The following is a 72,089-nucleotide window of genomic DNA, read 5'->3' as shown; positions in this document are numbered from 1 at the left end:
AGCAAGGAGATCCAAGCAGTCCATCCTAAAGGAAATCAGTCCTGAATATTCATTGGAAGGACTGATGCTGAAGCTGAAACTCCAATACTTTGACTACCTGATGTGAAGAACTGACTCATTTGAAAAGACCCTGATGCTGGGAAAGATTGAGGGCAGGAGGAGAAGGGGACAACAGAGGATGAGATGGTTGGATGGCATCACTGACTCGATGGATATGAGTTTAAGCAAGCTCTGGGAGTTGGTGATGGACAGGGAAGAGCCTAGCGTGCTGCAGCCCATGGCATCCCTAAGAGTCGAACATGATTGAGCGACTGAACTGAATGATTAGTGATGCTGAGGATCTTTTCATGTACCTCTTGGTCATGTATCTCTGTGTCTCAGTAGAAGTGTCTCTTTAAGTCTCCTACCCATTTTTTGATTGGGTTGTTTTTCTTTTTTTTCTTTTTTTTTGGTATTAAGCTGCATGGATTATTTGTATATTTTGGAGATTAATCCTTTGTCAGTTGCTTCATGTGCAAATATTTTCTCCCATTCTGAGGGTTGTCCTTTCATCTCATTTATGGTTTCCTTTGCTGTGCAAAAGCTTTTAAGTTTAATTATATCCCATTTGTTTATTTTTGTTTTTATTTTCATTACTCTAGGGAGGTGGGTCAAAAAAGGTCTTGCTGTGATTTATGTCAAAGAGTGTTCTGTGTTTTCAAAACTCTGTGACACAGCTGGTCTGTGGCAGATTGAATTTTCTTTATGTAATAGCACAGCATCTGCAAATAGAGACAATTTTATCCTTTCTGATTTTGATGGCCTTTATTTATTTACTTGGCCTGATTTCTCTGACTAGGATTTCCAGTACTATACTGAATAGAAGTAACAAGAGTGAGCATCCTTGTATTGTTCCAGATCTTAGAGGAAAAGTTTCAGCTTTTCACCATTGAGTATGATATTAGCTGTGGGCTTGTCATATATGGCCTTTTTTATGTTGTGGTACATCCTCTCTCCAGCAAGATGCTTGGAAGATTTTATCATGAAAAGATGTGAAATTTTGTGGGATGCTTCCTCTGTGTTGACTGAGATGATTATATGATCTTTTATTCTCCATTTTGTTAATGTGGTGTATCACAATATTTGATTTGTGCATGTTGAACCAACTTTGCTTTACTGGAGTAAATTCCAGTTGATTATGGTATATGATCCTTCTAATGTATTGTTGAATTCAGTTTGCTAACATTTTGTTGATGGTTTTCACATCTATGTTTATTGAAGAAATTGTCCTGTAATTTTCTTTTCATTTCAGTGTCTTTAGCTTTGGTATGATTTTAATGCTACCTTTGTAAAATGACTTTAGAAGTGTTCTTTCATCTTTTTTTTTTTTTTAATAGTTTGAGGAGGATTGGTATTAATTCTTATTTAAATGTTTGGTTGAATTTACAAGTGGCTATTTGCTGGAAGGTTTTTGATTTGTGATTCAATCTCCTTAGTAGCAATTAGCCTATTAAGATTTTCTATTTTTTCATGAATCAGTCTTGGTAATTTGCATGTTTCTAAGAATATATCCATTTCTTACAGGTTCTCTAATTTGTTAGCGTAATAATTGTTCATAGTCCTCTCTTACAATTCTTTGTATTCTTTGGTATTAATTACAATGCTCCCACTTTCATTTCTAATTTTGTTTATTTGCGCGCATTCTCTTTTTCTGGGTTAGTCTGCCTAAAGCTTCAGCAATTTTGTTTATCCTTTCAAAGAACCAGCTCAGTTTCACTGATTTTTTCCTATGTTTTTTTTTTTAGCCTCTATTTCATTAATTTCATCTTTGTATTTCCTTCCTTCTTTTGACTTTGGGCTTGGTTCTTCTTTTTTCTAGTTCCTTATATTGTAAAGTTAGGCTGTTTATTTGAGATCTTTTTTGCTTCTTAATCTAGACATTTATCACTATGAAATTTCTCTTAGAACTGCTTTTTCTGCATAGCATAATTTGGTATGTTGTGCTTTCATTTTCACTTATTTCAAAATATTTTTATTGCACTTTGATTTTGTCTTTGATCCATTGGTTGTTCAGAAGTGTAGTGTTTAATTTCCATATACTTGTGAATTTTTCCAGTTTTCTTCTTGTAATTGACTTCTTGTTTCTTATTATTGTGGTTGGAAAAGATGCTTGATATGATTTCAGTCTCCTTAAATTTATTAAAACTGAGAAGAATGTGTTCTGCTTTCAATAAAAATGTACTGTAAATGTCTGTTAGGTCCATCTCCTCTAACATAGCTTGGGTTCATTTTCTTACTGATTTCTTGTCGATGAGAACCTTTCACTGTTGAAAGTGGGATATTGAAGTCCCTTAGTACTTTTGTATTGAAATTTATTTCTCTCTTCAGATAAATTAATATTTTCTTTAAAGATATAGTGTTCCTATAAAGGGTGCATGCATATTTGTTGGCATAATATCCTCCAGATGAATGGACTCCTTTATCATTATGTAATAGCTTTCTTTGTCTCTTGTTTAAGTTTTTTGGTTAAAAATCTATATTTTCTGATATAAGTATATGTACCCTTGCTTTCTCTTGGCTTCCATTTACATGGGATATATTTTTCCATCCCTTGAGCTTCAGTCTATGTGTGGCCTGAAATCTAAAATGAGCCTCTTGTAGATAGCATATAGTTGGTTCTTGTTTTTTTGTATCCATTCTGTAACTCTATGTCTTTTGACTGGAGACTTTAGTTCATTTCTATTTGACTATTGACAGATACGGATTTATTACCATTTTGTAGATTTTTTTCTGGTTGTTTGATAAATTCTTTGTTCCTTTCTTCCTCTCTTGTTCTCTTCCTTTGTGATTTGATAATTTTCTATAATGGTATTCTTAGATTCCTTTTTCTTTACCTTTTGTGTATCTACTATAGGTTTTTACTTCGTGGTTAACATGAGTCTTACATAAAATATGTTATATTTATCACAGTCTATTTTAAGCTGATAACATTTTCAAGTCCATACAAAAGCTCTAAATTTTAACTCTCTCTGTATTTTGTGTTCTGATGTCAAAATTCACATATTTTAACTTTATATATGGGTTTTCCTGGTGGTCAGCTGGTAAAGAATCCATCTGCAGTGCAGGAGACCTGGGTTCGATCCCTGTGTTGGGAAGGGCATGGCAGCTCACTCCAGTGTTCTTGCCTAGAGAATCCCGGTGGACAGAGGAGCCTGGGGGGCTACAGTCCATGGGGCTGCACAGAGTCAGACACGGCTGAGCGACCAAGCACAGCACAGCAGCCTTTGTATATAAGTTAGCAAATTATTGAAATTATAGCTATTTTAATGTATTTGTCTTTTAATCTTTGTACTAAACTTATAAGTGATTTCCCCGCCCCCTTTACCATATTAAAGTATTCTGGAGTAAATTGTATATTTACTTTTTACCAGTGAGTTTTATACTATCATCTGTTTTCATGTTATTAATTAGCATCCTTTTGTTTCAGCTTGTAAAATCCTCTGTAACTTTTCTTGTAAGGTTGGTCTAGGCATGTTTGAACTCCTTTAGCTTGTGTTTGTTTAGAAAACTCTTTCTTTTTCCTTCAATTTTGAAAGGGAGTTTTGCAGTAGAATATTCTTGTTGGCAGGTTGGTTTTTTTCACCATTCTAATGAAATCATGCCACTCCCTTCTGCCTTGCAAGTTTCTGCTGAAAATTCTGATCATAGGGTTCCCTTACATGTAAAAAGTTAGTTTTGTCTTGCTGCTTTTTTTTTCTTCTTGTTTTTAACTTTTGACTATTTAATTATGATATATCTTGGTGTGGTCTCTTTGGATTCCTTTTATTTGGCGTTCTGTTGGCTTCCTGAATCTGAGTCTGTTCATTTCTGCAGGTTAGGGAATTTTTCAGTCATTATTTCTTTGAATAAGCTTTCTGCTCCTTTTTCTCTCCTTCTGGGATCCCTTATGGTTTGAATATTGATCTGCCTATTGGTGTCGCATAAGTTCCTTAAGCTATCTTCATTTTTTTCATTCGTTTTTCCTTTAATTCCTCGATTGGATGAATTCTACTGCCTGTTGTTGAGTTTCCCTGTCTTTTCTTTTAGTTGATCTAGTCTGCTGCTAAACCCCTCTATTGAATTTTTCAGCTGATTTATAGTCTCAGCTCTGTGATTTTTCACTATTTTAAAATATTTTCTGTCTCTTTGTTGAAATTCTTCCTTTGTTCATGCATTGCTGTCCTAAACTTGATGAGCATCTTTATGAGCATATTTTGAACTATCAGGTTAGTTACTAAGATCTGTGTCATTAAGATCTGTTTCTGCAGGTTTATCTTGTTCTTTTATTTGAAAAACATTTTCCTGTTTCTTCATTTTTCTTGACTGTCTGTGTTGGTTTCTATGCATGAGATAAAGCAACCCCTTTCCCAGTCTTGACCGATTGGTCTCATATAAGAGATGAAACTCATCAATCAGTCTGGCCTGACATCTTGGTTTTCTCTCAAGACTTTGTAGTTAACCAAGTAGCTCTCTTTGTTCTTAGGGATTCCCAGCAGTGGAGGGCATGCCAAAACCTGTCAGTGTCCCTAGAAGGAAGATCACGCTCAGGGCCTAGAATGTGGACCCTCAGGTGGAAGGGAATGTATGGAGTTAAGTCCCTCTCAAGGAGAAACCAGAGATGGGCATTTTCCCCCCTACTTCCCCTGTATTGGATCCAGGCATATAGCTGCAGGGATTTACCTGAGATTGTCACAGTCTTGTTGGACATGTGAAGGGAGGCCTCTGATATGCCATTACCTGACATGCCAGGGATTTGCCCCTTGGGCAGCAATTGCAAACCCTGGGGCATAGACATATGTATAAGCTCCTGCCAGGGAGATACCAGTGACTTGGAGTAGGCTACCAGGAGACAATGAGAGAGGTGTTTGTTAGTTTTCATGGTTTCTGAGAACTTTCAGCTACCCCCTATAGGTGCTAAATTAAAAGCCTACATTTTAGGCAGCAGCTTTCAAAGTATACAGGTGGACTCCTTTGGGGGAAAGACTAGGAAATGCACAAGTTTGTCTGCTCTCTCAGTACCAAAACCTGGGAAAATAGCTCTATTGCAAGCACTTGCACATCCGTTAACTATTTCTTTATTTGCTATAGTCTTGTGAATCCAAGCCTTATTGGCCTTAAGAATTAGAAGTTTTAGGGAGTGTATACCTCAGTTGAGAGTTTTGAAAGTTGGGGTATTAAATGTTGGACAAACTCTTTGCTCCTCAAGGAGAATCTGGAAGTTAGGAGTTCCTTTCCAATTGTATGGTGCTGGGTCAGGTTATGGCAAGCATGTATCTTGGCTTTTCCTAGCCATTCTGATGCAGGCTATTTTCTAATTTGCCTGATACATAGGGGTTGTTCCCTAGCTTCAGATTTCTTTCAGAGGTAATCACTTTTTGTGTAGCCATAGATCCAGTGTGTACATAGGAAGATGGGAATTCAAGAGGCTCCTCTATTGCCGTCTTGGCTTACCTCCCTGTTCATAATTATCTTAGTGGTTTATATCAAACCTTTAGATACTTACGGCTTTTTAACTGAACCAATTAAGGAGGATTGAAGAATTTGACTCCTCTATTGTGTATGATGGCACCATTATAAAACTAGAAAGAAATCTGCTATCATAAACTTTGCTGACATGCATTCCAAATTGAACTGTGAATGTTAACTGTTCACCCAGTATCAGTTAAGTCTGGCACCATGGCTTCTAGTAATGAAGAATTATTAGAACCATAATTATTTTTCTTGATTTTTTTACATACTTTGTCACTTTATCAAAATACTTAAAAAAGAAGAAAATAAATTTGATTAAAATGAGAACACATAAAATAGTATAGCATGAGCAAAAAACTAAATGCAAAATGACAGCAGAGAAATAGATTGGAGTGAAAAGTTAATACAAGTTAGGGAGAGATGAAAATAGAACACAAATGTGCAGTCTGTAGAGCATAAATCATTGATCTAGCTGTGCCCTGACTTGGCTTTCTGCTTCTTGGTGTTCAGAATAAAAAGAGACTCCATTATAATTTGATGAGGTGAAAACATGCTGTTTTCCTAGTTTTAATACTAAAAAAGGCAAATGGATCTTTTTTGAAGGGACTTAAATACAATCTTTACTGTAATTGCCATAATATAGCTCATAAGATTGCTTCTCCTACTACCTCTCAAAAAAAAACTAAAATCAAAACCTCCCAAGATAAGCTCAGTGAAACTCTTTCTGCATGTGGTTCAAAGTAATAAGGCTAAACTACAGAGTTTGTTGATGGTCAAGCTGGATCAAAAGAAAAGTTTGTGGTATTTTTATAGGTAATATAGAGAAGAGCTCCTATAGTGAGTACTTGAGATGTAGAAATAACATTCAACTTTCCACATAGTAGAAAGCTGGAGTCAACGAATCTGTGTGGTTAGACAGAGAAATGACAGATAATTTCAATGTGGATGGCTGCGTCATAGGTCTTCTGAGTCATATTTGTAAAATAAGGACTCTGAGCCATAGGTACAATCCAAGAGAAGAACCTGGGGTCTTTTACCATGGATCATATTTTTCTCAAAGTACTTTCCTTGGCATACTAACATCATGTAATAATGAGGTCTGAAAATGGTTCCAGTGTCAAATAAGTTTGATAAATATTGCACATCAGTTCCATTTCTTGGAAAAGTAATAGTAGTAATACCTGGTAGTATTACACACGAAAAAAATACTACACAGCACAGTAATACATTAGAGAGCCATAATGAAGGAATCTGATTAAATTTTCTTTGGTGAGTGTTCCCCAAACTTATTTGATCATCAGATCCACATGTTAATATTTGGTGTGACTAATATTCTAGATAAAACAGACCCTGAAAAACATCTCGTAGTTTCTGATGACATTAACTCAGTGTGTTATTAAGATTAAACCTACTTTTAAAAAAGTCATTGTGAAGAACATTCTAGGAAACAAAAGAGTAGATATTGATGCAGAGCTTCTGCATACCGGCAGCCAGAACAGGATTCTAGTACATCTACTTCAAACAAGTATAAAATGAACATAAGGCTTCCTCAAAACCCCAGAAGGCTAATGAAAATTTAGAACAGATATGATAATAATGGGAGAGTAATTGTCTTCTTCCCAAATGCCTTCTTTGCCTTCTTAAAATCCATAACAACTGTATTAGTTTCCTGTTGATGTTGTTACAGATTACCACAAACTTAGTGGTTTAAAACAATACAAATTAATTATCTTAAAGTCCTGGAGGCCAGAAGCCCTAAAATCAAGCTGTGGACAGGGCTGCCTGCCTTCTGAAGGCACAAGGGGAGAATTGGTTTCCTTGCCTTTTCCAGTTTCTAGAGGTTGCCTGTATTCCTTGGCCTGGGGTCGTCTATTTTCAGGCCAACAGCAGAGTATATTCAAATTTCTCTGTCCTTCTCTCATCACCTCTCCTCTTTTGACTCTGACCCTCCTCCCTTCTTCTTATAAGGACTCTTGTGATCACATGAGTCTACCAAGGTAACAAAGGACAACCATCCCATCTCAAGGTTCTTCCCTGATAACATCTGTGAAGACCCGCTTGCCATCCAATCTGGGATTATAATGTGCACATCTTTGGGGGCACCATTATTTTATCTACCACCACCATCCTGGTTGTTTTGATTGCTTTTTAAAATAGTTTCATTGTGTGTAAAATTGGGACAATGATATTCACCCCCTGGGGATATAAAGTCAATGAGCTAACCTGGCTTCAGCCATCATAGCAAAACACTTAAATAGTGGCTGTTAGAAGATTTAACTTTTTATGTGTTCTTAATTCAGAGATGCAAAGTTGAGATTCTGCTCTTACTGCTGCCTGTTACCTGAAGAGGCCACTTTGCCCTTGGTTTTCTCATTTTTTAAATGCACAACTTGAGTTTTCACATCAACCTATGAGTAATGACTCAAGTTTCAGTATAACCCCACCTATAAAAGAAAGGGGCTTCCCAGGTGGCTCAGTGGTAAAGAATCCACCTACCAATGCAGGAGCTGTGGATTCACTTATTGGATCAGAAAGATCTCTTGGAGGAGGAAATGCAATCCACTCCAGTATTCTTGCTTGGGAAATCCTATAGACAGAGGAGCCTGGCGGGTACAGTCCATGGGTGGGGGGGTGGGTCACAAAAGAGTCAGACACGACTTAGAGACTCAACAACAACAACTTGAGTTTTCTCATCAGCCTGTGAGTAATGACTCAAGTTTCAATCTGACCCCACCTATGAAAGAAAGCACTTTGAACCTCCTCACAATCTCACTCACTTCTTTATAGGAGTGTTAAGGCACTGTCCTGCATATATCCACACACCAGTTCTCCCAAGTCCTTTCTACTCTGGGCCCTTTTGGTTCACTCAAGTCCAGTAAAGAGAGCAGATAATCTGCAGAATAGGAACTCGTAGAAGATACAGGAAAACAATGATTGGGACTATTAGATGAGTCAAAAGTCAAGTATTTCAAGCACAGTGCAAATAATTTTAAGTTCACAGTGTCAGAGAGAGTGATCATGATAAAATGTCATCACCTCTGTGAAAGGCAGACAAAATTGAAAATGTAATTTACAGTCATCATCCCCTCATTTGAAGGCTACTTCTGTGCTGAGCCAATCTGTCTCCTGTTAACACTCCCAAGTTTAATTGGCTAATATTTTCTCTAAAAGCACTTGTGGATAGCGTATTTATCTCTATGAGTGCACTCACTGACTGTATCTTTATAAGGATAATTTATGTCCTGCCTTAAAAGAATTTGTGGCAGCTGACATGAAAACCTCAAAAGTGTTGTCTAGAGGGAAGTGATGGATGAAGCAGGGAGAGTAGTCAGCGAGCATGCATGCTAAGTCACTTCAGTCCTGTCTGACTCTTTGGGACCCTGTGGACTGTAGCCCACCAGGCTCCTCGGTCCATGGGATTCTCCAGGCAAGAATGCTGGAGTGGGTTGCCATGCCCTCCTCCAGGGAATCTTCCTGACCCAGGGAATCACACCTGCATCTCTTCCCTTCTCCTGCGCTGGCAGGTGGGTTCTTGACCACTAGTGCCGTCTGGGACACCCAACAGCAGTCAGGCAGAAGTACAAATAATTTTGCCAGAAATACAGGCCGAGGGAAGCTGTTGCACTGAGTACAGACCTGAATTCTGTGCTTTCTGGCAGCCTGAAGAGGTGAATGAAATAAATTAGACAGGACTTTGCCTGAAGAGAAATCTTTTTTCTCAGTCAGAATTCTGACTCAGTTCTACATCTCAAAGGCACCACTGAACAAAATAATGGACAGTGGAAAGGGCCCTAAACTGAAATTGTTACCAAATTAGGTTGCCTTGTAATGATAATGATAGTTGTGATGGTCAAGTTTGGACAGAAAAATCTTTTCTGTTACTTGGGCTTCTATGAGAAAGGATGAACACTTCTAGTCTCTTGTCTTATCCCTTAATTTTCCCCTTGGAGAAAGGCTGGGTGGGAGATGGCCACAGTTCAATTTCCTCAAATATATGAAGCAAATCTCTCAATGGTCCTGGGCATGAGGAATTTGATCCCTTTTTCCTTTTCTTGCTCTCTCTGGAACTATAAGAGACAGTGACATGGAAAAGCAGGCTGGCTCTGCCTACTGAAAATAATCCCAGAATAGTCTACACAGGGGTCTAGATTAAAGACTGAGGAATGGAGTGGTCAATTCCCATTTGACTCTTCTAAGTTATAGTTTCTGATAATGATGACATTTTCCTCCGTTACTTTTTTCTTATTTCTCAATAGCATCAAAATTCAGATGGAATATAGAAGTGTTATTTTTGGTCTTGGTCCTTTAGGTTACCCACAAAAAATCTATTTCTTCTTTTTCCATACAAATAGAATTTTTGCCGGGCCGATAGTTGCAGCCAGGTATAATATGAGGACTAAGTCCATGGGTACCAAAGTTGGGTGGAAAAAAATGTATGCACGTTGTGACTTTAGCTCTTAAAGATCCTTGGCCTGAACAAGGTCCTTCCATTCCTTTTTCCTGGCAGGAAGAGGCAGTGACTGGAGCATACTGAGGCTGGAAGAGTTGCCCCAGAAGCCTGGGCAGCCTTCTGGAGCAGAGCCCACATGCACTTACATGAGAAAAAGCCCAGTTTTGAAATAACTCATTCTTCGATCTCTTCATTATACCAAGCTGCTCACCTAACTCATTCGTACAGACTCCAAAACCAATAAGAACTAACAATTCTTTAACACTTTTTTGGAGGTTTTTTTTTTAAATTGTTTTATATCAACATGTAGTTGTTTAACAACATTGTGTTTGTTTCAGGTGTACAACAAAGTGATTCAGCTATACATATCCATGTATCTATTCTTTTTCAAATCCTTTCCCCATTTAGGTTATTACAGAATATTGAGCAGTTTTCTGTGCTAAACAGTAACTTCTTGTCGCTTATCTTTTTTAAATATAGCAGTGTGTACATGTCAATCTTAAACTCCCAGTCTATCCCTCCCACTCACCCTTCCCCACTGGTAACCATAAGTTCATTCTCTAGGTCTGTTTCTGTTTTGTAAATAAGTTTATTGGTATCATTTTGTTTACATTCCACATATAAGCGATATCATATGATATTTGTTTTTGCCTGACTTACTTCACTTAGTATGATCATCTTCAGGTTCATCCATTATTTCATTCTTTTTAATGGCTGGGTAATATTCCATTGTATGTATGTACTACATCTTCTTTATCCATTCATCTGTTGATGGACATTTAGGTTGCTGCCATGGCTTGGTTATTGTAAACAGCCTTGTAATGAACATTGTGGTGCATTATCCTTTTAAACCATGTTTTTCTCTGGACCATATGGTAGGTCTGTTTTAGTCTTTTGAGGAACTTCCATGGTGGCCATACCAGTTTACATTCCCATTTCTCTGCACCCTCTCTAGCATTTATTTGTTGTAGACTTTTTGATGACCATTGTGATTGGTGAGAGGTGATATCTCATTGTAGTTTTCATTTGGACTTCTCTAATAATTAGCAATGTTGAGCCTTTTTCCATGTTGGCCATTTGTATGTCTCTTTGGAGAAATGTATATTTAGTCTTCTGCCCATTCTTTGATTGTATTATTTGTTTTGATGATATTAAGCCTCATGAGCTGTTTGTAAATTTTGGAGACACATCCCTTGTCAGTTGCATCATTTGCAAATATTTTATCCCCTCTTGTGGTTGTCTTTTTGTTTGGTCTAGGGTTTCCTTTGCTATGCAAAAGATTTGGAGTTTAATTGGTTCTCATTTGTTTTGTTTTTATGGCCATAACTTTAGGAGATGGCTCAAAAAATATTGCTATGATTTATGTGTCAAAGAGCATCTGTTTGTATCACCTTCTGTTTCTTTCATCAGTATCTTATAGTTTTTGGAGTACAGGACTTTTGTCTCCTTGAGTAGGTTTTTCCTAGGTATATGATTATTTTTGATGTAGTAGGAAATGGGACAATTTCTTTAATTTCTCTTTCTGAACTTTCATTGTTATTGTGTAGAAATGCAATGGATTTCTATGTATTAATTTGTATCCTGCAATTTTACTGAATTTATTGATGTACTCTAGTAGTTTTCTGGTGGCAGCTCGAAGATTTTCTCTGTGTAGTATCATGTCATCTGCAAACAGTGACAGTTTTACTTCTTTTCCAATCTGATTCCTTTTATTTTTTTTTCTTCTCTGATTACCATGGCTAGGACTTCGAAAATCATGTTGAATCAAAGTGGTGAAAATGGATATTCTTGTCTTGTTCCTAATCTTAGAAGAAATAAATACTTTTAGCTTTTCATAATTATGATGTTAGCTGTAGGTTTGTCATATATGGTCTTTACTACATTGAGGTATGTTCCCTCTGTGCCCATGTTCTGGAGAGTTTTTATCATAAATGAGTGTTGAATTCTGTCAAAAGCTTTTTCTGCATCTATTGAGATGATCGTATGGTTTTTTCTTCTTCAATTTACTGATGCAGTGTATCACACTGGTTGATTTGCAGATAATGAAATGTCCCTGCATCCCTGGGATAAATCCCACTTGATCATTGTATATGATCTTGTTGGATTCTATTTGCTAGTATTTTGCTGAGGACTTTTGCATCTATGATCATCAGTCATATTGGCCTGTAATTTTCTTCTTTTTTTGTGTGTGGTATCTTTGTCTGGGTTTGGTATCAGGGTGATGGTGGCCCCTTGAGTGAGTCTGGAAGAATTCCTTCTTCTGCAATTTTTTGGAATAGTTTCAGAAGGATAATAGTTAACTTTTCTCTAAATGTTTGATAGAATTCGCCTATGAAGGCATCTGGTCCTGGAATTTTGTTTGTTGGAAGGTTTAAAGTCAGTTTCCATTTCAGTACTTGTGATCAGTCCTCTTTGACACTTCATATCAGGTGCCAGTATCTGTGTGGAGCACTGCACGTGTTATGTCACCTGGGTCTCAGAAATATCCTCTAAGGTAAAGTTACATTCTTTTTTGAGGAAGGAACAAAGACACAGAAAGGTCAAATAAGCAACTTATACCCCACACACAGCAAAGGAGCAGAGTCAGAGTTCCAGCAGTGTCCCTGCCTCGACTCTTAAACATCATGATGTCTTGCCCTTTACAAGGACTTGGAGCAGAGAACTGAAGGCAGGGTTTCTCTATTTCCATGGAGAGTCAGAACAATGTAACTTGAGGATAGAAAATGTTTCAGGTTTGCCATGTACCTCCTGGCAAGCCCTGGAGAGGGGAAGGGCTACCCACTCCAGTATTCTGGCCTGGAGAATTCCATGGACTATATAGACCGTGGGTTGCAAAGAGTCAGACATGGCTGAGTGACTTTCAATCACTTCACTCCCTTGAAAATAATTGAAATTATTTGAATTGTCTGTGAAGTTAGAACAGGGAGGCAGCCAACAGAGGGAGGATGAGAATTTTAGTTAAGAGGGCAAGCAGAACCCACCAGGATAAGTGCTGGAGACCATTCTCCGTGGGGCTCTTGTGTTTCTGCATGTTTGCAAGCAGAAGCACTGGCTGCTTTTGTTCTGAACCATCTTTTCAAGGAAGTTTGTATAGTGAACAGCCTGAGAAGATATTGAAGGTATTTCCCTTTAGAGCAAAGGGTCAGGCATGTCTACCACCATCTTAAAAGATTTGGGTTCCCTAAGTTTAGGGCTCCTTTCTTGTAACTGTGTGTAGGGATGTTTGTCTTGCCTTTTGGGGAACCAACACAAATGCATATGCTGGCTGCTATTACTATTGCAAGTAGTCAACCACACTTTGCCTCTGACCCAGAAATCATATGTCTTTTTGCAGCTAGTTAATGTGTTGGCTTGAATGTAGGGGAGAGTCTTAAACTATTCAGAGTTCTCGACAGTAAAGTAAGTTTTCTATTCCCTTTTAATTGCAATGAATCACTCAGTATTCAAAGGCAGTTGGTCTGGATTTTCTACCTGTCAGTTGATTGAATAAGGAGAAAGGAAAGTCTTTAAAGATAATGGAAATTAACACCCTTGAAATAGATATTTATTTAGTCAGAATTCATGTTAACCCAATTCCAAAACACATGACAAAGTTCCAAAATTAGATTTCAGTACTTTCAAATGTCAACAAATACGTAGTCTAAAATGTTTTGAAGATACAGCATGATGGGGAAATAAAGTTGATAAATTTTGAGACATTCCACAAGGATTAGGATGTCCAACTTTACCTGAAAGGAGGGTGAAACTATAATTCTAAATAGAAAGAAAATAAAAATTTCATACATAGTGGTTAAAAAAAATGTTATTTGAATATTTTGATTTCCCTAACTGGAGAATAAAACCAATCTCTTGTGTTGGGGAAAAATTACTGGTTTAGAACTCAAAATAGGTGAGATCATTTTATCAACTAATTGTGCAACTTCCACAAGATAGTATCTGGGCCTTGTTCTTTCTTCAAGCATAAAACAGGGGTCATGAGATACATCATTGTGAGGCTCACACCTAACATGGAAGTTCATGGAATCCTAGACTCAGAAGTAGAAGGAAACAGTAGTGATAAAGTGTAATGTTTCAGAATTTTGAATTATTTTCTCAGCATAAATTCTAAGTGGTGTTTCTAGAGACAGGAAGATCATTACATTTCAATGAATCAGTTTATTTCATCTCTAGAGATATTTCAATAATGGTCTTCTTTATATTAAAGAAAAATCTGTCATTGTTATTCAGTCATGAAGTCATGTCTGACTCTTTGCAAACCCATGGACTGCAGCATGCCAGACTTCCCTGTCCTTCACTATTTTCCAGAGTTTGCTCAAACTTATGTCCCTTGAGTCAGTGATGCCATCCAACCATCTCATCCTTTGTTGCTCCCTTCTCCTCTTGCTCTCAATCTTTTCCAGCCTCAGGGTCTTTTCTGATGAGTTGACACTTCACATCAGGTGGCCAAAATATTGGAGCTTCAGCTTCAGCAACAGTCCTCCCAATGTGAATATTCAGGGTTGATTTCCTTTAAAATTGACTGGTTGGACCTCCTTGCAGTCCATGGGACTCTCAAGAGTCTTCTCCAACACCACAGTTCAAAAGCATCAGTTCTTCAGCGCTCAGCCTTCTTTATGGTCCAACTCTCAATCCATATATGACTACTAGAAAAAACATAGCTCTGACTAGATAACCTTTGTCAGCAAATGATGTCTCTGCTTTTTAACATGCTGTTTAGGTTTGTCATAGCTTTCCTTTCAAGGAGCAAGCATCTTTTAATTTCATCCCTACTGTGACCATCCACAGTGATTTTGGAGATCAATAAAATAAAATGTGTCACTGCTTCCATTGTTTTCCCATCTATTTGCCATGAAGTTAATGGATCAAATGCCATGATCTTCATTTTTTGAATGTTGAGTTCTGAGCCAGCTTTCCACTCTCCTCTTTCACCTTTGTCAAGAGGCTCTTTAGTTCCTTTTGTAACTTTTATCATTGATTCTGGATTAATTTCTGGACCATAAATGACAGGAATAATCTTTTTCCCAAATTCTAGCTTATTAGTTATTTGAAGTAGGTAATCACATCACAGACCTCTTCTCTTTTCTAATCTATTAATCCCTGATTTCTATAAATTTTTCTACATATAAGTCTGTGTTCCTTCAAATTCTGGCTGGCTTTAAATTCTAAGCTGTTTCATGCAGGCCCATATACTTTAGACACATATACTTTAGATGGACAGAATTCTGTCCATCACTCTTCCTGAAAAATTTTTTCTAGAAGTGGAAGAAATAGTATCAGAAAATGACCTCCAGGGGCAGTGGATCCTGTCCAAAGTGGTGATGGTGGGGCTGGAGGTTGGGTAGGAAGCCAGGACTGATTCTGCCTAGTGGAATTTAAAAGCCTAAACTCATCAGCATAGGAAAGCTAATGGGGCCAAATTAAATTCTATCAAGCATGTGCACATACCAGGGGAAGAGGGCAGTTAAACTAATAAACATGATTTTCTCAGTTGGGAGCCAAAGGACCAATTGGGGTCACTCAAGTTACAGTGTAGCTTGGGACAGGCCTCCCTAGTCTAATACTTATGTTGTAAGGTTATCCTGATGGTTTTCATACTTTAATGTAACATATATCTCATCAGAGGAGTTTGTTAAAAGGTAACCCTCAGAAACCATAGATTCATTCTCTAAGTCTGTGAGTCTGTTTCTGTTTTGTAAATACATTAATTTGTATCATTTTTTTAGACTACACATATAAGAGATATTATGTGACATTTGATTTTCTCTGATTTCACTTAGTATGGTATCTCCAGGCCCATCTACATTGCTGCAAATGACATTATTTTCATTCTTTTTAATAGCTGAGTAATATTTCACAATATACGTGTACCACACCTTCCTTATGCATTCATCTATCTATGAAACATTTAGGTTGCCTCCATGTCTTTGCTATTGTAAACAGCCCTGCAATGAACACTGGGGTGCATGTATCCATTCCAATCATGTCTTTCTCAGCATACATGCCCAGGAGTGGGATTGCTGGATCATATGGTAGTTTTTTAAAGAAGTTCCATACTGCTTACCACCAATAGTACAATAGAGTTCCCTTTTCACCACACTCTCTCCAGCATTTGTTTTTAGATCTTTTTCACGATGGCTATTATGACTGGTGTGAAGTGGCATCTCACTGTAGTTTTAATTTAGATTTCTCTAATAATTAGTGATGTTGAACATCTTTTCATGTGCCTCTTGCTCTCTCTCTGTCTTCTTTGGAGAAATGTCTATTTAGATCTTTTATTTAGGAGAGAGAGGGGGACCAAGAACAATAAAATATTATCATGTTACAGAAGCCAAGGTAAGAAAGTATCAAGGAAGAAAGATTTCTTGACTTAACATTTCTACAAATTGGTAGTAAATTCACACTGAAGATTTAAGAAACAGGAGGTCAGTAATGGAGAAAGTAGGTTATAGCAAGCTGCTCCATTTAGATGTAGAACAATAAAAATGAATGAGTGAATGGACAGACAGAAAAAGAATGTAGTAGTAGTGTGATTTATTGTCCTTAGAAGAAAATGGATGATGCTTGTGTGCTGGAGAAACCAACACATTCAATGTCTGAAAATGCAAGAAAAAGGACTAGGGAAAGTCTGAGAGGATAACTGATTGATAAAAACATAACGGTAAAAAAGGAGGAAACTGATTATCATATCAGATTTTCTTTGAGTCAAGTCAGAGATAATATCTTTGGAGAGTGTGAGAAGATGGAGATACCATGGATGGGGGATAGGGGTGGGATAGATCATAAAATGATGGGTTAACCAAGGCAGAAATCTTTTTATCTCTTATATGTAAGAATTCACGAGGTAGGCAGACAGGGTTTATTCTGTGGTTTCAAGTCACAAGGAACCCTGGCTTGTCCTGTTTTCACTTCACCATCCTAGTTTAATGGCTTCTGTCTTCACTGTTCAGAAGAGCTGCTGAATCTCCACTGATCACACCCATGTGTGCTGGGTAAAAAGGAAAAGCAAAAAAGCACAACAGACTTGTTGCAGCTGCATTAGGTCTATTTCAGCATCCTTCTTGGAAGTATCACAAAAGTTTTGCTTTCATACTTGGCCAGATCTTATATTAGCTATACCTATCGATAAAGGAGTCTGGAAAATGTAGTCCTTTTTTTCCCCTCAGCAATCAGAGAAAAATCAGGGTTCTCTTACAGAGAAAGAAGGAAAGATATTACTGGTGTTAGGTAATTGTCAGTCTCCGCCATAGACATGGTAAAAGGTTGTGTGTTGTTCAGTTTCTCAGTCGTGTCCGACTCTGCAACCCCATGGACTACAGCACACCAGGCTCCCCATCCTTCACTATCTCTGGGAGTTTGCTCAGATTCACGTCCATAGAGTCAGTGATGCCATCCAACCGTCTCATCCTCTGCTGTCTCCTTCTCCTCCTGCCTTTAATCTTTCCCAGCATCAGACTCTTTTCCAATGAGTCAATTCTTTGCATCAGGTGGCCAAAGTATTGGAGTTTCAACTTCAGTATCAATCCTTCCAATGAATATTCAGGACTGGTTAGATTTCCTTGCAGTACAAGGAACTCAAAATTTGAGTCTTCTCCAACACCATTGTTCGAATGCATCAATTCTTCGGCGTTCAGCCTTCTTTCTAGTTCAACTCTCACATCCATACATGACTACTGGAAAAACCATAGCTTTGACTGTATGGACATTTGTTAGCAAAAGTAATGTCTCTGCTTTTTAACACACTGTCTAGGTTTGTCTTAGCTTTCCTTCCAGTTCAGTTTGTGGTGAGGCCAGTTTTCCAGTTTTGTCACTTTGTCTGGCAAAACTGTTTATCTGGAAAAGAAGTGGCCCGGCTATGTGCTCTGCTGATGAGTTTTGGCCAGGGCTATGGATTGGAGTGTCAGTTACCAGTAAGGAAGTAAACAATTTCAGGGTACAAGCAAACACATTGCTGACACCCTGATACTGAGGTCCAGGCTGATGGACTGAAAAAGAACAATGTGTACTCACAGGGCTGGAGATCACAAGAAGGGCAAAGAGCTAGCTGAACAAAAAAGAAAGAATCAGGAAAGTGGAAGATGGTGTGATCAGAAAAGGAAATTTGAAGTTGGCAAAAATAAGGCAGTTAGAAATGCTCAAAGTCTGAGATGTGATTGTTTTTAGCTGGAATGGAAAAACAGATTATTATATTGATGTGTAAGAGTTCTGGAAACACGGCTAGAAGGATCATTGACAAGGATGATAATCAGGAGATTAAAGTAGAAATGAGCATTGGAGACTAAAAACCTAGATATTCATGAAATAAATAGGAAACAGAATGAGAAGGAACAGTACCAATGTAGAGACCTACCTACAACTGAGGTTGACTGGAAATCACAGGGAAATAGTAATCACGGACGTTTATTCAGTACTTGCTATGTGACAGTTAACAAACTGTTTTTAATACAAAAATGATTTTTAAATAAACTATTTAGGAATAATTTTAGATTTACATGAAAGTTGTAAAGATACAGAGTTCCTTTATTCTCTTCATTCATTTTCCTCTAAATTTAACCTCTTACATAGCCGTGGTACTTTGGTAAAACTAGGAAATGATACTGGTTCAATACTATCACCTAAATTTTAATTTGGCTTTCTGCAGGTGTTCCACTAAAGCCTCTTTTCTATTGCAGAAGGCAGTTCAAGATACTCTATTGTATTTTGTATTTATCAACAGTTATGTCTCCTTAGCCTCCTCATCTGTGAAAATGTCTCAATCTCCGGTTTTCTTGACTGTGTAACACTTTGAAGAAGAACACTCCCAGAAATCTTGTGGAATCTCTCTCAATTTGAGGTTTCTCTGACATTTTCTCATGATTAGACTAGGGTTACGTGTTTTTGAGAAAAGCGCCACAGAGCAGAAGTGTACTGATCATACCATTATATCTGAGAGGAACACCGTGACTTATCATTGTCAAGCTCGACTGCTTGGTTAAAGTGGTGCTAGGCAGATTTCTACAATGCCAACTTGTAACTTTTTCCCTTTCTCTACTGTATTCTTTGGAAGCAAGAGGCTGAGTTTAGCCCACACTCAAGGGAAGAGGGGGTATTATTAAGCTCCTTGGAAGCTTAATTATCTATTAGAAGGCATAGTTATCTACACTCAGGATTCTTCTATTAGGAAGAGTTGCCCTTTTCCCCCATTTACTTATGCAACCATTTATATACCATCATGGATTCATGGGTATTTCATTCCTTGGATTGTAATCCAATACTATTATTGTTTTGCTCAAATTGTTCCCATTTTGGCCTCCTGAGAACTGTTTTTACATAAAGTCTCCGTGTAATCCCCCAACAATACAGTGAAGCATTACTGTTATCCTTATTTTGTAGAAACAGAAACTCCGGCTCAGAGAGAAGAAGAAACCTTCCCAGTGATTCACATTGTATGTGTGCTGAAGCCAGGAGTCTGACTTCAGTGTCTGAGTGCTTGGCTCTACTCTGCTGCTCTTGGAGGGAAGGATGCTCTACAAATACAGATCAGAGATAAGGTGTCTCTATCACCATTTCAGAGGTAAGATCTGTTTTTGAGAGGATTCATCACAATAGTAGTAGTTGCAGAGAGGATGTGCTTCCAAAGGGTCAGTATGAAGAGAATGAACCACACACAGTGATTAGAAATGAGACTCTTCCCAGGTGGGAGGAGAGAGAAGTTGAAGGAATAATCGGATGCAGGGCAACTAATACCACAGAGTGAATGAAGGAAAGAAATTCATTGAGGCTACAATATATTTGGTTGCAGGGCCACAGAGAACCAGCCTATGGTAAGAAGGAAGTTAAGTGAACTACAAAAGAGCAATGTAATGGGAGGAAAACAAGATTTCAGGAGCTTGACATTGTTTTAGAGAAAGGAGGCAGAGAAGTGATAAGGAAAGGGATGCAGAATTAAGTAACATTTTTTCCAGGATAGAGGATGACCTGTACACGGGTAAGCTTATAGGACAGAGAAAAGATTCTGGAAGAGGAAAATACAGTGATTTACAATGTTGTGTTAATTTCTGTTGTGCAAAGTGATTCAGTTGTCCATATACATACATTTTTAAAATAATCTTTTCTATTTTGGTTTATCATACTGAATATAGTTCTCTGTGCTATACAGTAGGACCTTGTTTATCTATTCCATGTATACTAGCTTACATCTGCTAACCCTCCTCATGGACATAAGAGAATACATTTGTCATTCCTAAGGGTGTGGCCGAGGGCTGAGGGAGGGATGCAGTGGAATCTGGGGTTAGGAAGGGTGTTTAATCTTGAAGGAAAGGGACCTTCTTCTCCCCCATTGGAGGTTGGCTTAAGAACAGAGGCCAATGGTACTGTCAGGGTCAAAGTACATAGTCTGAGGATGTGCTGTGGGGTTTTGATAGTTTCAGTTGTATTAGCGGAATTGGAAGCATGGTCCTCTGCAGACACTGGGAAAAAACTTGGAGCAATATTCCTTGGTCTGGTGAGTAGCTAATAACATCGCTGGTCAGTTTCTGATAGGCTTGATAACAGGGGGACAAGTTGAAGTCATTCATGCTGATGGAAACCAATTAACTAAATGAAAACCGGCATCAGGAAGATGATTATCTGGATTTTTTCTTAGTTCTCTGAGATCAAATACTTGAAACAGAATGTATTATGCACTTTTTAGACAAAAGATAGTGTTAGTCTTTCTAAAATGTTCAGACTCAGGTATAATACGAATTTGCTATGTTACTATCAAGTTGTTATGATTAAGAATAAGTGTAAAATTAATGTAAACAATTGTTACTGAGAATGAAAACTTTTTCTCAGGAATTTTTCTTCAAATAATGCCAACTGCAGAATTCAAGGTGAGTGTTTAATAGTTATGAATATAATACCAAAGGCTTAACATGCCATTTATATTTGATAGAGACATTAGTTTGGGCAATAACTTTTCTTACCTAAGCACAAAATAGAACATGGGTTGTTTAAAATTTTTTTCATAAATTTTCTTAAAATACTGTCTATTAAAATGGAATTAATACTACCACCACTAAACTGTAACACTGATTGTACAAGATTTAAAAGAATAGTCCATTGCAGAAGCATTTTAATCCATGAGTTTACTTGAAGTCTTTTTTTATATTCCAGTAAAGCCCAAAATATCCAGGGGAGCAGAACTTCGTAAGAAGTTTAGGAATTACTGACATAACCTATCTTTAAATATTATAGATTGCCTTCATCTGACATAATTATAATACTATAAGTGCTCATTTCCTTTATGTGGACCAAAAATAATCTGCGTTAAAACATACTATTCATACTTGGTGATTATTTTATTACCATAAATTATTGTATACAATTTTTGATAAGGATGTTATAAATCATATTTTAAACAAAAATGTATGCATGGCATATGTAAGCAGTAACATCTTGAAGGAGAAAACACCCATGAAAACATTTACCTAAAATTTAGTAATACTGAAAAACACTAGATTGTGCAGAGTAATGATTAAAAGCTATATGTAATACATTGGAACACTGGTAAATCTTCAGGTACTGGAGGAATAACCTGGCATAGGAAAAAGATCAGAGTAGAAACATCCACATCCTTAGAAGTGCACGTCATCTAAAAATAAATCCCTCAATATAGCAATACACAAAGATTCTTCCTTTGGCACTTAGCAATACAGACAAAGGTATATTGGGTTTAATGTGATTTTATTACTAGGTAAATTTTAGTTACTTTATATAGGTAAAAATATACAATATTGCTTTAAATTTTTTAAGTGTATACTTGATTATCATCATATTCACATACAGTTTAGAAGCCTGCTTTTTCCCGTACTAAACAGTTCATTCAGTAACATGTGGAAGAGACTAACAAAAATGATTTAGATGAAGACTTTTCATGAAAGGTTTCAATGTAAAAATGGAGTATTAATCTGGACTAATATTAGTCTGGTCTAAATCTTTAGTGATTCCTCCTGCTACAAACAAATTATGAAATGTTTTAGACAAATTTATTTTTTTCAACACTTGAATTCATTGTCCAGGTTCAAAATTCTGTCAGAAAATGCATAAAACTGACTTAGCTACTGTGTCTGAAGTCACTTTTATATACATTGATTTACTAAAAAAAGAAAAGTAATGTATTTTAATACTACATTTCAGTTTGGGATTTCATTGTGTTTTTATATAATACATGCAAAACATATCTATGCCTTTCAGCTGTCCTATTTAAGTAAAAGAAAGTCAGATGGTGGCACTTTTAAGTCACCCAAGGATGGTAAAGTTATTAGTGGTCTGATTAATTTGCTTTCTTAAAAAGACACAGTGATACAATATGTTAAGACCCAAACAAGTTATTTATGTGCATATGTAAGATATGCACTATTTTTAAATGAAAGACTGAAAACATTTTACAAATATTGTTGTTCATTATAAACTATACAATGCACCATTTTTTCACTCATACCAATACTTTGCACCAAACGTTGCTATATTCAATCTTAACACTCCTCAAATATGAGAAAAACAAATAGTTTCCACTGTACTAAGAAGTGAAATTTATAAAGTCAACATACTACATTTTAAAGGATTACAGCTCTAAAACAGTTTTTAAAGAATTTATACATATTGAAATGGGTGCTTTACTTACTAAAGAGCTAAAAATAAAGCTGCTTCTCTTCATTTTAAGTTAATACACAGGGTTGCATTTAACAGCAGATTCTTTACAGGGCAACATTCAACTATTAAGGTGGAGATTTTAGTAAAGCTAAATGGTGATATATCTCTTACTTCTGAAAACTCTTGAAATTTTAGTGCTGTCCTCTTACAATAACTAAAAAAAAATTTGGGAAGATATTTCCACTTCCAGAAATTTTCAACGTAAGGCACACGGCAACATTAAAATCTAGAAACAACTAGAGTAAGTAATAAATATTTCTCTTTTCAACCATTATTTGCTCTTTACCTGAAGAAAGTGGGTGAGTAGTGCAGTTGAAACATGCCTAGATTAATAAAAATGACTGAATTTAAGAAATACCAATAATATTTGTGTGCAGAATGTTATTTTAAAAAGAAAAAGTATATTTTATGTAAAATATATACTTTACATAAAATATACTCCCTACAGTGTTACAGGTAGAAAAAAGTGTGAGGCACTTACATTACCAAGGAGGGAGGAGCATATTGAGATTATCTTTTTATACAAGCACCAAACCACTTGTTTTAACCTCTGAGATAAAAGCAGAAGCTAAAAGTAAAAGGAAATAGTTCATATTTGGTACAGTAATAATCTACAAGTTCAAAACTCAAAGTATTTTATTTTAATCTGATGGAAGTAATTCCACCAGAGAAAAATTTTTCTTATTTAAAAGTGTCATAATATCTCCCTGAAAAATTTCTGTATATTCTGTGGTATTATTTCAGAATACTGTAAACTGTAGATGGTATTTCACTCCTCTGTGAGAGCATACTATTCTAATGATGGTAGTATAGGTGATTAACTCCTCTTATTACAAACCAGATTTTAATGTTTTTATAACAGTAAAAATAACACGTACATCAATGCCTCCACGTGAACTTGCTGACATCCAACAAGGACAGTCTTATTACTCTGTGATGCTTCACAAACTACTGGAAAACCAAGGTGAGGAGTGGGCTTGGAATTACAGGAATCCACTGGATGTCAAATCAGGGTAAGGTCTGGCTTCTGATGGGTGAAGATGGGTGGCAGGCTGAGTGTTACTCATGCTATTTAATTCAGGTGGATACGTCTCATTTAAAATTGCTCCGTTCTGAAACTGCAAACAGCAACACGACTTATTAGAACAGATCCTTCATATATATTAAACCATAAGATATGTGAAAATGTAGTTCTAAAATCTTTACCCTCCAAGTTATCGTTAAAACTCCTTTACTGCCATTTTAACTCATTCAGTGAAGACACATTGAACACATGTATTAGTGGCACTTACAATTTTTCAGTTTCTCCATTAGATAGTATAGGTGAGTGATATCATTGTCTCACTTTAGATGTGGCACTCCATACATTGACTATCTGATCAATGAAATGCCTTTGGTTTGGGCAGGAACCACTGGATGAGAAAGTACCAGTCACGAACCACAGGTAAGTCTGCTTTGACCAGATTGTATCTCAGTAAGATTTAAGTAGCAATAAACTAACTACATTTAAGATCACTACACTGGACTACAGATAACCCAGAACTTTCTGAAAAGAGGCAAGTTATGATTTGCAAGAGGTTTCTTAATATTCCTTACATACTATATACCATGGGTATGATTTCTAGAACCAATTTTATTCATAATATACCTTCAAAGTACTACTAAAATTATTGTCCTAATTATGGAAATAAAAATTACCAAAGTAAAGTGCTTGCTCTTGCCTTTTAACAATGAAATTTAGTCTCATTTCCATAAGTGCTACTGGAAAAAAAGTAGGAAGGGGAGGACCTTGAGACACACAGTTCTGTGGAATTACAGGAATAATTCCTGTTACTAATAATTAGTTGGTGATGGACAGGCAATCCTGGTGCGCTGCAGTCCATCGGGTTGCAAAGAGTCGGACACGAGTGAGCGACTGACCTGAATAATTCCTAATAGTTCTGTAGGTTTTTATAGATTATAGAACTTTTTGAATCTTAGTATAATTAGTGAAAGTAATGGATTATAATCATATCTTTAATTGCTTCAAATGAAATTTACCTTTCTAAAGCCTATGTAACATATATTCTAAAGCCTATGAAACATATGTTTCAGTCCTTCTAAACTTTGTCAAGTTTTCAAAGGGAAGGTAATAATCGCCCAGCAAAAGGTAGGTTTTGGATAAATTACTTTCATCACTCAATACAATGCACATCAGCAACTGTCTTTAAAGAGACTGTGTGCTAAGTCACTTCAGTTGTGTCCTACCCTTTGGGTATGGACTGTAGCCCGCCAGGCTCCTCTGTTCATGGGATTTCCCAGGCAAGAATACCAGAGTGGGCTGCCATTTCCTCCTCCGGGGTATATTCCCAACCCAGGGATGGAACCTGTGTCTCTTATGTCTCCTGCATTGGCAGGCGGGTTCTTTACCATGAGCGCCATTCAAAAAAAGACTGTCTAGAGCAGTGCTAGCCAACAGAAATATAATGTGAGCCACAGATGGGAGTTCCAATTTTTTTAGATTTAATAACTTTTTTTTTTTTAAGTTGCTCAGTCATTTCTAAGTCTTTGTGACCCCATGGACTATAGTCCTCTAGGCTCCTCTGTTCATAGAATTCTCCAGGCCAGAATACTGGAGTGGGTTGTAGGAGTGGCTAGCCGTTCCCTTCTTCAGATGACCTTCCCAACCCAGGGATGGAACCCAGGTCTGCTGCATTGCAGGCAGATTCTTTACTGTCTGAGCCACCAGGGAAGTCCAGTGACTCCTTGGGGGAATATGTAGGTCCAGGATTCTTACTATTCATAAGGAAGTAACACAAAACAGTGGGAAAGAAAACATTGTAAGGAGCTGGTGCTAATGCAGGCCCTCTTCAGAGTATAATTTTACATAATTCATTTTTCTACAGTTCACAAGTTACCTATCTGTGCTTATTCTGCAGCAATGTTGTGAGATAGACTGTAAGTCATTGTTAAATTTTAATATAACTGAGCAATGTCAGGAGTAAGGATAAGAAAATTTCTCACAGTCTTTTTCTAGGGAAAAACTCATATGTAATCAGACAAACCAAGTGTATAAAAAAGGTCAGGAAAAAAACAGTGAGAAAGCTGCAAATGACATTTATCAACTGTTATTACAGTCTTATTGGGATTTGCTTCACAACTAAAATATACAACATGAACTCAATATTTTCTAATGGAAAAGCATAAAGGCAAGCATGAGACATTCCTGGGTGGTCACAAAGAGCAGCAATTATCAGGAAGCACTTTAAGTTACCATGTTGGTAGAAGAGTCTGAATGACACATTTAAATGATAAAGATAAAACATCCAGCTTGAGTCTTGTGACAGAAAGCCAGATAAGTTACCTTTCTTAATTTTCTTAAGATACCAGGGGAAAAAACTATTTTACCTTGAAGGATAAAATGAAGTTAGAACACCGAGCCTAGGACTTTTACCAGAGATCACCTAGGACAAAACTATTTGAAGGAAACACATCGATACTGGTTTTAACCCAATTTCAACAGGAAGAGAGTCAATATTTAATAATAATGAGTATAATCTATAAAAACACTGAGTCACTATTTATATACCTGAAAATGTAAATCAACTATGTCAGTTAAAAAAAAAAAAGAGCTTTGAAAAACTATTTTTTAAAACCTTAAAGCCTTCTAAGTCAACATGTTTAAAAGGTCAGATTTTTTAAAAAATCAACATTATTCTAAACAGTGTACTTTTAATTAATTTTACTTGGTAATTTTACTTTTAACTTACGGATGTATTCATACTGCTTTCATCCTTGATTTCTTTAAAATATGATATACTTGTATCAGTAACGTGAAAGTACCAGCTTACACAAAATAGTCACAAATAAAATTAGAAACGTTCTCCCATTCATGCTACAGATAGAGGTTTAAACCAGTCACTGACAGAAAACTCCTAACTTACATCTATTTATAATGTATGAAGAGGCATTTGAAAGGACTCAGTCTGAGAACACTCACCTTGCTCACATATGCCTGCGAGCCCGGCGTGGTTGGGTTGTAGGGCATCTGTGCCAGCTGGCTGTGCTGGGGGTCGGGCTGGCACTGGTACATGGAAACAGCCCCGGCGTAACACGTCTGAGGAGCTACCATGGCCGACTGTGGATCCAGTCCATGCTGTTGGTTTTCAGGAACTTGTAAACATGAGACAAAATCTTCTAAATTAGAAGCAGGAGTAGGGTACGGGGCTGGTTCAAAATTGCCCATGGGAAAGTCTAACTGTGTACCCTGAGGCTGCGGTGGCAACCCAGGCTGATCACAGGGAATCAAGTTCTGGGGGTAAGGCATAGGGTCAAGCTCAGGTTTGTAGGGAAACTCTTGACTGGTCCCAGGTAAGTCTGCAAAGACATTGTACTGCTGGAGGTCCTGCTGAGGACAGTTCAAAGGCACGGACTGGTTAGAGTTCCAGTTTGCAAACATGCTGTTAACTTGCATGTGCTTCATTTTCTGACACAGTTGTTGCTGCGGCTCCATGGCCGTGTGCATCTGATGGGGCTGCAGCTGCTGCTGGTCTAATGGGAGCTGTTCCTGGACCATACAGCTGGGGTTCAAAGCCAGGGATGGCTGCTGAGGGTACCCTGAACACCCAAAGGTAGGCTTATTTAAAGAGTCTTCAACGTAGGTCAGAATTTCATCTGTTAAGTCAATATCTCTGAAGTCATCTTCACTGGAAAAGTCAGTTCTGAAAAATTCCTCATTCTGTTGCATGTGCTGGATGTCTTCAAAATCAATGCCTAGGTGTTTCATAATGCTGTACAAGTCACTGCTTCTGTTATCTGCAAAGAGCCCGGCATGATCTCCAGAGAGAGCTGGGTTCATCTCCTGAGACTGGCTGATCTGCTCATGTTTCAGGATACTGTCACTCCCCATAGGTACAACACTGTTTTGCCAGTTACTGCACTCATTCAGAGAGTCACTGAAAAAATTCCTTTCGATAGGTGTACTAGTTGAAGCAGGACAGAGATAAATAGCCTCGTCTTGTTGCATCATGGCATTCAGGAGGGAATTAGGGTTGAAGGATTCGTTACTTAGAGTTGATGTGGCAGTTGCTTCTTTTCCACCAGCACCATTTTTAGTCTTTATTGGTAAGGGATCCATTATGGAAGGAAAAGGGCTGCTTATCTCATATAGAACGGCGTCTCCAGTGGTAAACATAAATGGCAACTTCATATTGCGTTTGTTTAAGTGCTCTGTTCCTTCTTCATCTCTACAATTGGGCACAAGAAAGTTTGCATGTATTAGGAAAAGCTGTATCATAAACATTTCCAAAATAAGAAATTTTTAAAAAGAAAAACTAGCACACATAATACACAGTAGTTAAGTTTGCTAGAGGTGAACATAAATTTGAGAGAAATCTTTCTGATGACAAGTACTTAAAATTGTTTAGATAAATTTAGATAGAATTTGTCCCAAAATTTAATTTCACTCTCAGATTCCATCCCTACCTGAAAAAATAAATTCTGAATGGAATACAGATCCAAATATACAAATGAGGCATGCTGAAATATAAAACTCTAAAGGAAGATTGACATATGAAAATTAAAATTTTTTGCATAGGAAAAGAATTCATAAGTCAGGTTAAGGCATGGAATAAATGTCATAGTTTCATATATACTATGTAGTGTGTATATGTGTAAAACTTAATGTTGGTATTAGGTAAAGAGCTCCAAATGGGTCTAACAACCTCTTAATAACTAATAGAACAAACAAAAATAGCAACTGTATAAAAACATGTAATCTTGACAAGAGTATGTAGGATATTTTATCAACACTGACCATACACTAGATTATAAAATAAGCCACAACAAATTTCAAAGGACTGAATTCCTTCAGGCTCTTGTCTAATCTTTGACTGTGGATCACAATAAACTGTGGAAAACTCTGAAAGAGATGGGCATACCCAGACCACCTGACCTGCCTCTTGAGAAACCTGTATGCAGGTCAGGAAGCAACAGTTAGAACTGGACATGGAACAACAGACTGGTTCCAACTAGGGAAAGGAGTACGTCAAGGCTGTATATTGTTACCCTGCTTATTTAACTTATATGCAGAGTACATCATGAGAAACGTTGGGCTGGAAGAAGCCCAAGCTGGAATCAAGATTGCTGGGAGAAATATCAATAACCTCAGATATGCAGATGACACCACCCCATGGCAGAAAGTGAAGTGACGAAGAACAAAAGAGCCTATTTCCAGTGTAAATTCTCCTAGAATTTACTTTAAGGTTTTCATATAAGAGGATTTCTAAACCAGAGTGTTAAAAATAAAAAACCAAAACATGAAACATCCTAGGTCTTTGTACTTACGTTAGAGGTCTCTGAGTTGCAATGATATAATCTGGTCTTCCATTTTTATAAACTAAGCGTGCATTTGACTGCACCCAAGTCCATCGATTATCTTTTGTAAGAAGCCTGAACACTATCATGCCACTCTCTCCAGTCTTAATCACTAAAACAAAAAAAATTAAATTATCAAATCTAAAATCAAAACAATAAAGAAAATCTCTGTAATATTTCTGGATGTAATTCACGTATCACCAAAGATGATAAATACACTGATGACTTCTAAGCAAAGTATATTAAAATGCATCAAGATAGTTCTTCAGCATTGCTGTTTTTCCCTCTTTCAGACTAAATTTATTATTTAAATGATTCAAGGAAAGATTAAGTCAAACAATTCAAGTAATGTGTGAAACTATAGTTGGGGGGAGAATTGTTTTCATTTTTAAAAGGGAACATGTCCTACAGTCTAATATTTTACTATACAATTTTAAAGTATAATCTGGGCTTCCATGGTGGCTTAGATGGTAAAGAATCGGCCTGCAATGCAAGAGATGCAGGTTCAATCTCTAGGTCAGGAAGACCCCCCCGGAGAAGGGAATGGCAACCCACTCCAGTATTCTTGCCTGGAGAATTCCATGAAGAGGAGCCTGCTGGGCTACAGCCTGTGGGGTTGCAAAGAGGCAGACACAACCGAGCAAATAACACTTGCACTATATTAACAAAGCTATGAAATAAATTGGTGAGACAAAATGGCCATTTTCAGAGTAATGAAGCCACTCCACTCCTGTGTGGCAGCTAATGAATTAAGAGTGTAACTCCAGTTACTCACAGTGGTGTGATACTGAATAGAAGCTAATCTAGATAGTTCCCTTGAAACACTTTTACATCAGTAATAATCTGAAACATGTCCTAGCATAGAAGGTATTTTCTCAGCCAAGCTCATAAGAAGATGCAACTTACTTCGGATATGGTACTCTGCACAGTAGAGCATATCGGCGGCATGGATGAACTGATATCCTGAGCCTCTCATGCACAGCTCTGCTTCGGTGTAGCCTAAAACAAGCTTTCCTCTGTTCAAAGGAGAAATAACAACAAAGTGAAAACTTAACACCAAAGAAGTCACCGACATAAATTCTTTATTTTCTGCACTATGTTGACACAGAATTTCCCAGCAGCAGGTAGAAATGAACACATTTCTGTAACTGATCTTTTGCATATGTCTGCAAACTTCAGTGCTAGATAATTTTCATGGTCTTCATTCAGGAGAATAATCACTAAAGATGAGTCTAACAGAGTAGATTATACAGATGAAATACAAAATCTTTAATTATATTCTAGGATGCTTTTACTCCATTTGGAGGGGCAGGGTTTCCCTAACCTGTAAGCATTCCCATACTGGGGGGGAGAAACGCCCTAACATACTTCGGTTACTGAACTTCCAGGGTTAAAAGTCAAACTTCTTACAGTGTATAACAAGTCAGCAATAAATGGATACTGAGTCTTATTAATATAAACACATCATCTATAATACAGAAATTGTGGCAATACTGTAAGATATAAAATAAACGATCTGTGAATGTGATGAAATTATTTTAAAAGGCTATGCTACAAAGTATGAACTAATAATAGCTACTATAATAATAAACAAAGTTATAAACTATACCATATAGAAAATATATACATAAGACAGACTTACTGCAATAAAATACACATTTGGTAAAATAAACCCGAAAAAGTTTCACTTACTTGGCATCACAACCAGTAGGTGTGAAGTCGAGTTTGTGTTTGGTTCTAAAGATGAAATTTTTGGTTCTAATTTCAAGTATGGATGGTGGCTGCAGTGGCGTAGCTATTGCAAACAAAGCCAACTGAGGTGGAAGTACTGATCCATCTTTCCCTTTCTTGTTCTGTCCATGGAGATATTTCAATCTCCCTTGGAAATTCATTGCCTTAAGAAACGAAAAGTTCATTGAGGTTATTGCTGTATAAAGGTTCCATGCCACCCCAGTCTGATCACTGTGACAGAAAGATATTTTCTGAGCTGTGAGTTTGCCCTGGGGTGAAAAGTGACAATAGTGGGAAGGTGAGCAGGCATTATAATCAATAGGAAGCTTTGGGGCCTGGCTGGTCGTTTCTACAAAATGTCTATTAGATCTTCATCGCATATGCCTGTCCTATGGGGATGGTTGAGAGACTTCGTTCCCAATTTTTTCCAGGGGAAAGGAGGAAGCCACATTTCTGCTCAACTCCAGTCTGAGGTTAAGCGGTCTGAAGAGACAGCAAAGCACACATAATGGAATCCAGCTCTTGGAGAATATAAAAAATGGAATTTCCTTATACAACTTACCTGTTAAATTAGCATACAATCACTTCAGTTTCAGCCTTTTTAAATAAAAGTTTTGTTTTTTTAAACCTTCGAAAGATAAGTAAAATGGTTCCTTTTTAAAGGGTTCAATCAAGGCCATTTTCAGTGTTTTTGATAATTCCACAAAAGTTCACGAGGCTATCAAATGCTATTGTCGTTCCCTTCTTCCCAGGAAGCCCATTAAATATATCCTAAAAGATAGTATGAGACTGTCCTCAAGGGACTGCTAAGTGACCCACTCTTTGTTTTAACAGGTCACAATAGGAAGACCTACATGGTTTTCTGAGCTTGCAGCTGCCCAAGCATCTATGGCTAGCATACGTCCGTGCACACTGCATGCTCAAAATCTATTTCCTGAACAAATGAATTGTGATAAAGTCAGCATATACACGGGCTAGATTCCATAGCTCAGAGTATATTTCAAAACTCAAGGGGATCTTTTCTGTAGAGAGAACACACAACTGTTCAAAAACACTAAAATGAATCCTAAAGCCATATAAAGAATGCAGACCTATATTAAGATAAAGAATAATTTTAGAAGACCGAGGAAACAGACAATCATAACCATGATCAATTTGGTTGCTTAAAACAGTACTGACCAGGCCAAGGGATGACTCTGACATCAATACGACACCAGTACAAAGGAGAAAAGACCCAATTACACAAAGAAACTTCACCTAGAAATACAGACTTAATCGCTCATCAGTACAAGGAAAACTATCTCAAAGCACAGTTCTAATTCTGGGTAAACAAAATTCAGACATAAACACACCAACAAAAATCATTTTGTTAACAGATCTGTGGTGGAGTGCACTATCTTAAGGATACAAATGAGAGCCTGGACGATCTACCTCCACTCCTAGAGTTTTCCCTTTGCTGGTCATCCTGGGAATTCACACAGGATGTTGTGATGGAGTTCACTGGTTGTGATGAAGGTCACTCCAACACGAGAGTTCACACTACACAAGTGTGTCTCACACCAGATGAGGATCCTGCAGTGATGAATATACAACCATTTTTCTACATGGCAGTTACTCTAGCCACGTGGAAAAGACCATGATCATATTTCCATCTGGCAGGCGTTAAACCCAAAGAGGATAATAAGCAGTCTGCCACCAAAAAAAGCACTTCATAATTATCTTATACCTACAAAGTCCAAAAGAAGGGCAAAATACAATGGCCCATGTTATTCCACTCAGTCTTTGTTATACTGCATCCTAAAGGATAGAGACTCTAAGTTACGGAAGATATTTTCAAAAATCGAAAAAGATTTTTAAAAAGTTACTTTCCTTTATAAAACTATTTAATTAAGTAGATTTTTATAACCTAAACTCAAATACATTCAAACTGGTTTCACTTTTCAATTTTCTAAAACTTCATAGTAAATGCCAGTATAAGATGCTGCACCTTACCAGAAAACCAGATGAATTATCTAGCAGACACCTGAGTCGGCAGACGAAGCACCTCTCCATAAACGAAGAGTTCTCTGGAGGAATCTGGTCTGGGTTATAATACACGGCTGGCTGGGAGCGTCCATTAGCTTCTATGGAAATAAAGAGCAACACAAAGTTACTTTCCATTTTGCTAAAAATTAAGTGTTTGAATGGGCTTCTCAGGTGGTGCTAGAGCTAAAGAACCCATCTGCCAGTAAGAGAGACATAAGAGACACGTGTTCGGCCCCTGGGTTGGGAAGATTCCCTGAGAGAGGGCATGGCAACCCACTCCAGTATTCCTGCCTGGAGAATCCCATGGACAGAAGAGCCAGGCAGGCTACAGTCCATGGGGTTGCAAAGAGTCAGACATGACTGAGCAACTTAGCACAACACAGCACAAGTGTCTGAAGAGCTGAAATCTGTGTTCATTTCTAAACCAAAGCTATATGCTAAAAAAAAAAAATCACTTTTAGAAGAGAAGCTAGTGAAAAGAAATGAAAACTTATTGAATACTTTTACTACATAGAACTTTACCTATTCAGCTGTTTTTATTTCTATTGAGCTATCACTGTCAACAATTTCTATATTTTCTAATACCTTTTTTCTCCTTTTTAACATTTTTACAGATGTATGAAGACACGGCTTTTGTTGAAAAAAGTATTTTTCAATCCTTCCATCTGCCAGTTTGCTTTTATATTTGGTGCATTTTAAACACAGAACAATATATACACACCCCAGAATCAACCTTATACATTCCACCCCCTCTTTCACAATAGTGTAAGAATTATTTTTATACACTCTATTACTGAGTATATGGCTACACTTTATCACTTGGAATCCATCAATGGCTGTCATCTCTCGAAGTCCTCCTTAGGTCATCAGGCTTCTTGTGACCTGGTTCTGGCCCACGGCTAGATAGTCATGTCTTTCCCCTTCTTCCTAATCTTCACTGTGGAGTTCTATGCCCCTGAAGGTTCTCTGCCTCCTTTCAGAGAATTCAGTTCCCAACACTGCCTTTTGGTAAACATTCTTACCATCAATTCTTTGTCCAGAGTCTGGACACTGTTGAGGGTTTAATGCCCAGTGCAGCTGGCGCTGAAATTCAGCTCGGTCTTCGGTATGGATCAGTTCATACACACTCTGATGGATGACATCAGACTAAAGAAAAAAGAAACAAAGAAATTAACAAGTAGTGCTGATTTTTAAAAGGACTTCCTTGGTGGCTCAGTGGTAAAGAATCTGCCTACCAATGCAGGAGACACAGGAGATGTGGTTTCAATCCCTGGATTGGGAAGATCCTCTGGAGGAGGAAATGGCAACCCACTCCACTATTCTTGCCTGGAGAATCCCAAGGACAGAGGAGCCTAGCAGGCTATGGTCCATGGGGTTGCAGAGTTGGACGTGACTGAGTGATGCAGCATGCATGCACTGATCTTTAAAAATGTGGTTTATTAATTTCAAAACCTAGCTGCTAGGTTACAGGGTGCTTTTTAGTGGTGATGTATGCAAATCAAACAATCTCAAAGTTCTCCTGGAATTCAAGACAAGAAAAGCTAGAAAGACAAAAGCACTCTAGCTGACAAGTCAAAGGTTATTTGCCATCACTTCCCCATGTGAACCACTTTTTAGTCACATAAGTCACCTTCCTGTTCCTTAACTGCAACACATTAGGGTCTGCTGGTTTTTATTTATTGATCTTTTAAAATAGAGCCTCTTATACAGAGTGAAGTAAGTCAGAAAGAGAAACACAAGTATCATATATTAACACATATATATGGAATCTAGAAAAACAGTCCTGATGAACCTAGGAGAGAATGGACTTGTGGACACAGCGAGGAAAGGTGAGGAAGGGATGAACTGAGAGAACAGCACTGACATATATATTTGTCATGTGCAAAGCAGATAGTGGGAAGTTGCTGCATACCACAGGGAGCCCAGCCTGGGGCTCTGTGATGACCTAGCGGGGCGGGCTGAGGGGGGGAGGCTTCAGAGGAAGGGGATACATATATATATAATTATGACTGATTTGCATTGTTGTACGGCAGAAACCACATAACACTGTAGGGCAATTTTCCACCAATTAAAAAAATTTTTTAAAAATCCTCTTTTGACAAAACTTGCCTGAACATTCAGTTAAATTTGACTTTTCTCAGCCTGAAGTATTATGTATTTCCTTCACTGCTCTCTAACAGTTTTCCTGACATGAAATTTTGACTTCTAGTAGCTTCCATAAGGCTAAGGGATTATGCCTTTACAAAGGTCAGAGTCTTTCCTCCACCTCTTGCTTCTCAGCATTTACTACAGGGCTGAGGCCTTAGCCTATCCACCATGAGTGTTCTAACTTTTTTATTGCAACTCACGGCAAGAAATATTTTCCATTCATTGTGTGTGTTTGTGTGTGTATATAGACATGGAAAAATGTTCCACAGAGCGCTTCTATGTGTGACAATATTGTGTTTCCTATTTTATTTTAAGTAGCTAAAAAGAATGACTGGTGATCCTCTATATCAATTTCATCACCCACTCATGAGTCATGATCTACAGTTTTAAAAATGGTGCCATAAACCACCATTAATGTCAGATATAGACGTTTTCTTAAAGAATATTCAGGTTAGGTGTACATATGAAGGAAAAAAAAACAGATTGAGAAATAGCTAGTCTTTTTGATTTCTTATCTGATATGAATCAATCAAATAATAATTAAGCTAGTTATGTAATGAAGTTTCTAACAGGTTTTTCCATGGACATTAATATATTTCCTTTAAAATTCAAAAATATTTAGGTTTGGTGTCAGGAGCCAGATTCCACCACTTCAGCTATCTGGACTTGAACCTTCCTAAGCACCTTTGCTTCTAACATGAAGTCATCTCTATGCCATCCAGTACACAACTACCAGAGTTATCTTGGGAAACATAGACTGGAATACATGCATTCCCTTCAACAGAAGAATCTAGTGGCTTCTATAGTGTGTATGACATAATTTAGACTTCAGGCTGTATAACAGTGCAGACAGTGTTATCCAAACATCAGTCGTGGCATCACCTGTTGAGCCTGTTAGAAATGAAATACATGGGCTCCACTATGACATACTGAATCAGATTATATGGGACTGAGGTTCATCAATTTTATGACATTTTTATCAAGTTCTTCAGTGATTCTTAAGAACATTAGAAATTAAGAACTACTGATATGTAAGAATAGCGAGCATTCAAATGTACTTACGAACTGTTTCCACATCGTATTGGATGTTTTCACCCCTCAAATACACAGAACACCTTACAAATCCATATTCACCGTATACTTAGTAACATTAAACCAGACACACTCACCTCCTTCAAGGCCTTCCAGCCTACTGCCTACAGTATGGCTAGCTTTTCTTCTCTGCGTTCCCTCCACAACTGTCCACTCATCCAGACCCCACACTCTCTTCAGATTAAATACCATTTCCTTCAGGAAAACTGTTATAATCCATACAAGTCAGAATTAAAGGAATAAGCCACAGTATTTTGCTTGTCCCTTTACATATCACCTCATTCATTTCATAGTTACCACTTGCCCTCCAATTTCCATAACTAATTTGACGGCAAATGTTCTCCTGTCTGCCCCCATCCAAAGCCCATCTGCTCTTTCTTATACATAAGAATTCCTTATAAATGAAAGAAGAAACACAAAACCCATGAGTCATATGTACCTTTAAGGAAATTATAATGCAGTAAAATATTAAAAGCATAAAAATACATTAGCTGCAAACATATACTTTTTTATTCTATAACATATGTATTTCAATTATATTTTTATCTAAAAATTATCACTTGTGTCCCTAAAGTATAAGATAAATAAAAAGTAGTAAGTTAATTTTCAAAAAAAGAATTTTTTAATGACCTAAGAAAACTATATTTACCTGCTGAAATCCCAGGTAATCTTGTATGGTAGATGAAGCATAGAAAACCAAAGCATCTGTAGTGACAACCAGCACAAAGCCATTTAGTGCCTACAAGGAGAAAAGTTAGAAAATTAGTAATGTGACTAACAATATTATCATCCATTAAGTATCGACTTCAGTTAAGGTTATTACTTTTACTGATGAGAAATCTCTTAAATCATTAAAATGATTACACCCCCAAAATGCAGAGACACCACACCCCTAGTGGTGAAAAGAATCCATTCTTTTGATTTGGCCAAAGAAAATCTTAGAGCTCATTTAATACTCAATCACAGTAACTTGAATAGAATATTGATTTCTTCTTCCTCATGCTCTACAGATTTTTTGTTTATTATGTTGGACATGTTTTCTAAACATAATTGTACACATATCATTTGCTGCAATCTGTCACACTGCTTTTAAAGGAAGATAGCATGTAAAGATGTTGATTAGAGCCTTAAAGTAATTTGATAGCAGAAAATCTCCGTGTAAAGATAGTTTAAGCACTAAAGTTTGAAATTTAGATACTCTCAATGTATTATAAAACACTGAAAACACTTTTATTTTAGAAAATGAATACAAATGGACTATACATTAGAACTAATATACACATGTAAGACAAGTATACTGCAAATTAAGTTTCATTTAAATTTAATATAATTACTAATATATTTAGGTTTAAAGCTATCATATTTTATAGCTGTTATTTCTGTCTGTTAACCTATATACTATGCTACTTTTTCCACTTTGCCTCCTTTGGGCCAATTATTTTTTATTACTCCTTTTCCTTTCTTTAATTAAGGAATTATACTCTCTTTTCCTATTCTTTTAGTGGTTGTTCGAGTCCTATGTTAATATCTCTATATGGTAGTAAAAGTATTTAGATCACCTTAAGAATTAACTGTGATCACATCTTTTAAATCTCAAGCCCTCATTATTGCCTGCTTGAGTTCAGCTCCACTTGCTTTTCTTCACGCTCTATGTGCTGAATGTTAAACCCTCTCGAGACACTCTCTTCTGTGTAAAACGAGACAGGGAATGGTTTAGTTTAAGAGTCGCATAGTTTGGAGTCAGAATTTGGACTAGATTCTTCTGTCTCTTACCAACAGTGTGGTTTTGTTAATTACCCGTTCAAGCTTTAGTGAAAAACAGGCTCTTTATCAGGTGGATAGGAGGACGGTGTCTCACCTAACGCAGTGCCTGGTACAGACTGGCGCTCAGCTCATGTGAGGCACCATTGTTATAATATGCTGCTGTGGAAATGGGCAGATCAAGTATTACCAGATCATGCCTTGTGAACTACAGGGACACATAAATGACAGCAAGTTGTTAGCTCAACACGTAACAAAATGTTACACAGCAGACAGGACACATGCTCAGTACTGAGATTCGCAAACGGACAAGCCGCCGCCGCTGGGCTCATGATGCCCGCACACTAGTAAATACCCGCACGGTCAGCCAGGGGGAAAGAAATACAGCGACTGTCTTCCTCTCACTCCAATCCCTTTCACCTTCAGGATCCCTGGTCTACATTATACTTCTGAGAGCCTGATTATAGAGACAACAAACAGCACCTATACTCTTTAACAATCACTTTTCTAAATGGTTTTTATGTATTCAAGTAACTTTGAATTCCCCCAGCAACCCAAAGAAGTAGGTGTCACAGTCCAGTCTATAAATCGAGGACACGGAAGTGAAGAGCCGAGAGCTAGGAACAAGCTGAACCAGAAGGGAGAGGTTGGCTCTAAAGTTTGCCCACTTAACATCGTACATCGTATCATGATCTGCTACCTTTAAGCGTTACTAATCACCAACTGTTGCATGGCTATAACTCACACAGTTACAACTGGGATCTGAGATCCTTGACTTCACATATTACGCCTTATCATGCCTGGCAATTTCCCTAGGATGAAGAATGGCAATGGCACCCACCAAGAACGAAAATGTCTAATGATTTAGTTCAGTTCAGTCGCTCAGTCGTGTCCAACTCTCAGGCCTTCCTGTCCATCACCAACTCCCAGAGTTTACCCAAACCCATGTCCATCGAGTCGGTGATGCCATCCAGCCATCTCATCCTCTGTCATCCCCTTCTCCTCCTGCCCCCAATCCTTCCCAGCATCAGGGTCTTTTCCAATGAGTCAACTCTTCACATGAGGTGGCCAAAGTATTGGAGTTTCACTTTCAAATCAGTCCTTCCAATGATAAACACCCCCCAAATTGAGCATTCTTAAATTTTACTTGGTTGTAGTAGGGTTATGTCCATTACTGCATTTTTTTTGTTTTGAAAATATCTTCCTTCTAGACAACAGTATCCATTGATCATATATGCATATTATTTTGTAGAATATCATGTTTTCTGAAGAGTGGAAGAAATTTAGTACTTTCCAATAAGCTCATTAGTGTATGCCAGGAGACACGAAGATAATTTAGGGTAAGACAGTAACTTTTAGTTAACAAATGTTAACTGTCAGAAATAAACCAAAAAGCCTGTGGAATGAAGTTATATTGAATTACTATCTTAGCAAGTTAAAGAAAGGAATAAATTTGGTAATTACATACTAACAAGATTATTATTGTTAGTCTCAGTCACAATTTTCTGAAAATCATGTTGAGCTACACTTTCTATTTAATAAGAGAAATAAACTGCAATTAATACTGTTATTTATAATTTGAACTGTTATTTCAAAAATGAAGCTGTAGATTTTAAAAAGCATAATATTAGGTATCAACAGTCAGAACATAAATACATAATGAAAAGATACAAAAGTTACTTATTGTTTTATTTTTATTCCTTATAAAACAGTAATTTAATCAAGAAAATAAACATTTTAAACTTTTGTTAAATATTTAAAAATATTTTCTTCAAGTGCCTCCTTTGTTAAAATCAAAGGTCACCAAAGTTATAAGCCAAATAGTGTGCTGTACCTCTGGACATATCCTCTTTGGTAACTAGTTGATAACCACACATAATGGCAACTGTACATAATGAAATATCCCATCTTCACATGTCTACAATGCTTTTAGTCATCTACTTCATATGGGATAACAGGTACTATCCTAAGTAAGGGCTTCCCAGATTGTGGTCATGCTAAAGAACCCACCTGCCAATGCAGGAGACCTAAGGGACAGGGATTCAAACCCTGGGAAGATCCCCTGGAGGAGGAAATGACAACACACTCTAGTGTTCTTGCCTGGAAAATCCCATGGACAGAGGAGCATGGCGGGCTACAGTCCATTGGGTCGGAAAGAGTCAGACATGGCTGAAGTGACTTAGCAAGCCCTAAGCAAATTATATAGTATGTGATGCCTCATGCTGGAAAATAATCTACAAATGGCATAAAACAGAATTAATGACGGACTATTCATTTTAAATATCTAAATGCTTCCAATTTTTAGAAAATTAAAAAGTGAACAACAGCTTGCAGCAGCATATTTTTATTCTGGGCCCTTGACAGGGGATATGTTGACAATCTGTCTAAATGTTCTAGGGGGAAAATAAAAATCACTGGCCCATAATTTAAGCCAGTTTAAGATAAGAAGTGTGAATTATGCCACATTTGTCTATTTTCACTTGAGATAAAGAACTTCCTTATTACGTTACTACATAAACCGAGATGTGTTTAATCACATTGTGTGTGTGCATGCGAATGCTCAATCGTGTCCAACTCTTTTTGACCCCCATGGACTGTAGCCTGCCAGGCTCCTCTGTCTATGGCATTTCCAAGGCAGGAATACAGGAGTGGGTTGCCATTTCCTTCTCTAGAGGCTCATCCCGACCCAAGGATCAAACTGGCATCTCCTGTGTCTCCTGCAATGGCAGGCAGATTCTCTACCACTGTACAACCTGGGAAGCCCGCTATGCTTAATTACATTAAGCAGCAATTATTAGAGTGCTTTCCTGTGACCTAAGGGGTCTTTGTGTTTCAGCTAATGTAGCAATACATAGAAATCCTCAGAGTTAGGAGGATGACTCATGGTTGAATATATTTAACTTTCTTCTAACATAATGGAAGCAAAAGTTAATTTTCCCTATTAGGAATTTGAACACAATTATAAAATTATAATTTGTTCTATACAATTTTATAAAGCATTATAAATCATAATACAATGTTATAAATTGTCAGGTTACACTTAAGCATTTACTGAATGAATGGAGTTACTGAAACTTACAGCTACTTTTTATCACAGTTGCAAATTAAGTTCACATTTCAGTTCCCTGGGTAGAATTAAAAATCCTTATGTTGAATTAAAAATTCTGTAGATTTAAAAATCTGTAATATAGTACAGATTACAGCATACATCTTTTTAATTTTGAGTTTCTTCTCTAACATTTTTAAATTGAAGTATAGTTAATTTGCAGTACTGAGTTAGGTTCAAGTGTACAGCAAAGTGATTCAGTTATGCATGTGTACATTCTTTATAACATACATCTTCATTCTTTAACAGAATATATACCTGAGAATTTAACTGAGAATCGAGCAGTTTATCAGATCCAAGAGAAAGAAAAATAGGAAAAGATTTAAAATACTTTGACAGACAAATCTACCAGAAACTCTCAGAGTTCTAATGCATGACAATAGGGCTGACAGAGGCTAAAAAAAGATCTATAACATGTTGGTAAGTCATACACAGCTGCTAAAAGAAAATATAGTTACAAGAACACTGTTCAGGTTAATAACAATTTTGAACTATTAAAATTATTTTAATGGAGCTATATCCCTAAAAACATATACCTAAAACCAATGTCTTAAATGAGAACCTTTAAAATGATCTAGAATTTCTTGCTATTTAAAGAAATGCAACAGGGAAAGTGATAACTGACTTCTAATAAATCTACTTCATAAAATTCCATTTATTCATGTACTAGCATTATAAAACTACTGTAGGTCAGATGAAAGTGGTATGAATCACTGAGTCCTAAAGAAACTAGGAACAGTTAAAAGGCTGTTAACTAATTTTCCATTTATAATGGTTCTAATGAAAAAGAACTATATTTACTACAATTTACCTGTAGTAAGAATTCTCCTTCCTGCAAGTTCAGGCCTTCTCTGAATTTGGTTCTACAGTTGTCCTGGACTCCATTTCTGTCAGCTGAGGAGGACTTTAATGCAACTAGGAAAAAAAGAGGGAAGAACAATGATACAGTAGTTAGTTTTTAAAATAAGCAATTTCAAAGAGCTCTAAGGAAAAAAACCTATGTACACCGAAAAAAGAGACAATTTGAAAAATTGCTATCTACTGGTACTGCAATGACTAAGTAAATAATCCTTTGCCAATGGGTGGTTTCTAATGTCAGTTGACAGATTCTTCAAGACAATTTTTAATGAGTTCACTATATGATTTTTGGCATATTACTTAAGAAGTTTCAAATAAACTGTTTCCCAGGTGGCATGACTGGTAAAGAATCCTCCTGCCAATGCAGAAGACCCGGGTTTGACCCCTCGGTTGGGAAGATGCCCTAGAGAAGGAAATGGCAACTCACTCCAGTATTCTTGGAAAAGCCCACGGACAGAGGAGCCTGGTGGGATATAGTCCCTGGGGTTGCAAAGAGTTGGACATGGCTGAGCACACGTTATCATTATTCAAAGAACTGCATGACATTGCTATACACACTCCTCTGGTTCTCATCTATTTAGAATAATAAGATTCCTCACAACCTAATTTATAAAAAAAAAATTAATCTATCTATATATTCATCTAACTTCTGTGAACTAGGGGTGGTAAGAGAAAGAATCAACCAAAACCCATTATTAAAGACATATATGTCCATTAAAGTTAGGATCCTCTAGTTTTAGGGTAAGAAAACTCAGTATTGTTATTAACTTCATATGAAACGTATAAATCAACTCATGGAGAATTAGCATCTTTATGATGTTGAATCAGTCTGTCCAAGAACATGTATGTTTCTCCATTTGTTCAAGTCTCTATCTTTTGTCCCACTAGAATGCTTTGAAGTCGTCCACAGAAAAAGATTTGCACATGTATTTTTATGTCTGTTCCTAGGTATTACACCTTGTAACTCAGCTTCTCTTTCATTAAAAACTGAAGTGAAGTCACTCAGTTGTGTCCGACTCCTTGCAATCCCATGGACTGTAGCCTACCAGGCACCTCCATCCATGGGATTTTCCAGGCAAAAGTACTAGCTAACTGCTTGTGGACTGCATATGTGAAGAAGAGGCAGATGGGATGGTGAGATGCTTACAGTAGGAGACAGCATGCTCTCAAGCAGCATGTATCACCACCTTCCCGTCTCTCTCCTGTGTGTGTGTGTGTGTGTGTGTGTGTGTGTGTGTGTGTGTGTGTGTGTGTGTGTGTGCGCGCGCGCGCGCGCGCGCTGAACAGAAATAAAAACAGCCACCATTTACTTATTTAAATGGCGCATTTTTCTGAGCACTGTCAAATATTCTCTCAGTTAAAAAATGTGGACATTGGTATCACAGAGAATTGAGTTCAAATCTCAGCTCTGCCATTTCCTAAATGTGGGAGCTTTCTGAGCCTGTCTCCTGGTATGTAAAATGGTAATTGGGAAAACAAAAAATCACCCTGCAGGAGCTATTTCTAGCACAGAGAAACTCAATATTACTTCAGTAAATGGTAGCTTTAATTATTAGCAGTACTTCCCAGAGCTTATGGACTGCCTTGTTATAAAGTATGAACTTTTAAACACTATTATGATATCTTTCTATTTTGCTGATCTTTTTGTAACCTGTGAAAACTTTGACATTCTTTTTAAGATCTCTTACTTCATTAAATTTTAATGTGCTAAGGATAATTGGGCTCAGTGATAAACTAGAGATTTGTTAATAGCCAGATTTCCTCCCAGTTTGAGAAAAGCGTTCCATATAAAACATTTTCATGTTTGAAGTATATTTTCTGGTAAATCACCAACGCATGTGTCACATTTCAACCTTATGCCAAGTTCTGGCCTTTGCAGAACTTTTAAAACATGTCTCTGAAAGAAGAGGCCAAAACACTGGCCTCTGAATATAACAGTTCCAAAAGGCCACAGAACAGATTTCCTTAGGCCAAAACACAGTTTGAGGTAAACTAACTGATCTAACAGTTCGCCAAAACCAAAGGAAAAGGCTCAATCTCTTCTCACTGAAAGGTAAAGGCAGAAAGGTTTTTCTCCCCTTTATATCCTGTAAGTTCTCTTATTTGCTTTCTAGTGGCTGCATCTGCTGGAATCCATTAAAGCCTCACAATGTCAGGGTAACTACACTCTCCTACTTTTCCAAAAGCTCCAGCGTGAAGGAGAGGCGCACTGACAGAACTTTCTCGAGGCAAGAATACCGGAGTGGGTTGCCATTCCCTTCTCCAGGGGATCTTCCTGACCCAGGAATCGAACCCAGGTCTCCCACACTGCAGACAGATTCTTTATTGTCTGAGCCACCAGAGAAGCCCAAAATATACACTACCGTGTGTGAAATAGCTAGCTTCTGGGAAGCTGGCATCCGGCACATGGGGCTCATCAGTGACTCTGGGATGGCCTAGAGGGGTGGGGTGGGGGTGAGGTGGAGGGAGGCTCAGAAGAGAGGGTGGGTATGTGCACTTATGGCTGATTCGCTTTGCTGTGCAGCAGAAGCTAGCACAACATTGTAAACCAATTATACTCCAATAATACAATACAATAAAAGGCAAAAAGGTTATACCAAATATTGGTGAGATTGGTCATTACGAAAACGAAATCCAAACCCTGGTATTATGAAAGCAGCAAAGTCATCCTAAAAATAGATATGAATAGTGTCAAATTTACATGTCTAAATTTTATCAGCAATCTTTTAAAACTAACTTTCAATCAAAAGAATCTATGTCAGTTTCCACTAGCATTACCGGGCCGCTGAGAAGCTGAATAAGAAATGAAAGAGGCCATTCATCTCAGTAACTTATTTGTTTCTGGTCTTGTATGGGAGATATCAGCCAATGTAATTAGACATTAGACAGACTCTGCCTTTAAGTAGGGCATATAAGCTATGGAAATAAAGAACCAGAAAAGAATGCCAAAAATATTAAGTACCAGCATAGAATTTAATTAAAGTACTAGAGAAACTTGAAAGAGACAAAGTATAAACTCTTTCTAAACAACAATACTTACAGTTCTAACTGTTGGAGGGACAATACTTAATAGGTATAACTGCTGCTTAAGTAGGAAAAGTGATGAGTGCATTTTGGAGAATGATCACTAGGGTTCTTCCAAAAACAAGCAAACAAGTACTTCTGCTGCTCTCATGCTTAAGGCTAATAATCACTTAAGAATTTAAGTAAATATTGTGCAAACATGAGTTCAGGAAGGGTACACTCCCTTCCCATTCTCACCTAAAAAAATACTAATATGACTTTTTAGAAAACTCAGATCCTAGAGACATGCCCCCAATTATGTAATTTTTGCCCTTCCATAAATCTGTCTTCCAATTCTTTATTTCATACCTACCACCTCTGCCTTCTAGAAGATATACTAATTAACAATACTCACTTTCACATACACATTTCTTGCCTTGATTAGAAAGCAACAGGAGAGTAAGAAGCAGATGTGGGAAGATAACCTTCCTACCATCTGAGTGCCCTGCAATAATTTCCTTAGTAATAATGTGTGATACTCAGAGCTCACACTCTATGCCAAGCTGTTTCCAAGTATTACATCTTATTTAATCTTCACAAGAGTGCTATGAGACTGGCCTTATTGTCCTTTCAGAGATTAGGAAATTGAGACTTAAGGAGGTTAAGAAACTTTCCCAAGGTTATACCTTGAAATGGTAAAGCCTAGATAAGAACCCAGATAGCTAGATGCCAAGGGCATGAGCTGTTACTAACCACCTACCAGACTTCTCCCCCATGCTAACCACCTGTCATCTTTCCTTTCCTCATCTTTAAATCAGGACAGTAATACCTCTGGAGACAAATTCTTATGAGGGCTAAAATAGTATGCGGAGTACTTGGGTAATCAGTCTGTAACTGACAGTCAGTATAGAGAGAATAGGCTGTACATTGAGTTTATACACCTCAAACCATGAGGGCCGCTGACACTGAAAGTTACACACCAGGATAGCTGAGTGTTTTCTCATCTCTAACCAGGCAGCATTAATGAGTGTCTGACAGGACTGCTATGATGACTATAAACATAAATTTGAAGGCATTTCAAACTTATAAATTGTTATAAAAATTACATGCATAATCAGATGCAGAAGACACTTCAATCATCACACCCCCGGAATTAAATACATGGCAGTTTACAGAAACAAAATATACTATCTGAAAACAAGTCATGAGTCAATTCTGCTGTTGGGAAATCTCTGCCATACTGCACAGACCTTGTTAAAACCCTTCCCTCATCTGTAGGAACAGCACATCTTCCAAAGTCTGCTGTAAGGCTCTGGCTTTGAGCATTCAGTGGGATATTAAGATAAAAGGCCACCACAATATTTCAACTATCTCCTCTTTGAGAGATCAATGAAACAGCTATACAAGAATTTAATTGATAATAGAATTTAGAGTGTAAATATGTCACAGCATTATCAGATTGTAAGATTTTAATTATTACCAACTGATTCAAGTCTTTTCTCCATATTCAAGTATTATTCCCATGTGCACTTAACTGTATCCATGTTTCTTAACATGGCACTTTCTTTCCTTACATATCAAAGCTGAGATTTCCATTTCTCCCTACAAGCCAAATATTTCCTCTTCCTAAACATGCTCTGAATTGTTCAAGGGAGAAATTCATGGGGAACAAATATTGGCATGTAGTAAACTATACTTTGTATTTTGTTACTGTAGTTGGCATTTAAACAGAAGGATGTCATGATAAATGCCTTGCCAGGAAAAAGCATAAGTCTTTTTAATTTCTGTTGATATAAATTCAATTTCTTTTACAATAATATTTACCATCCCCTTTATCACCTCTGGCAGGAAAAGTTTAAGTTCTAGTCCCACATTCGTATGAGCATATAACAGAGCAAAACTATCACCAAAAATTAAAAAGGGCTAAATAGTGCAGTATTTCTTGAATATAAGAAATACTATATTACTTAAAACTACATTCCCCAATTGAGTATGGATGAGTATTTACAAATAATTTCCAATGATATATCAGTGTAAAGGGAGTTTTTTCTAGATCCTTTGAGGTAATAAGATATTTTGCTTCAGTAACATGAAGTTTGCTTTTTGGTAAAGGAAGTATTGCCCTTTTGTGAGAAAGAAGAAACTGAAATTTTAAAAAGACCCATGTTATATTCTAGGAGGATATATACATATTATATTTTCCTAAGTCTCTAGGAGACAACGATGTATACAGTTCGGCGCTTTCTGATGATAGTCACAGATTATTTCTTTCTGACTGGAAGTTTCTACTCACCAAGGCAGAATCAAAGTAAATTTGGTTTTTAAAAATGCAAATGTTAGTTTATAATGAGTGAATGTAGGCTAAAGTGGTGGTTACTGTCTTTTTTTAGCAAATCTAAAAAAAAAAACAAAACACCATCATTCTAAAGTTGAAAAAGTCCTTAAAGTTAGATCAAGTGGAAACTATCTAACTTACTCTCCATCAAATGGAAACTGACTTTGAAAGATATTACTCAAAATTTTTCAGTTTTACATTTTAGTTACATGCAATTCTACTTTAACTACATGTGAGGCCTCTAATTAATGAAACCAACTAGTGCAATTAATTTACCTTTTCAGTGGGAATTGAGTTGCATTTGACTTTCCATGTAAATAGTGAAATTAAAACTGCATTCTAAGTAGGAGAATTCAATCAACCACAGCAGCGATTCTCAAACTTTCTCAGACATCAGAATCATCTGGAAGACTATTAAGACACATTGCGGGACCTCTAGAATTCTGATTCAGCAGGCCTAGTATGGGGCCCCTCAGTCTGCATCATTAACATGTTCCCAAGAGATGCTGAAGAGCAGGTACCACTGCTCCAAGGGACTCAGAAAATCAAGACTGAGGAAGTAACTCACAACGTTCTGGATCTCATTCCCTCAAATCCTCTAACATTATCATTCATCTACTTAAAGAGTTCATTATTAACATGAATGTTTTCAGGAAGGAATTCTCATCTCAATTTTATAAAGATGAAAGCAGAACCACAGAATTGACGACTAAAACACAGGGCAGTGACAAAAAATTCTCTATGTGCAGTTGACCTGTGAACAACATGCAGTTTGATCTGGGCAGGTCCACATATACATGGGTTTCTCCCCAGTAAATAATACAGCACTACACGATCCATGATGGGCTGAATCCACGGATGCAGAGCTTTGGATACAGAGGAGCCATGGATGTGGAGAGCTGACTATAAGGTTTCATGCCTATTTTTGACTAATCTTCATGTTGTGCAAGGGTCAGTTTAGTTCGGTCGCTCAGTCGTGTCCGATTCTTTGCGACCCCATGAACCGCAGCATGCCAGGCCTCCCTGTCCATCACCAACTCCCGGAGTTCACCCAAACCCATGTCCATTGAGTCAACTATAAACAATTTTAATTTCAGAATCTGGTTCACAAAGATCTCACTAATTAGGATAAATCCACTACGAACCTGCAACATCAGGCAGGCAAGCATTCGTACTGTCCATGCTGAGAACATGAAAACTCTGTGGAACAGTGAGAATACAGGTCTAATCTAAAGCCACCAGGTTAGGTAACTGAACCACCTCCACGTCTCCTTCCTGCTGGTGTTTTCCTTACACGACAATCTCCCTCTACTGGGCCAGGACAGACGGGGGACCTGCCTAGACACTACCAACAGCCCAGTGGACAACAGCATACTCGGTAAGCTGGCCATCAAAGCGCTCTCACACCACGCGGGCACACTTAAGGCTGAATGAAGTCAAAGTTGCTCGGTCATGTCCGACTCTTTGCGACCCCATGGACTGCACCCTGCCAGGCTCTTCTGTCCATGGGGTTCTCCAGGCAAAAATACTGGAGTGGGTAGCCATTCTCTTCTCCTAGGGATCTTCCAGACCTAGGGACTGAACCTAGGTCTCCCCCTTTGCAAGCAGATTCTTTACCATCTGAGCTACCAGGGAAGCCCAATTTAAGGCTAAAAGAATTCAATACAGACAACTTTAGGTTCCAGTTGATCCAATTTTACTGTCTCTCTTCTTAGTCTCCCACTGTGGGCACCTGGATGGCTTAATGTTTTCTGTGGACAACCAAGAACCAGAAATTACTTCCTCTAGTATTATTTTTCTGTGGACTTTAATTTCATTTTAGTTTATACTTTCAGGTGTAATTTTCTCCTTAACCTTCTAAGAACTTGAAACACCAAATGAGGTCATCTTTGAGCAACCATCACCATAATGACGTTTGCTGAAACCATATCACAATTTCATGTTACACACACACACACACACACACACACACACACACACAGATGTGCTTTCCTCTCTCTCTGCGCATTCCTAAAACATTTTATCTTTGGTATTTTCCCTCTTATTCTATAGGCTTTCCCCAGGAATATTTTATTCATTTTCATGGTTTAAAACACTGTTTCAATGACACTATGGTGACTCTCAAATTTAAATCTCCAGCTATGAACAAATAAATGAATTTGAGCAACAGATTAAAAATGACTGATCACCCCATGCACCTATGGTCAAAATAATCTATAACAAAGTGGGCAAGACTACACAGCGGTGGAAAGACAGTCTCTTCAACAAATGGTGCTGGGAAAGCTTGGAGAGCTACATGTAAAAAAAATGAAATCAGATCATTCTTTAATACCATACACAAAAAATAAGCTCAAAATGGATTAAAGACTTACATGAGAGACTGGATACTATAAAACTATAAAACACAGGCAGAACACTCTGTGGCATAAGTCACAGCAAGATATTTTTGATCCGTCTCCCAGAATAATGGAAATAAAACCAAAAATAAACAAACGGGATCAAATTAAACTCAAAAGCTTTTGCACAGCAAAGGAAACCACAAACAAAGTGAAAAGACAATCCACAGACTGGGAGAAAATATTTGCAAATGTGACTGACAAGGGATTGGTCTCCAAAATGTACAAACAGCACACGAAGCTTAATACCATCAAAACAAATAATCCAATCAAAAAATGGCCAGAAGACTTAAACAGATATTTCTCCAAAGAAGACGTAAAGATAACCAAGAGGCACATGAAAAGATATTCAACGTCACTAATTATGAAATGCAAATGAGCTATCATCTCACACCAGTCACAAAGGACACATGCACCCTAATGTTCATTGCAGCACTGTTTCCAAGAGCTAAGACAAGGAAGCAACCTAAATGTCATCAACAGAGAAATGGATAAAGAAGATATGGTACATATATGCAATGGAATATTGCTCAGCCATTAAAAAGAATGAAATAATGCTGTTTGCAATAACATGGATGGACCTAGAGAGTCTCATACTGAGTGAAGTAAGTTAGACAGGGAAAGAGAAATATATGCTATCCATTATATGTGGAATCTAAAAAGAAATGATACAAATTAATTTGTTTACAAAAATAGAAACAGATTTACAGACTTAAGAGATAGAACTTATGGTTACCGGGGATGGGGCAATAGTTAGGGAGTTTAGGATTGGTATGTGCACACTGTTATATTTAAATGGATAACCAGCAAGGCCCTACTGTATAGCACAGGGAACTCTGCTCAATGATATGTGGCAGCCTGGATGGGGAGGAATGTGAGGAAGAATGGATACGTGTATATGTATCACTGAGTCCCTTCACTGTCCACCTGAAACCATCACAACATTCTTAATCAACTATACTCCAATATAAAATAAAAAGTTTCAAAAAGGATACCACAAAAAAAAGTTGATCAAAAAGACAAAAAGCCATACAAGCATTAAAAAATAACACATATATATAATTACTGAATAAAAATGATTAGTGGTAGTATTACTGTATCTCATTACAGACCCTCAGGAGATTAATTTTACATTATATGTGAAAATAGTTTCTGAAACACTATAACAGGGCAGACGTATGTTTCCATCAACCAACAGTGAAGTCTCACAAAAAGTCTCACAAAGTCTCTCAAACTAAAATTTAACTAAAGACATTTAAAACCTGTACTGGGGAAAAAAAAAAAAGAAAACTACTAAAGTTGGGCTGGTTTTAGTATTTCCCCATGGTAATTAAAAAGGAAGCTAAGCCCATAAATTTATAACCAACTGGAACTGCTCATGGCCAAGCAAGTAAGGATCAAGGATCCTAGAGTCATATAACACTAGGAAATGATCAAAGAGAAAACCCATTAAAGCAGTAAATTTAATAGATAAGAAAGAAGCAAAACAAATTATAAACAACATAATGAGTGCAGGTTCTGATATGCATGTCACTGTGTTTTTAAAGAATACTTGCCAAAGCAAAGAAAAACACTCTAGATAAAAGCATCCTATATAAAATATCATAAAATGATTTTGTCATTTATTTATTCATAGAATTTAAGGGCTTCCCTGGTGGCTCAGTCAGTGAAGAATCTGCCAGCTATGCAGGAGACTCGGGTTTGATCCTTGGGTTGGGAAGATCCCGGGGAGAAAGAAACGGCAGCCTGCTCCAGTATTCTTGCCTGGAAAATCCCATGGACAGAGGAGCCTGGCAGCCTACAGTCCGTAGGGTCACAAGAGTTGGACCTGACTTAGCGACTAAGCCACCACCCACAGAATTTAATGCCACTTTTGCTGTAAGTTAGACTATCTGTGGAAAAGAGACATTAAATTCCTGACCCATATAGGTCATATTATTAAATATAAGAGCCAGGACTTGAATGTACTACACCCTAACTCAGTAAGAAAGTCCTACCATTCTTTTCAGGTATCCATGTTTCCATTTGCATGGATTTAAAAGAACCTCTAAATTTTATGAGTCAGTCTATTTATGGAAGGTATCATGAATGTAAGAGTTTCATGTTTTCAGGTTCTGGGGAAAAAACACATAAATTACCATCTGAATACAATGGTTGATGAAACAACACTATTGGATGATTTCAAATGTAATGATCTTTTAGGACATTTCTAGAATTAAGAAATTACAGTTGCTATGATACTGGAAGTTTTGTGAATTACTTGGCCTACAGTATTTTTTTTAAAAAAAGGAAATAAAGTTAGCATACAAATTCAGTGAATGTAAAAAACACATACAAACACCTTAAACTTTTACATCAACCCTTAAAAAGGCTCTATTACTTAGTTGGTTTTTACTGCTTGTTCAAGTTCATTCTTCAAATATATACTTCAAGTGTATATATATATATATATATATATATATGCTTTTCAAGATAATGTTCTGAAATTGAGAGAAACACACAAGCTAAAGATGAATAAACACAATAACTCTTTTTTGAAAACCTAATGAACTAGAAGCGAATTATTTAAATGTCTACAAAAGGAAGACCAAGAAAAAAGCACACATAATTTCTAATTTAAAACAGTCTACCAAGATCCATGGTAAACACTGAGGTTGAATAAATTTTAGACCATCACATAACAGAAGTTAATGCTTCTCATCCTCTCTTCTCACAGCATTTTTAAACTCTATGAATTTAAAATATTTCAATGTGTAAAATGTTTATGCTTCGTAAGACAGTGATTATTTAAGCATGCACAATGATTTATGACTCACTGCCCCTATGTTATCCAGTTTTATGTGTTGCGTGTACTAAGTCGCTTTGGTTATGTCGCTTTAGCTTTGCGACCCCGTGGACTGTAGCCCACCAGGCTCCTCTGTCCGTGGTATTCTCCAGGCAAGGATATGGGAGTGGGTAACCAGTCCCTCCTCCAGGGGATCTTCCCGACCCAGGGACTGAACCTACGTCTCTTGTATCTCCTGCATTGGTAGGGGGGTTCTTTACCACTAGTGCTACCTGGGAAGCCCTATCTAGTTTTATAAATAACCAGAAAACTGTCCCCCGTGACAGCTGCAAATGCAGAACTTTGAAATTACAAACTCAGATCCCCAGACTCACCTCTAGACACAATCACCTTTTTCCTGTTTCTAAGTTTTCCTTTCCACAAATTAAATCTGTACATCTTCATTGTAAAGATGTCATGAAGAGTAACTCATGACTGAGGTATAATGAAGGATGTAAGATTACACAGTTAAAGACTACATTAAAGGGGCAACAAGTACTATGGATATTTTATAGAATGAACGATTCTACATGCCCTTGACACTTACTATTGTCTCGAAGAAAGAAAACTTTTCTGCCTTTTTTTTACTTCATTAGATATTTTTGTTTCAACACAGAAGTGGATTAGTCATTCTCATTAATTTTGAGGAGGGTTGTCAAAAAGTAGAATAGTGTAAATGATACTTACATAATGATGAATATTTTTTAAAATGATAATGAAATCTAATTCAACATTGTTCACAAGTTGAAGTTACTCTTACTAAGAATAAAACATTACCATACTGATTCAGCCTGGCTAACAAGCACAACGTCCACTGTTTGATCCTGGCTTTAAGAGATACAATGAAGAAGGAGACAACACTTTTCCTTCATGTCAATCAATTTCAAAGACTAGGTTATATGCAACCCCCCAAATCTAAGTTTCTCTTAATAAACTATTACTGATAACAGTCATTAAGTTACTTACATTTTATTCTAAATACTTTCCATCTCAGAGGTAACGTGATATTTGAGTTTAAAACTCCTTTGTGACATAGGTCTTCCTTTTATTTTCTACTTTAAAAAAAATTAGAAAAGGACAGTTTAATTTTAACATCTGAAATCTGATAGAAAAGTATGACCATAATGTTAAAGATTTTAGCCTTTCACAATGACTTGCCAGGTCACAGGTCCACTTGGTCATTTTCTGTCCTGAGGCTTGCTTCTCTTGGATTTAATCTATCAAGCAGCAGAAACTGCACTTTCCTATGTTCCTATTTAATTACTAACATCAGAAAACAGCAATTTGGAATTTTTAGAATTTGTTTTCTAAAAATAGAGAAGACTCTACAGAAATGCTTCACAGATACATAATTCAGAAAAGCCTCTCAACCGTTAAGTTGGGAAGAATGGAAGGTAACACAGAAGAGCAATGCTGCTGAGGAAACGGAACAGAACTTAAAGCACTTACAATTCCAATTAATCTCGTATTAACATGTCGTCGTTACTCCTTAAGCATGTCTAAATGTGTCCACTGTGCAGAAGCTAAAATGTCACTAGACTCTGGGATTTTTCATCTATCGAATGTATAAAGAGAGTGATGTTTCCTTTCAAGTTCAGAGTCCTATTTGTACATCCCATCAGCGCTGACAAAACTTAAAAACACACCAAGGCTGGCAGACTCCTGGGAAGTACAACATGGACAGCCAACAAGGAAGAACACGACCACTGGCCCAGGAACAAGGTAATAAGCAAGCGAAGGCAAAGACGCGAAGAACACGGGGCTGTCGTGAGAGCGCTGAGGAGGCCCGGGATGAAGGCGCTCAGAGCAGGCTGGGCCCTCAGTCCGTCTACGCGTTTCACCGTACGATTCAGCCAACTGAGTACAGACCCTGGAAAACTCTCTCACTGCCCTAGCTCCTTAAAACAAACATTCCATGCACCAGTATATTTAGAAATGAGAAAATCAAATAATTGATAGAACCCATCATAATCATTGTAAGTGGCTATTCACAGAGAGATTATCTGGAAATTGTGAAATATTAACATCACAAACCAAGCCCCAGAGACATATTTCACATAAAGTATCTAATTCAGAATTTCAACATGAATTTTACATTGTTTTTCAGATATGTTAACACAATCAATAGACTTTCTGAGTGCTCATTCCAGGGCAGGCACTGTCCTGTATTTAAGGTGTAACAATAAACACAATATTCTCAAGGAGCTTCTATTCTAGTGAAAAAAATAGGCAATATGTGGCATGTTTAAATGCACCAAAAAATATAAAGCATTGTATTATGAAAATGAAAATGCTGTGATGATTACTTCATCTATAAAATTAAGTTGAGATTACAAACTGAAAATTCTCTGGGCTTTACTATCTACAATACCAGTAGTTCAAGAGTTTTCAAGGATTAAACATTCAAAGACTTCCTCCATTATTTCCTCAGTTGAAACCAAAACTAATAACTAACAAGCTTCTAATCCTTTTCCCTCCCTTGAAAATACTCCCTAACTGCTGCATTATAAACATTTCATGTGCACATTTTTAAAGGATTTCACATACTGTATTTGTCACAGTTTATAAGACACTCGATCTTGAGCTATTAGAGGGCAGAAAAGCCTTTTCCCCCCTTTTTTTCTTCTTCATGAATTTAGCACAGTGCACAGTATTTAGAATAAATAAAGCACAATCTTGAATTACAAAATGTATTTAAAAACCATTTCAGTTTCATAATGGTACAAAACACCTTCTAACTTTACCATAAGGACTGAGTTTTATTCAAGCACTCTAAAGTAATAATTTAGAATGTTCTGATTAATTAAAAATGGATCAAGATTAATGTTGTACTTGAAACTTAAGTGCTGCTTTTCAGACAGTCATAGAAGTAGAGTCATGGCTTCAGTTTGAGAAGATCCCATCCAAGTTGGATTATTTAAACTTGCAATAAATAGATGTATTTTCTTGGAAAAATATCTATTGTTACAGTAGAACTTGAGTTTCCTTTCTAACAAGATTGTATGATTACTCGTTTATATTGTTCTTTCCGCAGGAATTAACACACCCCCTGTTTGCATCCTGTTATTCACTTAGAGCTTCCCTTCCCTCTACTCTTTCCCTAACAGTGGGAGAGTGGTTTTCACCACACACAGAAACCCTCATCACTGTCCTCATGCTCCACGTGTCCCTGTCTGCACCTAGTATCTGTTTAGGTAATGACGATCACCTGAAAATCTTATTCTCTGAGTACTTTCAAAATACTGCATTGCCTTCCTAGACCACTGGTGGTCTGGGGGAGACTTTGGGATTTTTCACGGATTATTTTGCTCACCTTCCACCTAACTCTGGTCCTGTATTGAACAACCCTACAATAACTGCTTAGAGTACACATTCCACTGAACCTTAAGCAAACACACAAGTCTTTCTAAGACTGTCTACATCTGGATTTGTCTTTCTAAAGGCAAAGAAAAAAGATTTAAGTGACACAGGGCATAAAATTAGATTAAATCATTGTCTTAAACTTACCTAGATTGCTTATAAAAATACAGATTCCTGGGTTCTGGATAAACCTACTCAGAATCAGCAAAAGAAAGGGCACATCCTAGAATGTGCATATAACAAGCTTTCCAAGTTATGCTGAGGCACACTTAAGTATAAAAACCAGTAATTCAAAGGACCTCAAATGAAAGATACTGTGACTGATGAAGGAATGACACCAAGAGGGTAATAAGATCCTACTGTCAAGTACACTGAACCAGAATAAACATAAACTCATTAGTGAAGTGCCCAGAAAACCCTTTTTAACAAGTAACAGTTCCATAATGAGCCCTGCTAAACTATGGCATTCTTTATAAGGTAGATTTTGGAAATGCTTTTACTTGGGGGATTTAATGGTATACACATCCAATCATGAAAAAATAGGTATATATAGTTTTTCATTAAATATGCATATATTAATATGTGTATGTATATGTGTAAGCATAAACACATATACACACAGAGAGAGAAAGACAGCCTCGAAAGCAGTAAGTATTAATATATTAGTACTTAAATGGCCCACTGGCTATCCTCTAAATCTAAGCAGCTTCAATTCTGCCCCACTGCTTCTAAACAGGAAAATCCTACACCTTTTTTTCCCCTCTTTTTAACATAAAAGCTGATTTCCCATGAGAGAGGAGCAGGAAACAAAAAGGCAAAATGATCATGTCAGTTCATCTTTATCAGAGTGAAGGAATAATGCCTCCTTCTTTCTAGACTATAAACTCTAAGGGCAGAGACCACATCACGCGTCACAGAAGCCCCACCACCGTCTGAAAGCACCGCATGTGAAGAGATGCTGAAGGTCGGGACTGCATCCCAAGAGGCTGGGAGTGCCCTTGAGGTTACAGTCTGCAACAGGGGCTCCCAACCTCGCCACTACCCCAGAGTATTTGATTTCAGTGGGCTCAGTAGGGCTCAAGATCTGTTAGAAATGCCCAGCGGACAACTAATGCTGACCATCTGGGGACTAATAGTTTGAGAGTCACAGATCGAGGAAAAAGGCCTCAGGATTTTGCTACATGTATGGTTCCCAGAAGACAGAAGTAACTGAGATGTGGTCTGCAAAAACAGCAGAGGGAATCTGGAAAGTTAGTTTCTAGCTCTTGTCACAAAATGACTGTGCAGCTGATACACACGCAGACACACACCACTCAATATCTCATAACTCACCGCAAAGATGAAGGGTCTGGAAAATTCAAAGACTTTTTACACAGAGCAGAGAAAATGTTAAGTATCTACTATGAACCTTTAAATACATAACCCTCCCTGAAATTATCAACCTGAAATCAGTGTATACTGCCCAGATTCTCAATGACTAAACTATATAGTTTTTTAACCTGAAATAAACAACATATGGCAGGCAAAGAAACCTATAAATAAAAAAGGTGCTCAGACTAAACACAGCAAACCATCTAAACACAAACCTAAAGGGAAATAACTGTCTTGTGATATTCTGCACACAAACTGCAAATTCAAGCATCTGTAACTGTGTCAAGGGCAGCACTTGTTAGCATCATCTGACTGTCTGTAAGAAGTGCAAAATCTCTGATGACAGCGAAACCTACTGAATAGGCATCTTCATCTTATTAAGTCCCTATGTGATTGCGAGCACGTTAAAGGTTAAGCAGCACTGACATAAGTCATTGAGATTTTATCATTAATTCTCTACTGCTGCTGGTCAAATGCATGATATATTTATAAGACTGAACAGTTTCTAAAAACTCTATGTCTGACAAATAAACAGAAAAAGAGAAGACACACAAGAGAAATCGAGGAATTGTTTTGCATGAAGAGACACACCGAAACATTATTTTCAAACCAAAACTTCCATTTAAAATATTTTATGACTATGACAGACTGTACGATTAACAAAGATCACCTAGTTCAAATCCCTTGCTTTCGGCTGAGTCAAGCGATGCTAAAAGATTAAAGTAAAATAGTTGTCAGTGGCACACCAGAGGCTGAAAGCCAAGTCTGCTGTCTCCAATAATGAAATGCTCTTCCCAGTGGAAGAAGATATTTTAATTACATTTTCCTGGAGTAAACATATAGTTAACTATAAAGCAGCAGAACTATACCTAACTTTCAAAGGACAAACGAAATGATATATCTATGAACCACAGTGAAGGAAACCCAGCAAAAACATATCATAGTAGTTAATATGTCTCATTCTTTCCATTAAAAAAAGACTTAAAAAATTTGATTTGGAAGGAGGAGAACCGGAAAGTGTCATACTTAACATGTGTTATAATTTCAAAGAATGACATAACGTATCCTTTAAGTGGCAGCATCTGTTTGATGAAGCAATTGGGAAAACTGATATTTAGAAATATTAAAAATTAGGCTTTGCTACCTAAGTTTTATTCTACAGCAATAAACAAAACTTTTTCACATAAGGCTAATTTTTCGTTTTTAACACAGAAGCGCTCATAGCCATAAGCAACATAAATACTTGGTAAGCGATTATAGAAAAATTAAACCCTTCTGTCTTACCATCAAAGAAGCTCTTGGCTCTGAGATAACTGACGCTGAGCCTCAGAACGGAGAGTTTGTCCAGCTTGTTAATAACATCTTGTGGGAAAGGCAGCAGGCTGGCCAGACGGTCCAGTTCTGTATTAAGTCGGTCTCTATGCCTCTTTGAAGGATTTGATTTGACTCCTTCAGCTGGTACTGGCTTGACACTGAAAAACAAACAAAATTCCATAAAATACATGAAAATCTAGAGAGCAAACATTTTTATCACGTTATAACATCGCCTCAACTATTTTTCTAATAAAACATCTAAAACCTACTGCAAGTTTGTATAAATCTTTTCAAAATGCTTCTTTCACATCTTAAGAAAAGCAAGATAATAGGCAAACTCTTTTGTAATGTTTCATTAAAAAGTATGAAACCATCACAGGAAAATGCCAAGTACCTCTTCCACACCTCATACATCGGTGGTACATGGTCCCCAATTAACAAATCTACCAGGATTTTTTTCTCCCTCAAACACAGCCATTGTTAGGGGGAAGAAAGAAATCTTCCATAAGTTATGTAAAATTATGCCTCCTTTGCTGTCTTTCACAAGAATCATCTTGGCATCATTTAGGTTGTAGATTAACAGAAATGACCTTTAAAAAGCTGTTTCTTCATCACCCTCAGTTTCCTGTATTAAACACTTTTTATCCTGTCAGTGAGAACTTCTCAAAGCCATTCCTGCATCTCCACAGGGTCCTCCAGCCATCTAATGGGGTGCTCCAATATTAAGGCAAGAAAAATTTGACCTCAGTTATTAGTATTTGTTGACTGACAAATATTAAAGGTTAACTGCTTACTAGCAATTACTGGCAAATTTACCTTTATGACATAATTTGTGTCTCAATTAGAAAATCCAATGAAATTCCAACATTTAGCATGATTTTCATCTGAGAGAAAAGTTACTGATGGGTAGAAGTAGAACTTGAGTTCAGAAATGAGCAACCAAACTTCACACAAAGGCCTTATCCAGGATTTCATAACAGAAATCCATGAAAGTAAATTTACAGATCATCAGATACCCAATGTTAAAATATAGAGAAGACATTAAAAAAACAAAGTCATTTTTAGATCATGTCTCTGCACCCTTCCATTTGCCAGAAAAAATAAAGAATATTAAGAGCATTCTTAAGATAAAGACTTCTTCCTCCAGTTTTACTGGAGAAGACAAAGTATTTTTGATGGTTCAAATTACAGTATTTTAAAAAAGATAAATTGGCTTGAGTATAATGCTATTAATTTGACTCAATCAAAACATTTCTAGATAACATGCTTTCAATGTTACATGAAGTAACATGAAGAAGTAATTACTTTTTTTTTTAAAGAAGTAATACTTCATGTAAGAATATGATAGAAAGCAATATGAAAATTCAGCATATTTTTTACACTGTCCCTAATGGGTAATTTCTTCAGAACTTGTCTGTTTCTTTTTGTTTCTGTTTTAGTTCATGTCATTCCTACAAAAAGTAAGAGTACAAAATTGGTAAACTGGCACAGATACAAAATAAGTCACAGATACTTTCCTCCAGACTTTGTGCATAACTCCATACCTAATTGAAATTGGTGACTATCTCTCTAGCTATTTTCCCTAATCACATGTAAAATGAAACTCAAGTCACATCTAGTTACTGCATTTCTCCAATTAATCAACTGAATTTCAACTTTTACTTATAATGCATGTCCACCCCATTGAATAATTCTCTACCAACCTAAATATACTGTTAAACATTTGTTTGCACCTATCATGTCCTGGGCAGTCCCAGAAAACATTCTTCTCCTCTATACTGAAAAAGTGTTACAGGAGCTGAGGACAGTGAGCAACTGCTTGAAAAAAGATTGTTATACCAAAGGAGGCATATGAGCTGAACCTTGAAAGGTGAACAGGATTTCAGGAGGTGGCACAAGTCAGAAATGGTGAACAGTGAGAGGAACTATCTGAGAAGCTCAGAGTGCAAGAGAGACACGGGGAAGCGGGTTAGGGCCAAGTCCCTTCAACAAATACCGACCACCCGCCACGCGCCACACCCATACTAAAGCCCCTGTTCTCCTGAAGCTTACATTCCATGGGAGGATCCAAAATACATAAATGAAGAAAGAAACAAATAAGCACATAACTTCCCAGGCTGGTAAGTGTTGAGAAGAAAAATAAAGCAAGATAAGGAAGTAAGGAGTGATGTGGTGCTGGTTTTGATCAGCAAGGAAGGTCTCTTGATGCGATGGTTTAGCACAGACAAGGATATAGTGAAGGAGTGAGCCATGTGGGCATCTGATGAAGAAAAAAGTTCTTCCAAGAGGAAACAGCAGTTTTCCCCACAGAAAAGGTAAGAAGTTGGCCCTTGGTATCGGGAAATCAGCTTCAGCTCTCAGCTGGGGTTTACATGACCAGACTTGGGCTGCCCTGACTCTGGTGATGGAGGGAATGGGATGCAGGACAGATCACAATATAGCCAGTCCTTTCTCAAACATAAATCTCTCACTCCTCTGATCCAAACCACTCAGCAGCTCTGCACAGTCCACGTTCCTTAACCTAACAAACGAAACCCCCTCTTGATCTTTCTATGGCCCCGAACTCTGCCTCTGGTCTCTGATCCCCCCAGGCAAAACCTTCCTTGCCTGTTACTCTCCAGAGCACAGACAGGACTTAAGTGACCAGACGCACTCTGATGTTCTCATGCATGTTACTCCCCAGTACCCCCGTGTTCTGTCACAGCAGCTGCAAAGTGCTGCTCCGTTAGATCATGTTTGTTGTCTTCCCTGACCCGCTCCCACTGGATTCCTCCCATCCGACTAGGTACTATGTGCATCTTATGCAAGTGCCTTCAATAGCCATTCCACGAGGGAGTATTCTGGGCTGACAGCATTTCCCACAACTGAAAATAAAATCCAGTTGTGTGCTCTTGGGAGCTTTCCAGTAATGGTTATAAAACACTGAGGAGAAGACAGTAACACAAACACTGAAGCAAGACAAGCTGCTAAGACACAGAAAGGAATAACAGAACAGTGGGAGAAAGAGGTTCAGCGGTGCTTCTACACGTGATATTGCTGCCTGTCTAGTACTGGCTCCTTGCAGAAGTCAGGCCTGTGCTAGGAGAGACTATTTCTTTATGCACTGCAAACTGTCCATAGTATTAATGTATTATTATGCACATACTGGAATATTTAGCAGAAGATCAAATTTCCTAAGTGTTATGCAACCTATGTTGCATATACTTATGTGTTACTCTTACTACGATGTGAACTTCATCATTTTGTATCTCCAATGCTCAGCATAGTACTTGACACAAAGGGGACTCTCAATTGATGGCTGATGATCAGAAGAGTCCAGAAAGGAAACGACTGGAGCCTGACCAAAAGGAGTGATTGTGGGGTAGTAAGGATGGCCTGGCTTGAGATTTTTTAACAGCACTTTGAATCCACCACAAAGCTCATACGTAGCCAGACTCAAATGGTCACTCAACCAAACTGACTTGCTGACTTCCTAGGTATAGGGAGTTATGGGGAAAAAAAAATTTGAAAGGAGATGTCACAAATGACTGGGATTTGGAGCTTGGGATAACAACCACATTTTCTAATGGAAGGTATGTCAAACAGAGAGAAGATACTCAAGGATAGACCTCAGTGATGTCAACACTTAGGTATAAAGTTGAGGAAAGGCAGTGGGCAAAAAGAGGACAGAGAAGAATCAATAAGGCAGACAGGAAAAGAACCAGGGTAAAATATTTTGCAGGTCACAGAACAAAGTCAAATGCACAAAGTTACTAAGGAAAGTCATGGCTGAGAAGTACCTACTGAACTTGGCATTTCAGATCCACTGTTGTTAAAGCTGAAGGAACAGATCTGACAAACCTTTTCACTGATTTTGTGAGAAATATTCACAACTATTTTGTGAAAATACTTCACACTTATCTATACCTATTTAAAATGCACCAAACAGTAAAAATAGAGAGTAATTCTACATCAATCACACTTGACTTGAGTTATGCAAGTATTACTTCTGTATTCTCTACAAACCTATGCCAAAACATACTGCCAACCATCTATTTAAACAAAAGGCTAACATTTGAAATATAAATAAGTGTCTCCAAAAGATTGGATTTGAGATGTTTTGAATTCAGACATCTTCTGAAAGATGGTAGATGCTGATCATGTAAAGGAGTTGATTTATTATTTTTTTTAAGCCTTAACCTCAAAAATCTTGTCCCAGCCTGTAAACCAAAACTGTTGTGAAAGCAAGCCTTCAGCTGACTGCATGCCATGCTTCGCTTTAGAAGCCGTGAGTGCCGTAAGTACTGGTGTAACAGGCCCAGTGGTATGTCCAATGCCAGCTCGCATGCTCCTTGTAAAGCCTTTTTAATATCCTGAGCTAAACTGTCTCTTAGGCTCAGAATTTGTGCTCAGTATTTGAAACACAGTTAAAAAAAACATAAGGACCCAGTTTAACCATAAAGTATTATAATCACAGATGTTCATATTTTTCTGTGACATTTACCATAAAACCTCAAAATGACATGCAAAGACAGTTTCAGTAATCCTATGAGATTAAGGTGACATTTTCTAACAGAGATTACCTATCACAGGACTGAGTCTGCTCTATTAGCTTTTTCCTGTGGATGATTTAATCTACTCCCACTGCTTCAGGCTACTTACCAATAACTTGTTTATTTCCAGTCTCTCTGAATGGCCTTAAGTTCATGTTTTTCAGAGCTCTGAGCATCCCTTCTCTGCAGCTACAATGGTATGACTCTCATTCCAACAGCTAGGATATTGAAGCATTTCTCGATAAATGTCTCTACCATATTCCATTAAGCCCAGCTCCAAACGCATTCATTCTTCATTTCCTCCCCATGGCTTCAGTGCATACTTATTTATCTCTAAATGTTGAATATTTACCATCATAAATTATATGCTTAATGTGACACTGGAGAGGGGAATCTATGACATGAATAAAGTCAGGTTTCACATTAAGCTCAATACAGCTGGATATCTACTTCCCTATGTGAGGCAAAAAAGGTCTACAAAAACTTCTAAGCATTCTGACTGGCAGTAACTTGTGAGGAGTCTGAATTTCTCAGTCACTCTCCTGTTCCCACTCTATAGCTATGATGGCTTCTTCCCTTTCCTGCTTCTGCTATGCTTAAGAAGCAGTGATGAGGTACAAACAGCATGTAATCTTTAGCACAAGACTTTAACAATGGAAGCCAGAACATGAAATATGCCCTGGAAACCACTGTTACTTCCAAAATCCTTAAAAAAAAAAAAAAAAAAAAAACTAAGGATGATCCCTTTATCCTCTTGAATATGCACTTTTTTCTATGTATTTTCCTTGGAACCCATATAGAATACATCTACCATACGTAAAGCACTAAAACACGAAAAATTTTAAGTGGTGGGCAATTGTTAAATTAATAAATAGTCTCAGATATCTACACTGTGCATGGTAGTAGGAAGCTGTGGTTGCTACAAAGACAAAGAAAATACACCTATCTTTACAGAGCTTGTCTTTCTTACTAGGAGAAGATGCACTCTATAACATGGCAAAAATCAAACATAATGTATTGTTCAATAATGCAGGTGCCTTAAAAGTTATGCTGGAGAGTTAAGGAAGGTAAGATTCAGCTATAGGTAGAATAAAGGGGGAAGGTTTCATGGAGATGTGGCTTCTCAATCAGGTCTTAAGAGATAGGTAAATCGCTTCCAGTTCCATGAAGGCTGAGTACATGGCTTTCTGCAACCATCCTTCTCTTCCAGAAAACCAGGCCAAACAAGGAAATCAGAGACAGAAACACAAAATGTGTCTTGGATTAAGCAAAGACATAGCTAAACCCAGATATAAACAATATGAAGATGAAAAATAGGTAAACAATGAAATCGATGACAATGGAGAACAGAAAGGAAAATGTAATCAGAGTGTATCACTTAACTCAGCAGTAAACAATATATACGGTTTAAAAAATAATGAAACACTGCAAGTGAATTGAGTCCAAAATTGTGATAAAACTATATTGGGAGGATGAAGAAGACATTAAATAGCATTGACAACCATAACTATCACAATAAAAGATCATCAGATAATGCTTAGTATGCCGAACTTAACATTATACATGTATTTTTGACTTCTTAATGTACATGTGTTGTTTAAAATGAATACTTTTCAAAATAGTCTTTCATTAAAAATAAGGTAAAAGAGCAAACTGAAAAACATAAGACAAGGAAAACTAGTATGGAAAAGACATCTCTAATAGAAAAATCTGCAAACATACTATTATTCCACACATATAATCTCAACATAGAAGCTCAATTGCCCACCCCATCTTTTTTGCCTATGAAGTTGACAATTAATATTTGTAAAGCAAAAATGCAAGGATATAGGCCTTCCTACAGACTACCAATAGGAATATATATATATTTTTTTGTAATCTGACAGCATATTTCAGAGCATAATATCTGGCTCAACCTTAAAATTACCTATCTTTGTACCTTAAGTTTCCACTTACAAGAAATTTTCCCAAAGGAAATGAACGAAAAATTCATACAGAAATTCACAGAACTCAAGGATATTCTTTGAAGTACTACTTGAAATATTTAAAGATTGGAAAGAAAAAATTTTTGCCTCAAAATACATTACAGAACATTAGCAGAAGGGATTACTATGCTGCCACCGAAAACAGTGTCTTGCAGGAGGCGAGGCTGGTGAAAATAGAAGGAAAATAGAAGGAAAGGAACCTAAGAAGACCGGGCATGAATGTACCCATGGCGTGAAACCAGCACGCCATCAGGTAGGGGCAAGGTTGAGTAATTTATTTCAGAACACTATTCGAGAAAAAACAGTGAGCATGATAAGGAAATCTCCATATATGGGTGCACCATACGCATCACTGAACATATTCACCTGGACAGTACTGTGAAGTTGAAACAAACACAAGCTTTGGAGCCAAAAGACCTGGAATCTGATATTCAAACTCAGCCTTCCATTTACTACCTAACAACTGTGAATCTGAACCTTAGGTCCCTATAGAGAAAACTGAAATTAATAATAATAAAAACTTTTCATATTACTACTATAAAAATGAAATAAAATGATGTCTGCAGAGAACTGTGCATGCCTGTGTCACAGTAAACACTAACAAAGAGGAATTTTTTGTTACATTAAACCAGTATGCAAAAAAATCAATTTTCAAAGAAGTGTAGAAATAGAAAGGTACTGGTGTCAAAGATTTGCATGGTATTAATTTCTAAGTAACCGTCTTAATTATGTGCATCAATAAGCACGTGCTATGTTAAGTTTTTCACTAGTGGAGAACCACATGTCATCACCCACAATTCAGAACATATTCGTAGACTGCCTCTTACTGTTTCACAGGAGAAATGGTTATTCTGTGACAGTGTAGGCTAAAAGTATTTAAGAATGAAATTTAAGAGTTTCTGTTTCATCTCTATCATTAGCAGCCTTTACAGATTATAAAACACTTTCTTCCTGCTAATTTTAGTTGTGAGAGTGGCAGTGTGGGTATGGACTGCCTTGCCTTATTGATCAATCACTTGCCCGGACCAAGAGAAGCAAGGAAATCAGACTGCACCTTTTGCTTTAGAACTAGTGTTTTTCAATTTATATCTCGCGGTTTCCTCTTTTCACCATTTATTTTGAATAGGCTGCTGCTGCTGCTGCTAAGTCACTTCAGTTGCGTCCAACTCTCTGCAACCCCATAGACGGCAGCCCACCAGGCTCCTCCGTCCCTGGGATTCTCCAGGCAAGAATATTGGAATGCGTTGCCATTTCCTTCTCCAATGCATGCATGCATGCTAAGTCCCTTCAGTCATGTCCAACTCTGTGCGACCCTATGGACAGCAGCCCACCAGGCTCCTCTGTCCACAGGATTCTCTAGGCAAGAAGACAGGAGTGGGTTGCCATTTCCTTCTCCTTAAATAGGTTACCTATAGCTAATCACTTTCACTCATTTATTTCATAGTTCCAACATGTAAGAGCCTCTATCTACAGCCACTACTTGTAGACTATCTGAAGGAAGATATTTAAAAGAAAAACAATAGTGGAGAAATAAGCATGTAACTAAAAAGACCTTTTTTTTTTTTTAGACGTTACTTAGGTAATTGTATCATAGTACATTTATATCAAACATTTTCAAGAAAACATTGCAAAATTTTACTCAACTAAGTAGGCATCAATATAACTGAGTTTCATTTAGTTTAGAGAGAATGAATAGCAATTTTGTAAACACAGCAAAGAAGAGACTGCTTTTCTATTACTGTTATTAGTGTGTTACCAAAGTTAAAGGGTAAACTAAAGGCTGAGAGTTATTTCTAATTCTGACACTTCATGATGGCTGGTTTGATCATCATTACTGTTGATATCATTTTCAGGTGTAGATTTTATTTACTCAACACCTATTATTTGCCAACATTCAGCACTAATTTTCTGCAGAAACGGTAAACTGAAGTACCACTAAAACTTTTTATGTATTAATAAAGCTTAAAAACTAAAAAAACACATCCAAAGTTACTTTCATTGGGGAAGGGGGGGGCGGAATCCAGACTCTAAGTCAGGACTGTGTTTTTCATCAATCTTCACGATACAAAGTAATTAAATGAATAGCAGGTCTTTCACCACCAAAGAAAAATACTGATAAAAGAAGAAAAGGGTTTAAGTAAAAACACTGCTTTTTCTTAAATTTAAGGGTTGCTTTTTTTTTGAGCAGGGTTATTTTAAGGAACATTTAAGGAAATAGAGTAGAACCTATTCCTAAGATATCTTTGAAAATCTCTTTAGGAACATAGATTGGATTCAGGGCTGCTTCTGGTCCTTTAATTTTCTACCCTCCATTACCCCAAAAAGAAAGGAAACATTTATTGAGTGTCTACTATGCACAAGATACTTTAGTGGGATTAAACTGAACACGTTTAAAATCATTTGTACTATCAATAATGATAATTTTGAATCTTGGTCTTCGCCACTAGGGGGAGTTTATCTTGTTTAATAAATGCCATCAAGACAGGGAGATCTTCAGGTTAAAATGATGTCACCCAGTTGATTCCAAAATTTTATAGAATTCTATATTTAAATGGTCATTTTATTAATAGTTTATGATTATGGTACAATGTATTTTCTTCTAAGTAAAATACAGTGGCTAACTCACAGTGTCAGAGTTAAACAGATCTTAATATCATTTTCAGTTCAAACAAGATGAATTTTTCTGACAATGTGCCACCATATTAGTGTGTCTATTAGTTATAAACTAGTAATTTAACTTAAAAAACATTAAATTTAATACTGGGTTTATGGCTCCATTCTTGAAATGGACTCTAACTGCATTTTAAGTTCATCATTTTTCATTCAGTTAAAAACAATTTATAAACTTCCCGTGATTATGTAAATGTTAGCACTAGGCTTTTCTTATGGAGCAGTGACATTTTAAGGCGTTTGTAGGATTAGAAGCCATGCCCGATGCTCAGTAAGATCTGATAAACATCTCTACTAACTAAATAAAACAAGGGTGAATGTAGAAATGTTTTGGTTGTATTACAGGAGATATTAAACACAAATATATTAAAGTCTTAGAAAGCATATTTAAGTGCTAAGATCAAATAATAAAAGGTACATCTTTAAAAAAAAGAAAATGTGCAATATGTTTAAAGAGAAAATCTTTAATAAAATGTTAACAAAAGCCCAAAATGTTAAACTTTAAAATGAAGACAAAAATTAAAGCATTTTATTGAAGTCGTCTAGGTCCTGTGTAACACACTTCCTGAAATGCAATAACTTACCAATTCTTAGGTTTTTTAACTATACAAATAAAACCCATGATATACATATATATATTATACATTATGCCAAGTGTACTATTGTATTAACTAAAATACACACAGGTGTCTGTGATGCCTTTCAATTTTAAATAACCATCAAGGACAAAGTCAAATTAGACAAGCACATTTTTTGTAAGTAGCCATTCTATAAAACACAAGTATTGTAAACCAACGTCAACAGAATTGCCAAGACAAAAACTGCTGACTTGACAGTATTCCTAATGTCAACCACACTGCAGGCTAAGTCTTCCAAATTTTAATCAGTCTATTTATAGATGAATATCCTCTGTTAATGCCAAGTCTAGATCTGAAGGACTGCAATCACTGGAATTCTAAAAGGAAATTAAAACCCCAGAATACCGAAACCTTTAAACTGGTCTTTAATATTAATCTTAAACTGCTATTTTTCTGGTTTGGATTAGTGACCTAAATTTAGTCTTAAGTCACATGCACACTTCTGATTTGTTCTGAGTAACCGTTTAAAGTGTTCTTAAAATTGTTTATGAAAGTTTGAAAAATGTGAAGTAAAATAACTCAAGGATAATAATTAGGAATAAACACATGAACACTGCCAACTTGCAAAAGTAAATCTGTGTTAAGCACGGATTTTTCTTTTTATCTGAAAAAAAAATTAAAGTATTTGCCATAATCACACAAATATCCCAGCAAAACAAACAAACCTAAGTTTGTACTTTATCAGAATTGACCAAACTTTGAAGTAGAGGGAAAAGGGAATTAAGAGAATGATGCTAAGAATGAAAACGTCTGTTTCAATAATTCCATCTCCAAATCATTTGCAGACCCTAAAACCACCTCCAAAGTGATAAATCTCCCCCAAAAGATGACTTAAAATACAAATCTTCTACTGCATCCTGGCTACTACACTCACTCAAAGCTGCTACCACCTCTATACATTTTATTGATATGTTCACGCTGAGCGCTACAAAATTACTGCCAAATAAGTAAATAAGAGTAAAACAGAAAGCCAGTTGCAGGGAACCAAAAAATACCTTCAGAGGCACTCAGCCCCTTTCTTGCACACAGCACGTGTTTAGCTATTTAAAGCATCTCGCCCTACCGGGAGTAAGAATGGTGACCGTCCTCTAACCTAACAGAGGAGGATATTAAATGTGAAAGGGGATTTCAAGACGGGCTTAGGTTAACTAATCCACCAGCCCCACAGGGCAGAAGAGAGCTGTCAACAAATTAGGACCACAGCACAGTGAACAGCGCTTCAAAAGGCTGGAGGTGTGAAAGGGTGCGCTGGAGAAGGGTTGGGGGCGGGCAGAGAACGGGGGGCACAATTTTTAAAATGTAATCACTAATCACGGAAAAATCCAAGGCCTGGGTTTCTCCACCGGCCTCCAGATCTCAATTCCACAGACTGCACAGGGAAGGGATCTAATCCCCCGGCCTCGGGGATTTGGGGGCGGGGTGCGGCAGCCTCCCGCACCCGCGCGCCTGAGCGCCCACCCCACCACCGCACAGAGGGCTCGCTCCGGAGACTCACGTTTTCTGCACCGGCTTCCGCCGCTTACGACTGGCATAGGTGATGTTAGCGCTGCTGCTGTTCATGGTGCCTGGCTGGCTGCGGCTCCTCCCGGGCGCGGACCGCCCTGTCCCCGGGACCCGGCGGCAACTGGGACGGGGTTCCACGTAGCCGCGGCTGCTCCACCTGCGCCCTCCCGGGGCGATGGCGGAGACACACCACCCCAGGGGCCGCGCGGCTCCTGCAGCCCCGCACGTCCAGGTGCGCGCCCCGGGCCTGGCGCCGGGGGGCGAGGGGCGGAGACCCGGACACAGGAGGCGCAGGTGCCGTCTGTACCAGCAGAGGCGGCGCCGCGCTGCCCGCAGGTGAGGCGGCGCGAACGGAGGAGGAGCCTGGGCTGCCTGTTTGAAATCCCGGCCTGGGTCGCTCGCTGTGGCGGCGCGCCCCGTGACCGTCGCTGCGGCCCCTTGGGTGAGGGAGGCGCCACCGCGCTGCGCTGCTCCCGGGACTTCCCCGATCCCGGGTGCTTCCCGCCTGCGGAGCTCGGACTGCGGCCGCCGCTCCGGGTGCCACCAGCTTCCGCTTGGCTATGAGGCTACCTCTGGTCTGAGCCGGTGGTCCCAGTCAGGCTCTCGGAACCTAGCGTCAAGTGGACTCGCCCGGCGATGCCTCCCGCTGCTGCTTGCACCGGCTGAAGAGCAGAAGCGCCCCCGACCCCTCTCCGGCCCCGCCCCGCCCCTCATAGCCCCGCCCCAACCTACTTGGCCCCGCCCTTCGCTATATTTCCCTTGAGGGCCCCACCCTCCCGGCACGTGATGACGTAAGGCGTAATGACCGACCACCCCCACCCCCTCCAGTAGCCATCTTCTTGAGGTCAAGGGGAGGAATCTGTGAACACGTTTCCAGCCCAGAAAGACATGTGACAACAAATTATGTGTAGCCAAACTCTTTGTGATTAGACAACCTCAAGGAAAGAAATGCCAAGTAGTGAGCTTAAATTCACCTTTGCAAGAGACAGTGAGTCAGCTAACTTTTGGCTAAGAATAAAAGTGAGCTGGCAAATAACCAGTGGAACTATAAATCTTCCTAGAGGAGAAGGCTTCAGGAGGCCACATCTGAGTTGAACTTGAAGGCTAGGCGTTTTCTTGTCTTTTTGTTTTGAGTTTGGTTTTTGTCTCTGTACAAGACAGTATAGTATTTTTCCCCAGTCAGAACAACTGTTACTCTGTAGTCAGTATAACTGTTACTCTGTAGTCAGGATAACTGTTACTCTGTAGTCCGATTTCAGGAAGGTGGGAAGACAGGCAGGCAGCAGGGGGCATTTAAGAATAAGCAGTCTGGTATAGCTGGAGAGAGGAGCTGAAAGTGAAATCCAGGAACCTAGGGTCAAATCATAAAGCCTGATCAAGAGTCCAGACTTTACTCTGCAGTCAGTGGAAACCTTTGAAGGATCCACAGCAGGCAAGTGACATTCTGGTGTTTTGGAAGTTTTAAATGACAGTGCAAACTGGATTACAGGAAAGAAAGACTGCATGCAGAGAGAGCAGTTAGGAGTTGTGGAAGTAGTCCAGGTGAAAGTCCAGGGAAGTGACAGTGGGATGGAGGGAAAAAAGGGCAGATAATAAGGGAACAGACAAACAAGAGAGAGCAATCTCAAGTACCTCCAAGATTTCTGACTCCTTCTGTGCCTTTAACCAGAATAGTAAACACAGGAGTATGTTTTGCTTGTCAGGAGAAGGGCAATCAGATCAAGAAGTCTAGATGAAATCTTGCACCATGTCCATTCCTACATTTCAAAATGTCATCAAGCCATTTCTATCTGGTGAGTTTGTTACCTCACATTCAAAACATCAATAATTGAACATTGTTTTCCTTAGCTGAAACCTCGCTGTCATATACTCAGCCATTCTCCTATCAACCCTATGAAATATCTTCAACTCTTCTACAACTTACATCTAAATATTCCAACAAATACTATTAAATTTTGTGTATTGCAACATCCCTAATTCATCTTCTGCCAAGTTATTCTTCAATAATAACACAAAAGTTGCTCAACTCAAATGCTTTATCATTTGAGATTCCTACTCAAATATAGTGTGCTTCCCTCTTTGCTCAGTCAGTACAGAATCTGCCTGCAATGAAGGAGATCTGGATTCGATTCCTGGGTGGGGAAGACCCCCTGAAGAAAAAAAACAGCAAGCCACTCCAGTATTCTTGCCTGGAAAATCCCATGGACAGAGGAGTCTGGTGGGCTACAGTCCATGGGGTCTCAAGAGTTGGATACAACTTAGCGACTAAACCACCACCACCACCATACTCTCCAGGAATATTGTAATGGAGAAGCACATGATTAAGTATGGTCTCCTAGTAGAGAAATTTGACATAGTCATTGAAACAAAGGTAGCTTTCCCAAAACCATGATGGTGGAGTTGAAGTCCGATGGATAAAGTCTTAGAAGAAAAGAGGGGAAGACGTTGCAAGTCAATGAAACAGTACAAGCAAC

The 72,089-nt window shown here is 37.7% G+C and overlaps 1 protein-coding gene and 1 non-coding gene across 2 annotated transcripts; one reads left to right on the top strand and one right to left on the bottom strand.

Annotated features, from left to right (window-relative positions):
- Window positions 1–20,913: 20,913 nt before the first annotated feature.
- AHR (aryl hydrocarbon receptor) lies at window positions 20,914–70,297 on the bottom strand. Its single transcript, XM_065939310.1, has 11 exons — window positions 69,608–70,297; window positions 58,258–58,445; window positions 41,638–41,741; window positions 36,609–36,698; window positions 33,742–33,865; window positions 32,687–32,817; window positions 30,656–30,858; window positions 29,870–29,979; window positions 28,934–29,075; window positions 26,589–27,834; window positions 20,914–23,727 (listed from the first exon to the last, which is right to left on the bottom strand). Exons 1-11 carry the CDS (start codon window positions 69,670–69,672, stop codon window positions 23,593–23,595), a joined length of 2,538 nt encoding a protein of 845 aa, XP_065795382.1. The 5' UTR covers window positions 69,673–70,297; the 3' UTR covers window positions 20,914–23,592.
- LOC136171273 (small nucleolar RNA SNORD31) lies at window positions 30,892–30,955 on the top strand. Its single transcript, XR_010663817.1, has one exon. It is a non-coding gene; the product is annotated as a small nucleolar RNA SNORD31 (small nucleolar RNA).
- Window positions 70,298–72,089: the final 1,792 nt, after the last annotated feature.

Source organism: Muntiacus reevesi, chromosome 6 (genome assembly GCF_963930625.1).
Source record: "Muntiacus reevesi chromosome 6, mMunRee1.1, whole genome shotgun sequence".
NCBI classification, from domain to species: Eukaryota; Metazoa; Chordata; class Mammalia; order Artiodactyla; family Cervidae; genus Muntiacus; species Muntiacus reevesi.
This window is presented reverse-complemented; position numbering and strand designations above follow the sequence as displayed.

Excerpts from the sequence above, each read along its gene's own strand:
- AHR (XM_065939310.1), bottom strand. The coding sequence starts at position 69,672 with ATGAACAGCAGCAGCGCTAACATCACCTATGCCAGTCGTAAGCGGCGG. Across the intron at positions 58,446-69,607 it reads CGGAAGCCGGTGCAGAAAAC|TGTCAAGCCAGTACCAGCTG; the intron begins GTGAGTCTCCGG and ends TTTGTTTTTCAG. Across the intron at positions 32,818-33,741 it reads CTCTGGACAAAGAATTGATG|AAGCTAATGGACGCTCCCAG; the intron begins GTAAGAATGTTT and ends TTATTTCCATAG.